We start from the raw sequence: 72,089 nt of genomic DNA, 5'->3' as shown, positions 1-72,089 counted from the left end.
CATTTGCCCCTCACTCCTATAGTTCAGAAGCCAAGGGGCAAGAACAAGAGGGTCTGGAAATCAGCCCTGCGGGGTGGTGATGGGCCCCAGCTTTTCATTCGGCTGGGACCGTGCCTCCAGGCTAGCCCTTGCTTTTGGATTTCCTTGCCCCTGTGGGATCTCAGTGCGTGAGACTAGCGGTAATCAGGCTCTGACGAGGCTGGCCCAGGCCTGCAGACAGGAGCGCCAAACCCGGCGGAGCTGTGTTCCAGGTCAGGGCGCACCGTGCCAGTCTTCTTCAGGGCATGCCACTAGTACCTGGGGTGCCAGGGGATCTACCCAACTCTTTATTTCCCCCTCGGAATGCCACAGTGTAAATTCGAATAAAGTACAAAAAGCAGACATTGTCCCGAAGGATTTACCACGCTCATGGGGTGTTGAAATAGTGGCGTAAATAACTGAAGCACTGAATGAAATAGCTTCTGATAAAACAACAACAACACACACCCAAGTGAGTTCAAGAAAGAAGAAGAAGTACAAGCAGCCCTACCCCGACTCCCTCCACAAGATGAGGTGGCTCTGAAACCAAAAACCAAACTCACTGCCATGGAGCTACTACTGACTCCCAGTGACTCTGGACAACAGGGCAGACCTGCCGCTGTGAGTTCCTGAGACTCTAACTCTTCACCTGAGTAGAAAGCCCCGTCTTTCTCCAGCAAAGCAGCTCCTGGTTTTGAACTGCTGGCCTTGCGGATTACTGACCAACAAGGAGCCACTGTGCCCCCAGGGCTCTACAGGTCCCCGGTTTTCTGTGGGGTTTTGAAAGAAAGAGCACGAGTTTCAAGCCTATACAAGAGTGAGTCAAAAAGAATTGCTACCGAGTCAGCTACCCTTGTAGCAAACCAGACTCTCCGACGGTGAAACTCTGGTTTCCCCACAGAGCCTCCACCTGGGTCTGGACACTTCTGAGAAATGGTGTTTCTGCATCTCGCTGACGCTTCCCTTCAAGGGTCCTGTGCCCTTTGATTCACACCACTGCAGCCGGGGCCGCCTTGAGGTTCTCAGAGTGTTTATTTGAAATTCTCTCTGCGTGTGCGGGGCGGGGGGTGGGGGGAGTCGAAAGGAATCAGACCAGGGCTGTAGTGTCGAGTGGGCAGTTTCCCAACAAATCTTGTGGAACAACTCCTGCTCCCCCCAAAGAATGAGAGGTGGGCAATGCTCATTTCTCTAGTGCTGTGTTTCTGGTCCTTCCTTCACCAATACAGCGTTCGATTGTCTTAAAACCTCTTCTTAATGACTCATGATTGTCCTGTGCCCTTGGAGACAATATATCACGATTGGCCCCCTTCGCAGTCCCACAGTAACAGTTGTCATAGCCTCAAACTGGACCTCTCTGTTTTGAGTTTAACTGACTCAGCGGATCTTCTAGGGACCTCCTGTGTTGATTGGACCTTTTTTAAAAAGCATCCTTCCAAGACTAAGACAAGTGGATCGCTGTAGAAACATGTCTGCAGCCATCACCCGCTCACCAAGACCTCTCTCAGCATGTTTTGTGCGGAATACATCCATGCGTGTTCGAACGGGAACCCTAGTGGCAGTGCCCGCATGGGAAAGCTCCTTCATAAACCCTGATGTGGTGTGCAATTGCTAGTTATTGCCATTGCCATTTGGGGTTGCGGGGAGCAGCCCACCAGGAGGTTAAGATCAGATCCAGTAAGAAGCACAATGAAGGAAGGAGTAAATAGGGAATGAAGAAACCGCCTGGAATCTTCTCCTACTCTGCCCAGAGCATCCCTAGCCAAAACCCCCCTCCACACACCATTCTGTGCTCAACTCTGGGACCTCCGTGGAGCAGCTAGCAGAAAAGGGAGGTAAGAGTAACAACAGGCAGCTCAATGGGAAGTTCCAGTCCTCCCTGATGGGTGTGGAGTAAGACCACAGGGATAGGCAGCTCTCGTTGGTGTAGACACCCCTGAGACTGCCCCGTTAGAAACCCTGTAGTGGGACTGCAGATCACCAGCTACCCCCTCCCCAGTCACAGCACCAGGGCGTGGCCAGGTTCACCATGAAGCCATAGGATTCTCAGTCATACAGGGGTGGCAGTCTTACAAACAGACATGTTCATGAGGAAAAAGAGGTTGGGGTAACTATACTAAAATTTGGGAAGTGTGTCATATATTAGGGTTCATCAAAATGTATTGCTACTGGGGTGTGTGTTTCAGGGGATACCTGCACAAGTGTATTCCAAACAAAGTTTGTTTGAACGTGTCTGCAATCAGGGTGTGGCTTCAGACAGATTCTCTCAAAATACATTTATCTTGATCTCATCACGATACCTTCCCACATACAGAAAAGGGACTCACTTGAAACTGTGGCTTACAAGGAGATCTGCCGGACCAGTGAAACTCACAGGAGAAAGGTCAGCTCAGAAGGTTACGTGACTGGTTGTGGGGATCCCGCAGGGACCATCTACAGGTACCATTTCTCAAAGGGCGCAGGATGATCACGGGGGCTTATCAAGAGAAGAGTTAAGAAAATACAAGGCCACACTGGTGGGGGAAGACCAGGAGAGCTGGGTCAATGGCGTTTCTCCGTCACCACAATGCATCGGCTCGTTCTTCAAGGGTGGCAAGGGCTGGCCTATAAGACTTCCGTTGGGAAACCTTACCTCATCTGCCCGACAGCCCTGATCTTCCCTCTTCTGGTTTCTTTGGTTCCCAAAACCCCACAAGAATTTCAAAAGAGCACAATCGCGTCCTAGAAGGTACGAACACTGCGCTTGCGCTGTGCCATTGATCAAAGAGCACAGAATTCTTTGGGGAAACGTTCAAGAGATGGAAACACTGCCTACAGAAGTGTGTAGACCTACATGAAGGCTATGTTGAGACACGGTAGCGTCACATTTTGAGATTGCTGGTTAATAAACATTTCTGAGATTGGGTAGCAACATTCCTTTTCCTGACTCTCCTTCCAGACATACCGGGACTCCTCATGCCCCTGTAAGAGAAGATTCCTTATCCAACCTGACAGGATCCCTGCTGGCACAATCAGGAACACCCAGCTCTGACGGAAAGGTGGGAAGTTCCAAGCCACACCACAACCCGCCCGCCCAGAGAGATCCCTAGTGAAGCTCGCTCCTGAAGATTCCTGCCCAGGCACACTCTAGGGGGCTTTTCTGCTCTGTCCCCTGGGGTCCAATGGGCTCCGCAGCATCTGACAACGGCATTGAACATGACTTATGACCACCAGAACCCCCAGTTCCTATCCTGAGACTTAACCAGTGGAAACCCTTAGAGACGGTGGTTGGGAAAGCAAAGCCTGGAAGCGTTTGGTGTCTTACACACAATCACACACACAGCAAGCCAGCAGCAGATTTAGAAACTGCTGGGTTGAGTTTTCCTCTGAGACAGTTGCTTTTTTTTTTTTTTTCCCTTTCCCAGCAAGATGGTCCCTCCAGGGAAAGGCTCCACTGTGCCAAATGTGACTAATAAATTTTTTTTCATTGTTTGAAGGTTTGGGGTTTTTTTCTCCCCTCTTCTAAAATAAACATTTCACTTTATATTTTATTGGATTAGGGTTTGCTAGCCTCCAAAGTTTCTCACTGAGCAAATTGGAGGTCGTTTCCCTTCTGTAATGAGCCTCCCTGTGTTTGGACGATTGGAGTGGAATCTTCGGAAGGGCCCCAGGCACTCCACAAGCCTTAGGAATCCAGAGCAGGCACTGAAGGTGGAGGCCCAGGCCGGGAGCTGTAGGCTCCAGGGCCCGCCTTCCCCTGCAAGGAGAGCAAAGGCAGGGTGCTTTGCTCGCGGACATACACTTGGTCTCCCGTGCAATTCCATAGCCCATTGCCTCCTGTCTGGGGCCCATTACCCACCCGGCAGGAGGAGCTGCAGTTTGAAAGGCGAATAGAGCCCATCTCTTTCCACTGCCTCCAGGCAGCATTTTGAGTTTTGCAACCAAAGAAAAAAGGGGGGAAAAAAAGGGGGGAGGGGAGAATCTTGAACTGTTTTTCAAATGTTCTGGGTCTTGGCAAACCCCAAAATGCCTTTTGCCAAATGCTTTTTCCCTTAATTTTTAAACCTCGGGTGTATTTCCAGAACAATCCAATCCATCTGCTTCTGATTCATTTACACTTAACTCATTAGGAGGCTGTTGCGTAAGGAGCCGTTTGACGTCCCCAAGATCCCAGGGTGAGAGATTCTTCTTCCCTCTTTGAGTTAGAGGGAGGCACTTTGCCAACTGGGCATGGAGCACAAACACTCCGCCCCACCTTCCCCCCTCCCAGAATTGAACTCCAAGTCCGGATGCTGAGAACAGGACTGCTCTCATGTCCCCACTCTCCATTCATCCTGTCCTGCTTCTCCCGTCAGATCGCTATCATTATTGTTGCTGGTATTGTCATTAAGGATATAATAAACGGCCACGTATTACTGTGCAGGCCTTTGCATCATACCCCAGTGTGTGCCATTCTTCATTCACACTGTCTAGACTCATCTGTGCCAACCGGGAACAAACACTCCAAACCACTCGGGAATGGCCGGCAAGGCCTGGCGTGGAGGATCTGTTCTCGGCGTCTGCATCGAAGGCTGACCTCTATGCACCAATCTCATTGCAGTTGGCCTTCAACAAAATCTGTGAGCTCTTCCAGAAACGCCCAAAGAGAGAAGATAGAACACCAGGCTGGGGAGAGAGAGGATGGCCCAGAAGGAGGCTCGACGGGCAGGAGGCTGGTGGCTTCTGGGGAGGTGGAAGGATTGGCCAAAGTAAACCACACACTTCGACTGCATCAGAAGGGCGTCGTCAAGGAAATTCGTTCTTTTTTTGTCGCTTTTTCTTCTCCTCTGAATTATCATTTCCAGAGCCTCTACTGCATAGATCAGGAATGAATCAGAAAGACCTTTAGATGTACTGGCTGGAAAACCAAAGCCTGGAGAATTGGGACAAGAGCTGGCTCCCAACCTTCATTTCTCCATTGTCATCATGCCCACTACCATCATTATTAAAAAAAAATTAATGCAAGGGATGTTAAATTCCTACCATATGTTCTATACAGGAGCCCTGGTGATGCTGTGAATTAGGTGTCAGGCAGCTAATCACAAGATCAGTGGTTCAAACCCACCAGCAGCCCCACAGGGGAAAAGACACAGTAATCAGCTCTTGTGAAGATTAAAGTGCAGGGCGCCCCGTGAGGCAGTCTGACACTATCCTACAAGGTCACTGAGTCAGAATCAACTCGATGACATGCAACAGCACCGTACGTTCTACGCCAGGAGTCATAGGCCACGGAAAAGGCAGGGGTCATGGCCTCCTCAGAAGGCATTTGCCGTCCATTGGGGCAAACTTCCCATGAGTGTGTGCAATATGCAAAGTGGCTCATGTTCCAAGGAGCACGGGCGAGAGAGTAGCGTCACTGCCCACTGGAGAAACGAGCTGCAGAAAATACCACAGCATGTTTGCGGGGCCTTAGAAGCCAGCAAAGGAGGCCTGGTCGTAGAGCAGTGAAGCGTTCGGCTGCTGGCTGAAAGGTCAGTGGTTTAAATCCACCAGCCTCTCCACAGATGAAAGCCGTGACAATCTGCTTCCATGAAGATTACAGCTTTAGCACCGGTGAAATAAATAACTCTCCTCTAGTTCTTTAATATACAACTTTCCCCCTCCCACTATCATGAGCCCAATTCTACCTTACAAATCCAGCTAGACCAGAGCATGTACACTGGTACAGATAGGAACTGGAAACAGGGAATCCAGGACAGATGATGCCTTCAGGACCAATAATGAGAGTAGCCATACCAAGAGGGTAAGGGGAAAGTGGGGTAGAAAGAGGGAACCTAGCACAAGGAGATAACCCCCTCCCTGGGGGATGGACAATAGAAAAGTGGGTGAAGGGAGACATTGGTCAGTGTGAGACATGAAATAATAATCATAATTTATAAATTATCAAGGGTTCATGAGGAAGGGGAGAAAATGAGGAGCTGATACCAAGGGATCAAGTAGAAGTGTTTTGAGAATGATGATGGCAACAAATGTACAAATGTGCTTGACACAATGGATGGATGGATTGTGATAAGAGTTGTATGAGCCCCCAGTAAAATGATTTTTTTAAAAAGATTACAGCTTTAGAATCCCTACTGATTAGTTCTTCTCTGTCTTGTGTTGTTGTTGTTGTTGTTGTCAGAAACTTCCCTGGTGCATGGCAGTGACTCTGTATAGCAGAACAAAGACACTGCCTGGATTTTCATCTTCACGATGGATGTTATGGCTCAGTCCATTGTCGCGGTCTACTGCCAATCCATCTTGTTGCAGGTTTTCCTGTTTTTCATTGGCCCGCTGCCTTACCACGCATGATGTCCTTTTCCAGGGACTCATCCTTCCTGACAACATGTCCCAAGTAAGTTGGACAAAGTCTCATCGTCCTCATTTCTAAGGCGCGTTCGGGGTGGGTGGGTTCTTCTGGCCATCTATGGTACATTCAGATATTCAGTATTGTGCCCCAACACCGTAATCCAATACAGATGATTCTTCTGCCGTCTTCCATGCCCACTCTGCCACTTTCATATGCATATGAGTCGGTTGAAAATACCATGACTTAGATGACATGTGCATCAGTCCTCAAAGTGACTCTGTCCTATACCCACTGCATCGAGTCAATCCTGACTCATAGTAGCCCGATAGTGCAGAATAGAACTGTGTTGTCGAGCTTTCAAGACTGTACGTCTTTATGAGTGCAGAAAGCTTCATCTCTCTCCCACAGAGTGGTAGTGAGTTCAAATGGCTGACCTGGAGGTTCGCAGCCCAACAGATAACCAACGACTAGACTTTGAGTCTTTCTCTGTCCTTTAGAGTCATTATAAGTCAAAATTGACTCAGCGTCATACAAAAACAAGAGCAGCCGAAGGTGCGCTGATGGTGCACCATGGATAAAAAGCCCGTCCATCTGCTTTCTAAAGACGATCGCCAAGGAACGCTAGGAAGCTCAGTTCCACATGGCATCAACATGAGTCAGAGCGGACGCAGTCGGACACACGTGGAGTATGTTTTGTTTGTTGGCTTGCCTGCTTGTTTGCTTTAAGCACGGCCGCGTTAGGGAACAAGGCAAATGAATGGAGAGTACAGCTGTGGGTGGTGACACTAACCAGTCTGGATTGAATAGTAAAGGCAAGAGGGAGTCACTAAAGGACTTTGAGGAAGGAAAGGAGGAAGGTGGAGAAAACAAGTTTCAAGGAGCTGCCATCTACTGTTCTTGTATGGGGTTAGGGGTGGCTGATGTTGAGAGAGACCAATGCAGGGACCCAGTGAGGACTCTGATGGAAGACTTGAGGCATGTGATACGGGGCTCTAGGAGAGTGAGGTAGCAGTGAGAAGGGGAAAGAATGCACAAATATTATGAAGATAAAATCAACTGGACTTGATGACTCTGTGGCTGAGGACCAGGAAGGAGGAGAAGGCATACGCTCATCAAGATCCAGGAGGTTATCAAGTGAGAGAAGACCATGTTACACTCTTGAGTTACCTTGATTCCGTGGTTCCCATAGGCCAGTGTGCTGGTTACATAATCTCCTGTCAACTTGATAAATAGAGAGAAGGGGTGGACGTTTAGCCTGTCAATCAGGGAGCAGCCTGATTGGAGGGCTCTCTGGAGTCAGTCTCTCCCTCTCTATGCCTTTACCTTCCTATTGACAAGCAGGTTGACATGGAGACTTGCTGAGACCTAAAAGAGCCCTAGAGATGCTTCCACTACCACTGGATCCACAAACTTTGCACCCACTGACCTGTGGTCTTCTTGAAATTTGGATCATTGCCTGTGCTGTGTGAGTCTGAAGAAGGATTTACGGACTGGTATTGGACTTATGGCCTAATACTTATGGACTCAATCTGGACTGGGCTGGGATGTTTTCTTACTATACAATTACTCTTGGATATAAAGCTGTTTTTTATATATATCTGAGTGTCTCTGGGTTTGTTTCTCTAGTCAACCCAGTCTAACACAACCCGACCCTGTGTTAAGTACTCCACATAAATTATCTCACAATTCTCATAACAGAAGAATAAACAGGTCCCCCTAGTTTCCTGAAGAGGAACTGAGAATTGGAAGTCTATAAATTTGCCCCAAGTCACTTTACCACACTGATGCCTGATGCCGCCAGATTTCCCACCACAGCCCCAAACAAAGCTTCTCCTCCTGGCTCCTCTCTTCACTGATTCTCACTCACCCCATGCTCTTTCATGCACCTTAATTCATCGTGGAATGCCTTCTGCCCACCTCTTCACCAACCTAATCCCAGATCAAGCCTCAACTCCTTCCAGGAGCCTGTGACACCACGTCGCCTCCAGCTTCGCAGCCTCCTGTGAGATCCATGTGAGGGCCACGGGCATCCACAGTTAATCACATGCCGGTTTCTGTTGAGTTGGTGGTTTCATCTGTTCCTGTATGTCCCGGCTTCAGCGCTTAGCATCAGAGCTTAGTCTAAAACTCGGCCTTGCCCCTGAAAGAGTTAGGTAGCCTTGGGCCAAGTATTCGACTTCTTTAAGGCTGTTTCCTTAGCTGTCACTTGGAGATAAAAGGTTTATTAAAGGATTATATTTAAGAAAACTAATGTAAAGCACCTAGTATCGTGCCTCACCCATCCAAGGCAATAAACCATCGCGGTGTATTAGGTGCTGTTGGGTTAGCTGAGGCTCATAAGAATCTTCTGTACAAACGAATGTGCCTTGCTCGGTCCGGAGGCAGCCTCACAGATGTTGTTGGTGTTCTGTTTGAACCCACTGTGTCAGATACTGCATCAGTCCAGCTCCTCAAGAGCCTCCCATTTTTACACAGACCCTCAACTTTACCAAGCCTGTTGTCCCTTCCCCAGCAATGTTCCCCTTCTGATGGCATGCCCCAAATCAGAAATAAAATCTCTCGACCCTCCTTTCTCAGGAATAGTTGGCTGTACCACCACCAAGACAGATTTGCTTGTTCTCCATAATAATGATATTGCCATCAAGTCAATGCCAACTGGTAACAACCCTGTAGGACAGATGAGAACTGCCCCATCAGGTTTTCAACGCGGTCATCGTGCCAGATGTAGACAGCGACATGCTTCTCCCACAGAGCAGCTACTGGGTGTTATATTTAGCCTCCAGCTTCCCAGTGAGCTTAGCCACTGCCCCAGGACTCCTGCTTGTCTGGCAATCACTGGCATGTTCAGTGTGCATTGCCCACATCACACATTGTTTTTAATATTCAAAAAGACATTTTTTGTTTTCGGAAACTATAGTTAACCTAACCTAAAATTCACTAGTTCAAGCATCTCGAGAAGCATTGTTCAATCATCGTCACAGTCAACTTGGGAAGATTTTCTTCCGTCTTGCTCCCACTGATGCTGACTTCTCATTTCCCCCACCCTCCCCGTCTGTGCCCACCGTACAATCCAGCTCCTGTCTTCCTACTTCCACTCTCTGGGTTTCCCTACTCAGAGAAGCCGACAAAACACGGGCAGACCCTCAGCAAGGCCCCAGCAACAGTGGCCATATAAAACAGGTGAAGACCTCAAGCTAAGAGAAAGCCGAGAAGAGGAAAAATTGGGAATAGATTCCCATTGAGTCCAGAGGGACCTCAGATTGCAAGGTGTAACTTTCCAGCCTAAGGGCAGCTGGTAAAGTCCATGTACAGTGCCCTTTGTCTGCTTTGAGGGCTGGCGTGTTCCTAGTCGTTGTGCATCGGGGAGTCCCCGGAGACTCAATGCATCTGCAGATGCATTTGGGGCTCCTGCTCCATCCCTACTTTCCCACAAAGCAGAACACCACGATTGAAAACGTCAAGTTTTGGGTCCCACTCTCCTGTTATATTAATCAGCTTTCCCATGCATATGCGGTGATTGGAAATGCCGTGACTTGAGTCAGGTGCACCTTAGTTGCCAAAGTAACTAATTTGCTTCTTAATAGCTTTAAAAGAGGCCTTTTTGCAGCAGGTGTGCCCAATGTGATAGGTCGTTTGGCTTCTGGACTGCTGCTCTCGGGAGCATTGATCCAAGAAGAATAAAACGCTTAACAACTTTAACTGTCAATAACTGGTATCTGTCAGTATCATTAGAAGTCCCAGTGGCATAGGGGTTTCATGTTGGGCTGCGAGCCACTAGGCCGGCAGTTCAAAACTTCCAGTCGCTCCTTGAGAGGAAGCTGAGTCTGTTCATGCCAGTAAAGAGCTGCAGTCTTAGAAACGCCCAGGAGCAGCTCTGGCCTGCCCTCTAGGGTCACTGTGAGTCAGGACCCATTCGGTGGTGGTGAGTTGGTTTGGATCAGTACCGTGACTGCTGCCTTTATTAATAGTCCTGCCACAGAGGGTGTGTGCATGAACTGTTGGATGTAATAGGTGCTCAATGAACATTCTCCCACTTGAGTTCTTGATCATTTCAACTGTTCTAGGCAGCACTTGGGTATTATTCACTCTTTCAAACGATTACATTTATTTCATCACGTTAGAAACAAGTGTAAGGGTTGAGGATATAGTGTCATACATGCTTATGACAAGGTACCTCCGAGCCAAGGTCCACTCACTCCTGTTTAGAAGCAGGTCAGACAACTAGAGTAGGTTGCTTAGCTGCCCCACAGGGAGGAAGCCTGGATGGGTGGGGCTCCCTCCTTGCCGATGAGGCAGGTTAGGCCCTGACACAGTCAGGGCCTGTTCAAAACACAGCCCCCTCATGCCACCAACTGGGGACAAGTCAGCACCCAGCAAGCACACTGTGGAAAGAGCCCGGGAAGCAGGTGGGCCTGGCTGTACACGTAGTTAGAAGGTGGGTCCCCTTTGCCTTCAGTGCCTAGTCTCCTCCTTCCTCAGTCTAACTAAGCCCTCCCACGTCCAGTGGCCCAGAAATCCGCCCAGCAAGACAGCTGGGGTTCTCCCTGCCAGAGCTGGGCTCCCCCAGCTGCCCCTGGAAGAAGACAACTCACAGTGCGGCACTGCCGCTGACAGCAGATGAGGCGATGGGAGAAGGACACTCAGCAGGCCAGGTCTTCACAAAAGCAGAGCCAAAGAAGCCCAAAGGGGAAAGACGGTGAAAGAAGGAGGGTTTGAAGGGAAAGGGCACCGCTGCTGCCGTGGCAGATACTCCACAAACACCTACTGTGATCTGTTTGCTTTTCGTAGTAACCATACAAAACGGAGCAAGGGGCAAAAGTGAGCGTGGAGAGCATGCGTGAACGCAAAAGGACTGCATGGGGGCCCTTTCCGGTGAAGAACCGGTGGGGGCTGAGGGGGAGGGGCCGGCGAAGTTGCACAGAGCGAGTTCAGAGCCCACATACAAGGGCGAGGTCAGGCGCCCAGCTGGAAGGTGGCTTAAGAACGCCCCTGTAGTCTGTGTGGAGCATGTGACCCTGGAGAACGAGGTCCAGGTTCAGCTTGGACGGTGTCCCCACAGCGGGCACTTCCACAGGTCCAGCAGAGAGAGAAGACCTGAGACCCAGGGAGGCCCCTCGGGACTTCCCCCAGGCTCTGCACACCTGTGTTCCCAGCCAGAATAGAGGGGAACCCTTAGTGAGGTACCTGGGGCCCTCTATGTTTCTCTGAGCAGGGGAGTGAAGGGGGAAGCCCCAGTCTCCCCAGCAGCACCCTAACCCGAACACCAGGGATGTTCTCAGAGGGGAGGCCCAACCCGCTGGTGGATCGCCTCTGTCCAAGTGAAGTCTGCGCTGGGGGTAGCTGGGCAGTTTATTAGGCTCTGAAAGTGGTCTATCAATTTATTTTGAAAGGCCATGGCAATTTATTTTCTTTTTCTCTTCAATGGGGATTTGAGACCAAATGCGCGCGTGCACACACACACACACACACACTCAAAGGGAGGGTGGCAGGGGGAGTCAACCCCCAGCACACATCTTGGGCTTTTAAAATGCACAGGCTGTGCTTGGGGGAAATGTCACCACTTGGCGGAGAGCAGGGGTGGCACTGGCAGGCAGGGAGAGGCAGAGAACGGGAACCGGATTTAGGAGTGATTGGAAGGTCGACAAGAAAGAGAAGCCAACGCATGGCAAAAACACACAGAAGCAAGAAGCGCTTCGGAATGGGCCTCTGGCACATAAACAGTACCCACATTTGCCTCGGGCGCCTTGAGGAGCATGCACACAACCAACACCTTCTTCTGGCCGGTCCCTCAACATGGAGTGTCACTCTTCCACCCCTGCCCTTACACCTAGCCACACGCACACCTAGTCGCACATACAGAGCCCTGTCCATCCTCAAGGTTTGCTCCCAGCTCCCTCTGCACTCAGACACCTTCCTCTCAACCAATTGTCATCTCCCCATCGCCTGGCCATCCATGGCTCGTCACCACACCCCAGAATCTGGGATAGTTTGAGCCAATTCTGACTTAACCTTTGGTCCTCGTCTACCTTGTGTTGTTTTCCAGAGAAGTGCGGTTCTCTGCCTGCAGATAGTATGCCCTTTGTGCTCAGGAATGGTGTCTTTTGCTTCACTACTGCTGGCCTGGTCCTGGCGTGCAGTGCACGGCTGAGGGAGCCCAGAAGGGCACTGGTTCCAAGGTCACTTCAACTTCCAACCTCGCATCACACACTCCCCGCCACATGACTGAGCAGAGTCACGGAGTTCTGTGGATTCCCACACATCTCTCCTCACCTCCCCTCGTGAGCAAAGGTTCTCTTCCACATCTCTTTGCCCCACCAAAAGTTGTTTCTCAGAGAAGCCCTTCCTTTCTATTCCGGTCCGACCGAAACCTCTTTGCCTGATGCCTAATGATACCCAGTGGCTCAGAGTTGCCATCTTCCATCAGAAGCCATCAAAGGTTTTCTACTCAAAAACCACAGCACATGGGGAATTAGACCAGGAGGATTTAAGCTCGCTGAACTACAAGAAAGTCTGGTTAGGGAGATTACAGCTGTTTACCCAGAAGTAAATGTCATTGAGCGCTGGTGAGCCGGGAGGAAGAGTTTGGCAATTTTATCATCTTACAGGAGGCAAAAAGAAAGGAAAAAGAGGTGAGTAAGAGATGAGCGGTGACCATCGCTAAAGTGAGACCATGCTGGTGTTACAGCCATGGCAGACATAACAGATAGCCACTCTTGCAATCTCACTGAGAGATGGCCTGCTCGCCACAGGAAGAGAGAAGTGGCTTGGGCAAAGGGTAACGGTGGCAGGGGAACGGGGTCTAGAAAGGAAACAGGTAAGGCAGAAAGGCTGGCTCATGTCCTCTCTCCCAAAAGCTCTGTGTTTCTGCTTCCCGAGATGCCATCTATGTGTACTAGCTCCTTTGGGAAAACCCAAGGTGTGCGAATTGTAACAAACAGTAACAATCTTTAGATTGGTGGATAGTTGAAGAGATGTGTCATCAAATTGAGCAAGTGGCTGCTGAGTCGACCTCAACTCTTAGCAACTCCATGTGTGTCTGTCAGAGCATGCGTGCACCCTAGTGTTTTCCATGGCTGAGTCTTTGGAGCTAGATCATGACGCTTTGTTCCCAAGGCACCTCTGGGTGGGCACCTCTGGGTGGACTTCAACCTCGAGCCTTATGGTTGGCAGCCAATCGTGTGAACCTCTGAGCCACCCATCTGCTGCTATTGTTGTTAGATGCTGCAGAATCAGTGCCAACTCACAGAACTCTGTCCCTGTGCCCAACGGAACAAAGCACTGTCAGTCTCATGCCATCCTCGCAATTGTTACTATATTTGAACTCACTGCTACGTCCATCCATCTCACCGAGGGTCTTAGGGATAAATAAAAATAGATATTCACACACACTAAGCCTCTAGCTTATAACCGGAGCAAAATTCTCAACCATCCACTTGAGGGGTTCTTAATAAAGGTAAGCTGGCAGGAGGGAGAGAGGCATGTAGACCCTGCAAGGAGATAGAGAGAGAAAGGACTGTGTCATTTGAAAAAGCATATTTTAGGATTTACTTTGAAAATAAACAAATGAATTGCTTTTACGATATAAATTCCAGCAAGCAGGAGTCAACAAAACCTGATTAGCTGATGTGACATGAATTTTTTAAAAACTTAGGACACACTGATTCTCATCCAACCTCTTCATGTCACAGGTAAAGAATAGAGCCCCAGAGAAGCAAAGTGACTTACTTCCCCAGGATCACATGACAAGTTCCCAGCCATTACCCAAGTATCATGGTTAGCCCAAGCTTCACCTTTGGGCTCCTGACACGTCAAGGACTCTCCCCTTGGAGACCCACATCTGAACTCAGGGTGCATTTTGACCGCATGGATCACGTCCTCCGCATAACTCAGGGTCAGTCCTTCTTAGAAGGAAAAGCCAACAACAAACTCACTGCCATTGAGTTGCTGCTGACTCATGGCAATCCTATAAGCCAGGCCAGAACTGCCCCTGTGAGCTTCCGTCCGAGACTATAACGCTTTAAGGGAGTAGAAAGCCCTGTCTTCCTCCCAGAGCGACTGCTGGGTTCTGACTGCTGACCTTGCTGTTAGCAGCCCAACACAAGCCCACGATGCCACCAGGGCTCCTTCTTAGGAAGAAGGAGTCTGCAATAGCAGATGCCACAGCCATTTTGACATGACGATTGGGTTTGTGATTCCTCTGCTTACTAGCAAGATGACTCCAAAACTCAGGCAACCCTGTTGGGTAAGCTCCGGCCTGCTAACCACAAAGTCAGTGGTTCAAACTCACCAGCCACGCTATGGGAGAAAGGTGAGGGTCTCTGCTCCTATAAAGAATTTTGGTTTCAGAAATCTTTTATAGCAGTGGTTCTCAACAGTCCAGTGACCCTTTCACAGGGGTGGCCCAATTCATCACAGTAGCAAATTTAGCAACAAAAGTAATTTTATGGTTGGAGGTCACCACAACATGAGGAACTGTATGAAAGGGTCGTGGCATTTGGAAGGTTGAGAACCACTGCTTTATAGGGTTGCTTTGTGTCCACATTGACTCGATGGCAGTGTTTGGGTTCGGGATCTAGGCTCGCATGTGTAAAATGGAAAGTTACCTGACAGGACTGCCTCACAGAGCAGCTATGATGACCCAATGAGATCACAGATCTGAAATGCTTGGTATTTAAAGGGCACTCCATTAGTGTTTGCTTCTCCTGCTCTCTGTCTGAATATTTTGAATTCTCGGACATCAGAGACCTCAAGAGGTCATCGAATGTGCCTCTCAGGGAGCAGGACACTGAGGCCCCGAGCTGACCTGGGGTCTGGTGCTCTGCATGGCGTGGAGCCATTGCCAACACCTATCTGTGATGTGTGCGTCTTATCTGGCCACTTCAAGGTTGATTAACCGTCATAGAACTGTGTGGAGCCTTCCTTAAGGAAAGTTGCTATGGAAGTCTTCCCAGCTGGAGAGATCTTGGTCCTGGTCTCCTGAAACAAGGGCTTGGGCAACCGAGATAGGACCTCAGGCGAAACTGGGGGAAGCTTCTCTGATGAGTTCAAAGGTGGGAAATGAATAGATGCTTGTATTTGTTTCCTGTGACTTCGATAACAGATGACCCCAAACTCAGTGGTTTAAAGCCACACAAGTGTAGCAACTTAAAGTTTTGGTGGCCAGCAGTCTGAAGGGTGTCGCGCTGGTCTAAAACCAAGGTGTGAGCAGGGCTAAATTCCTTTCTGGGAGCGGTGTGGGATAAGCCCTTCCCTTCCCCAGCTCCTAGAAGCAATCTGCAGCCATTGACTCGGGGTCCAGCATCAGGACTGGCCGGTCAAGTCTCCCTTACATCCCATCCCTGAGTCTGAGTCTGCGTTTCCCTCTTGGGTATCAAAGGACCCTTGTAATTACATTGGACCCAGCTGGATAATTCAGTATAACCTTCCCCTCTGTTTAAAGACCTTAATTCTATCTACAACCTTACTTCCCTTTGGCCATGAAACAGAACATGTCCCCGGGTTCCAGGGACCACAGTACTCAAACACCCTCCCCACCGTCTCTTTGTTGGGTTGACAGCAAAGATCGCTGGCTGATCACAACACTCATTTTGCCTCAGACCCAGTCTCAGAAGCCTTTTAACACAATGCTCTGGCAAGCACCGTGCATTAATTAGACATCTCCTAGAAGTAAAGCTGACTTGCTAGCTCTGATTACACAGGGGGCCTTCAAAAAGTTCCTGGGAAACTCCATGGTCTTTCCCTTCCATTTTTCGACACACGTTTTGAAACTCCCTCCTAGGTGGTAAGCGCTGGACCAGGGGCAGGGTTGTCTTTTGCAGGTCATCTCAGTGTGTGCGTAGTCCCAGCAAGGGACACAAATGCACAGAATAATGTTCCTCCAGCCTGGGTCTGACATCAAAGTGACGCCACTGCTCACACATGCCCGTCGGCTGGAACCTCAGCAGACAGCAGGACTTTTTCATGGTCAGTTTCACTTGGAGATTTTCTACGTGAACACCAAGTGATCCCCAATGCCAGCTCTATAGGACAGGGTAGACTGTCCCTGGGAATTCCCGAGATTGCAACTCTTAAAAAAAAAGAGGGATACTTTCAGAAAGAAGTCCAAAGAGCCCTTAGCTAGTCTAAAAGGCCAAGGCTGTCATGCTTTATAGGAGTAGAAAGCTTCGTCTTTTTCCCAAGGAGCAGTTGGTGGTTTCGAACTGTTAACCTTGAGGCTTTCAGCCCAATGTGTAACCACTTCTACACCAGGGCTCCCACACTCAAATTTAACATGTAAGGGAAAGGCTGTGTCTGTTTCCCTCAGAGACTTAAAGCCTCATGTCTCAACAATCGGCGGTTGCCAATGAATTGATTCCAGCTCCTGGTGTCCCCTCTGTGATGGAATAGAACTACTTTCCTGGTGGCAATCTTAGCAGAAGCAGGCCACCCGGCCTTTCTTCCACAGTACAGCGTGATGGGCCTGAGCTGCCAGGTTATAGGTTAGCAGTCGAGCACAAACCAGGGCCCTTTTTACAACTCTTGTTATTGTTGTTAGGTGCCACCCGGTTCACTCAACTCATCGTGACCCCACGGGACAGAGTAGACCAGCCCCCTGTGGGTCTTCCAGACTCTAAGCTCATGGGATCCGATCGCCAGGCCTCTCTTCTTCAGAGAGTCTCGGTGGGTTATACTTGCCCATCTTGGGGTTGGCAGCTGAGTGCTTAAAATTTGTACCACCGATGCTTCTTTCGTACAATCGTAGGCCTGGCCCAAACTCGAGCCTGCCTGGCTGTGTGGATCAGTGCACTTGACCTGCACATTCCGGGTCCCTGCCTCAGACTCCATCTCAACCGTGGAGGCACCGACTGCAGGCAATGAAGGGGGCGGCAAGGCCACGCGACTTGATCCAATCCCCCTCCCCCCATCTTCTCCTAACTGGGTCTGTGAAGTGGAGGCAAGTCACTTCATGCCTCTGTGAGCCTTTGTTTCATCTTGTCTACAAAAGAATGGTAGGCCGGATTAATTCTAGGATTTCTTTAAATCCTTATAGCAAATAGCTTTGACTCTCGCCCGCCTGGAGGGCTTCCAAAAGAGAGGCAACAGGAGAGTGAGAGGCCTGAGAACTGGGGATTCTGGGAAACCATGGAAGCTACTGGGGATTTTCAATCAGGAAGAGAGGAGCCCATGGGCCTGTGATGGTCCCTGGGCTGTTAGCCCTTTCAAACAACACAGCAAGGGGAATCACAGCCCAGTGCCCACAGGCTCACTCAGGGTATCAGCCCACGGCCAAGTGCCTCCTATGTTCCTGGGCACCCCTAGGACATATCTGATGTGTGCCCACAGATGCGCACAGTCAACTTCTGGTCACCAGCCGTTGCGTTCCAGACCTCTGTGCTGGGTGCTGGGCTCGGTTCCATGGTGGGCGGTGCTGGGGGGGTACAGGGGCCACAGTGCTGCCCCATGATGCACTACCCCCAACACTGGTCCCCAGCTGATTCCTCAGTGACCACCACGTGTCAGCGTCAGCACATCGTTCCACTTCCATCCATAAACTGCTTTCTCTCCGTGGGTTTCCTCAAGACGTCCGTGCCGCGTGCTGAAGCTCTCCTCTGCTGCCACCGCAGCTTCGTTACCGGGTCAGGTGTGGTGCAAGTCTCTTCTTCCTTCCAGATGAACTCCCTCCCAGGAGGCAGCCCAGTCTCTGATGCAAACTGGCTTCTAAGAGGCCCACCTGGCCCATCTCCAGGCCTGCGCAGACATGTCCCGACCAGGCCCGGGCCCCAGTGGGGACTCCTTCCACACTTAATGGGGAACAGCCTGCCACCTGGGAGAGGCAGTGAGCTGCTGCTGCTGCCAGCTATCAAACCAAGACATGGAAACTGCAAAGAGATGAAGGGCTCCCCCCCCCCTTGTATGTCGAGCCCCAAATCTAATAGATCTGTCTGCAGATGTAATGTAATTTCTCAGATGGTTGTGAAATTCTTGTAATGTGAACTCTTTAGTTCAATGCCAGGTGTCTTACTTATCTAGTGCTGCTGTAACAGAAATGTGCTTTCTCATTGTGGGCGAGACTTCAAGGTCAAAGACGAGAGTGCTGGCTCTATGGGAAACATCTCTTGCTCTGTCTGCGCTGGGAGGGGGGGGCGGGAGGGCGTGTCTCTAACTTCTGCTCCCTAGATCCTGGGAGAGCCCCGTGTCTGGGCCTCTATCTTACCCCATCCATGTTCTGTTCGTTTGTACACTCCCATCTCTATCTCAAGAGATGGACTCAAGAGACATCCGACACGAATCCTGCTTCATGACAGCCCGTTCCCAAAGGGGATTATAGCCTCAAGCAGAGAGGTGAGAATTAGAATGCATAATACTCATATCTTTGGGGCGTGGTGGGAGGTGGGGGCGGGGAGTGGGATAGAATTCAATCTTGTCCATCGTTACTGGAACAGGCAGCCTCGTGTCTCCTGCGGAGCAGCTTGGGTTTGAACCGCCAGCCTTGCCGTTGGCAGTCCAGCGCTTCCCTGAGAGCAGCAGCAGCAGTGCTCCTTTAAGGGTACAAGAGCAAACAAACCAACCCAATGCCCTGGAGCTCATTCTGATTCATAGCAGCCCTCTAGGATTTCCAAGACGGTAGATCTCTCTGGGACCAGAAAGACTCTCTTTCCTCCTGAGGAGCGTCCGTGTGGTTTGAACTACAAGCTTTGTACACACCCGAGCCATCGGTTGCTCCGCAAACGTGCCTCTGGCTGCCTGCGGCAGTACAGTCCCAGTCTCTGCTTTGTGTGGTAGGCAGGGGGGGTGCTGAGTTGGCGCCAGAAGACTTGAAGCTAAGCTGCTAGTCTCCAGCACGCAAACGAAGGGGCTCCAGGCAAGCGATCGAAGGAAGGCTCTGAGCCGTCACCCCCTCAACTGCAAAATGGGCCTGGTCACACAAACATCACCAGGTCGCTATGAGGGAGGAAGATAATTATGTGAGAGGACATTGGACTGCAATCAGGATTCCCCAAGCTGAACTCATGTGACTTATTCTGAGCCTGGCACCCCACCTGGTCCAATGCCAGTGTTCGATACGTGTCCGTCGAATGGACTTGGTGTTGCTCCGGAGAACAGAAGGCAATCAATAGGTTGAGGTTCAAAGGAGGCAGAATCTATCCAAGAGTCAGAGCTGAGTACCGGGCGGCTTCAGAGGCTGGGTGTTCTGTCCCACGGAGCTGGCAGCCAGAAATGCTTTAGAACGAGCGGTCCTCACAAAGCGAGAGGAGCAAAGCCACACGACAGCACAGGCTGTCCAGGGCTGTCAAGTGAGCCCCTGCTCGTGGCAACTCCGTGTACAGTGGGAGTTCGGCACCACCCCCTCATCGGCTGTAGATTGCACCCGTGTGATTTATATGGTAGATGAAAGAGTGGTGTGCAGTTTCCTTGGTTGCCTTTCCTAAGTAGATCGCCAGACCTTTCTTCCTCGTCTGCCTCAGCCCAGAAACTCCACTGAGGCCTGTTCATGATCACAGAGGTGATGATATTTACCTGAGAAGCCAAACCAACCTTCCGCCAACCCAGAAAACTGCCCGACCTGCCAGCATCTTAAAATACATCGCTTAATCTCAGGCTTTATAAATTGCTACACAGTGGATCTTGGCTGTACTCACAAATACTGCAAATATCAAAGCTGCTCAAGCCAAAGGCCTACCTAGACTTCAAAATCCAGTGCACCACCATTTTGTGACTTGTAACTCTTGTATTTGTGAGCCCTAGATGCATTCATTTGTTCAACAAGCACGACTGATGTACAACACACGCACTATCTCATACTATCTGGGGATGACAGTCGGAGAACAATGTAGTCTTCAGCCCAACAGACTTGACCTTGCCTCGCGGAACACTAGCATCTATCAGAGACAGCTGTTACGCAAATAACCAAACAAATAAATAGATCATTACAAGCTGCGGTCAGGGCCGGGTAAGGAAAGGATGTGGACACGGACCGCTGCTGCTGAAGGGTGAGGGAGGCATGGTTACCACGTGAAGGTTGGGAAGGCTTCCCGGGGGAAGTGTCTTCACCATCCAGGGCTGCTGTAGCAGACAAACCACGGGGGACAGCTTTAACCAGTGGAGATTTGTTTTCTTACAGTTGAGGAGGCGAAAGTCTGAATTCAGAGAGTTGGCTCCCAGAGAAGGCTGTTTTCTGGGTCAGCTCTAGTGGGGGGTCATGGTCAACTTTCAATAACTGTAGGGCTGGCATTCCTTGGAGATCTCCACCTGTCTTTTGCCATTTTCCCGCAGCCATTTGCCCAGCATCTGGGGCATTCTGAGAACAGGGCCCCTGGGTCCAAAGGATGAATTCTATACCCCATTCTTTCTTTCTCGGTGGGAGTGAGTCTCTCTCCCCAGCCGGCGTCTGTTTCTTCTGTAAGATAAAACATGGTGCATCCTTTGATCCCCCTTTGGTCTCTTTTCAAATGTGTTCTGGGTTTTAATATTTTCTACTTTGTTTTAGATTGAGGGTTTTCTCTGTTTTACTTTGTTTTTAGTTGGCTTTTTTCTGGGGGTATGGGGGGGGTTGTTTTTCTGTATATGAAATTCAGGATAGGTAAATATGTAGAGGTAAGAACCGATTAACAGTTTCCTGGGGAGGTTGGGGGGAAGTGGGGAGCTAATTACAGTGCATACAAGAAAAAAGAAAATGTTCTGAAATATTGTGGTGATGATTGTACAACTTTTTGTATTTGATTGAACTATTGAATTGTATGCTATGTGGATTATGTGCCAATGACACTTTTTTTTCTTTAAGTGATGTAGGACTTACCCCGGGGAAACTCCCATTCATCTGATTGGCTGCTCAAAGCAAATCTCATCATGAAAGTGATTACAATACATTGGATCACAAAATGGGGAATGACCACATCGTTGCATAACTGCCAACCACTGAGAATGATGGCCGAGAATCATGGCCCAGTCGACCTGAACCACATCTTTCGTAAGGTGACCAGATTTTAACATTGGTAAAGGGGGACACCATTGGTAAAACTCATATCCTGGCGAAACAGCCACAAGGCAGCTGAAAACCATATACCCTAGTTTGTCGTTTATTCTTTCTAAAAATTGGGACTTTTAAAAAATGCCACGGGACACGGGAAAATTGTTAAAAATCGGGACTGTCCTGCCAAAAACGGGATGTCTGGTCACCTTACTTTAGGGAGACACACTTCAGGGAGTGACATGTGACCTGAAAGCCGAGTCTGAGTTCCTGCAAACTAGGTGAAGAGTCGAGTGAGGCAGGAGTAGCATCTATGGAGTGAGACAGGACAGCGATGGAATCAGGCCAAGAACTGAAAGCAAGTGTATGTGGCTGGAACTGGTGAGCAGGTGGGACAGAGGGACACGTTAAATGTTTCCGCTGTCTTATCCTAGATACAAGGTCATCCGTTCAGAAGGACCAGGTCAGATGAGACATATGGCTTTAAAAGGTCCCCCCCAGCCAGAGCAGAGGGCTGGCAAGAGGAGAAGCAGTTTATTGTAAAGGTCTGGGGTGAGGTGTGGGGACAACGACTTGCACAAAAGTGAGGCAGCTGTACAAACAGTGATTCCCTGGCATTACCATCTACTGGAAAAGGTAAGATCCCGAAGAGCGGAAAGAGAGCAGGCAGCCCTGTGTGCTCAGAGAAAACTATGAGAATAAATTTAAAGCAACCCTAAAGTCACAGAGAGTCTGAAGACATATAATTAAAGCAAAAAGAGAGATCTTAAGCACAGATAGTAGACACAGCCTCCGGCTACTACTTGAACAAAAAGGAATCGAAGGAAATACTCCAATATGTTAACAGCAGTTATCGTGGATCCTGGGTGCTCCACTTTCATCTTTGTGTTGTTCGGTTTGCTAAATTCCCTGCAATGATTTATGTGTTTTTCCTGTAGTTAAGGAAAACAATCCAGATTATTTCTTTAAGAAAAGAATGCCATTGTCTTTGTTTCCTATAGGCTATGCCTATAGGACAAATTCAAAGGCGTATCCACTGGAATTTCACTTCCATTGTCACCATCATCCTCACTGTGGGAGAAAGAGGGAAAGCAGTAACAAGGTCTTGCTCTCGGTAAGTCTTAAAGTAACTTTCTTCATGAGCTGGAGTCTCTTCCTCTACCATGGGGGCCCTCCAACCAAAGAACTCCACCACCCAGCCAACTCAAGCCTCTGTGGCTTAGGGGAGCCCCTTCACTTTCCCATAGGCTTAACAAACCAAGGGTGGGGCAACACCCCTGGAAAGCCATCCTGCACCTCAATCCAGACGTACTCAAGTGTGGAATAAACGGAATGGTGCCTGGCTACCATTATACTGTTTGTTTAGACCAAGAATTCTACAGAAGAATCCAGATCAAAGCAGGAACCAAATTTCAAATTTTCATAGAATCCAGGCTTTCTGAAACCAGGATGGCCAGACAGCTCTTAGCCTGCTGAAACTACTACCCAGAAGAGATCCTTTAACCTTGAGCCAAAATCACCAGTGAACCAATTAATACCTGCGGCAGTTACATAACCTCACGTCAACTTGATAAATGGGCTCTAGGGGTGAAGTCCTTGCGGGTGTGGCCTTCCCATGAGAATTCTGGGAGTTTCCTCTCTTCCTCCCTGGAGGCAGGACACTCTCTCAGCTTCACCTTCCTGTTGACAAGCCAGATAGAGCCACGCTGATGGCAGCTAGAGTCCTGGGCGTGTCCACTGTCATTGGATCCGCAGAACTTTCCACCCACCGGCCTGTGATCTTCCTGCATTCAGCATCATTGCATGTGTCTGAAGAAGAATTCATGGGCTAATATTGGACTTATGGACTAATATTGAACTTTTGGACTTGATTTAGACTAGATTGCGATGTTTTATTGATGCATAATTACTTCTTGATATAAAGTTCTCTCTTACATATATATGAGTATCTCTGGATTTGTTTCTCTAGTCAACCCGGACTAACACAAAGAGAAACTCTCACTGTCATGAAGTGATGCCAACTCATAGCAAGCCTACAGGACAGAGTGGAAGTGCCCTGTGAACTTGTGAGTCTGGAACTCTTTATGGAAGGAGAAAGGCCCATCTTCCTCCCACGGAGTGGCTGGTAGTTTCAAACTGCTGACCTTATGGTTAGCAGACCAACACGTAACCACTATGCCACCTGTGTTCTTTGAAGTTTAGCTTAATTAGAAACGACCATGCCTCTAGTAAGCACTATACTCTTAAAGAACTGTCCATCGATGGTCAAATTGACACAGCAACTCAAAAAAATATACATGCAAAGCCCAGATTGGGAGTGGGGCAGTGAGTGTGTATTAATGGTAAAACCGTTTGGAAAGGGTTGTCCAGACAGGTAGCCCAACTTAGAGCATGGAACCAGTGTCACTGAATTGTACAGGTCCAACTTGTAGTGGTATCTGGTTCATCTTGCATATTTTCACACACCCACCCCAAAAAAACCTATATTTGCATATTTTTAAATAATGGCAAGAGAAGGGGGAGGACTTGGGGCTTATGACCTCATGAACTCCCCAAGAGGCAAAAGTTTGGCCCAAGGGGAGAAACGCCCCCCCACCCCCACCCCCACCGGGCCTGAGAGCCCAGCAGCCACTGCCGCCCTCACATCAGAGGAGAGAAGGGAGGGAGCGTGACAGCCCCGGGTAAAGCCTCTTTTTATTAAGACAACACAGCGAACTTTTTTTAACCACCGCTGACATCACCCTAATAAATCACCATCATGTCTTGTGGGATAGAAAAAGCCAAAACACTGTCACATTTGATTTTGCTGGCTACTCGTGTCTCGAGAACAAACCATGTGTTTTTAATCAACAACACGTTGCTTTGCATTTTTCAGACCCCCATACTCCTTACATAGTTGCTTCTAACAGAGGACTATTTTAAACCCAGGGCCAGCTTTGGGTGGGTTGTGTTGTGGTGTTTTTTTTTTTGTTTTTTTTTACAGAGAACATTAAGAAACAGAACATTATGTTACAGGTTTGCTGGGCTTATCCTGGGCACTTTCTCTCGTGTGATTATTATGTAGTATAAGGTTGTCAGCTGTTCAAACCCACCAGCTGCTCTGAGGAAGAAAGATGAGACGGCCTGCTTTCTTCAAGATTGACAGACTCGGAGACCCTCTCTAGGGCCATTCTCCTCCATCCTATAGGTCAGTGTGAAGGTCGGCGTCAGCTGGATGGCACTGGGTTTGTTTTAGTTCGTGAGGTTGTAGCTCTCTGTTTCAAAGGGGGGTTTTCCTCTTCCTTCTTTGAGAACTTAATTAGATGTCTTCCCAGAATGTTGGCGTGTTTTGGGTTTTTTTGGTTTCTCTATAAGGCAACTTGACTGGGTTATGGGAAAACAGCAAATTCCCAGCCAAAGGAAATAAAGAGTCACATCTGGGAGTAGGATTCCAATGGAGGGAAAGAGGAGATGGCAGAGGAGGGAGCCTGTAGGAGGGAAAGAAGCAATAAAACGAGGTTTCCAGAATAGCGCATGTCGGTTTCTGCCTGCAGACAGGCCCAGGTTCTGTTGGCTGGGGTGCGCGCGACAGCTGACGGAAGCTGGTGTGGCGCTCATCTTTTGTTGATTGGACACAAGTGTCGCCTTTGGCAAGAACAGACTCTGTGTGCAACAATCTTGTAGTAAAAAGGGTGTGGGGGGGTTTCTCTCCCCATCTGACTGCTTATTGCTCCAAAATCCCACTAGTTGTTGTTAGATGGGTCCACCTTGTCCAGACATCAGTCTCCAGCACTATCTGACCTTAAAATGACAATCAAAAGGGACCAGAAGGAAACACTACACCATTGGCTACACAGCTCACTCAAACCCACCTGAGCAGAACAAGCCCAAATGCAAGCAGGACTACCCTGGTTATGGAGTCAGCTACCATCCCTGAGCCATAGGGCAAAATCATTTGCTTAAGTGTCTAATGGAACCTTCTGCTGAGGGGTAGACCAGGACTCCCTCCTCTCTTTAATTCTCTACCCAGTGATGATCAGATGATGCATGTGCCCCCACAGGGGGCCAGGAACAGACCGTCAGACCCTTGCTGCATCCGTTAGCTGATGGTCTACCTGTCCAGGCTTCTCAATTGCTCAATGCCCAGTCTTTAAAGAGTCTTCATGGACTATAGGATGGAGCTTCAAAAAGTTTGTGGAAATTTCCCATTATCTTCATATTCCATTTTCCCACAAACTTTTTAAACACCCTTTACATATACTCACTATTCCTTTTTCTATTTATAATTGGAAAAATGCATGGGAAATGGTGTTATCACTCTCTACTCCACCAACCCACTCTGCCAGTGTCCCCAGCTCAGGACCAAATTCTCAGGAACAGTTAGCATAAGATACTTCACAGAGAGAATGTTGTACATCTTTATTGGGTGCATAGCAACTGGGATCATAAAAGTTCTTGAATGGTCATCTAAGGAGCACCTATGGGCTCTCCTTGTCCTGAAGAAAGAACAGTGAAGAAAATCAAAAGACACATGGCAGAAAGGAAAAAAAGTCCAGTTGGCTAACTGACCACTTAGTCTCCACGACCCTGAGACCAGAAGAACTAGATGGTGCCCGACGACCACTACCAACTTCCCTGAAAGGGATCCCATGAAATGGTCCTGGATAAGTACTATAAAGACACATATGGAATAAAACACAAATTATAAAAGACCCAGCTTACTGGTTAGGTAAAGACTGGTAGCATCGCAAAGAGGATGACCCTTCATACCCTTCGGGTCTGGAACTGAACTTAAGCTGGGCGGCTCAATTTTCAGCTAAACAACGCACAGGTCTATCAGGGTGTTCTCTACTTTTCCACCTACTAAATTCAATTATTCATTGCAATATCCACACAGAACTCACAGACAATATTCATGATTTAAAGGTTTATGAAAGAAGTTAACAGCTCACAAGGTAGGTGAGAAATGCTCCAGATATAATTAATCAGTCAGGATGTAATAAAGTTCTCTCAGGGGCACTAAGAAATGCCCAAAGGAGCAGGCCGTTATAAGTCTGAACCCAAAAGTGTTCAGCTCCAGCTCTTGTGGTCAACAAGCCTAGCTCACCCAATTAGTGTCCAAAGCCATCTCCTTCAGTCAGCCTCAATGCAGACACTCCGCTCAAGTTCTATGGATCAGCAAACCCAGCTCCTCCAGTTAAGTGCCCTGAGGCACCTCACTCCACAAGCCAGCCTTCTCCCCCAAAGTACTCACCTCACTGTATCTCATGCCCTGGCTCCTGGTGGTGGCGGTGGTGGTGGCGGTGATGGTGGTGGTGGTGGTGGTGATGGTGGTGGTGGTAGTGGTGATGGTGGTGATGGTGGTGGTGGTGGTGGTGGTGGTGGTGATGGTGGTGGTGGTGGTGGTGGTGGTGGTGGTGGTGGTGATGGTGGTGGCGGCGGTGGTGGTGGCGGTGGCGGCGGCGGTGGCGGTGGCGGCGGCGGTGGCAGTGGAGGTGGTGGCGGCGGCGGTGGTGGTGGTGGTGGTGGTGATGGTGGTGATGGCAATGGCGGCGGCGGTGGCTGTGGCGGTGGCGATGGCGGTGGCGGTGGTGGCGATGGTGGTGTTGGTGATGGTGTTCTGCTGCTGTTTCTCTGCCACTCCTCAGATGGCAAAGCTGTCTTCTGGATCAAGGAGGTTCACTGGGACCTTGGGGTCCAGGAGATGTGCTCTGCCCCTGGCTCTTGCTAGTAGTGAGATTCGCTTCACCTGCTTCTCAGAGGGCTCATTTTATACCCAACAGGATAGCAGTCACTATGTAGTGAGTTCTCGATTACTCACAGGTGAATCCTATCTTTGTCGTCCACCACCTAAACCAGTGGTTCTCAACCTGTGGGTCGTGACCGCTTTGGGGTCAAACAACCCTTTCCAAGGGGTCACCTGATTCATAACAATCGCAAAATTACAGTGATGAAGTAGCAACACAAATAATTTCATGGTTGGGGGTCACCACAACATGAGGAACTGTATGAAAGGGTGGCAGCATGAGGAAGGTAGAGAATCACAGACTTAGACCCATGAAGGAAATGGTCGTTTGGTGGGCGTTAACAGAGACTTTGGTTAGGAAAGCCACATTAAATAATCCACTGCCCCTGGCAAGGGGAACACTGGCACTTGTAAGATCTGTATGTCTGGTATAATTAACCCTTCTAGCATATACCCAAAGACAAAGCTCAGGAGGGCTAGGAAGGAAGGAAGAATGCAAAGAAGAACCCCAGGAAGGAAGTGGGGTAAATAGTACATTGAAGGGACTCCAGCAAGTGAAATGGAAACAAAAGTGCATATGAACTGCTGAACGTGGAACTGATGATCTGCTCTGTAAACCTTCTCCTAACTCACGAGAAGGAGTTCAAACTAAAACAACAGCAACCAAAAAAGTGCCTGCCCTTAAATACTGTATGTTAGTGTGTTGGGAGCGAGGTGGACATTCATGTACCTCCTAATGCTGGAGGCACTGTGGATTAGGTCTTGGGCTGCTAACTGCAAGGTCAGTGGTTCAAACTCACCAGCCACTCTGAGGGAGAAAGACTTACAGTCTCACAAGCCCCAGACACAGTCACGCGGAGTCAGAATTGACTCAGTGGCAGTGGGTTTATCTGAAGCGGACACAGGAGGAGGGGCTTCTTCTAGGTTGAGTGCTGTTTGGAAGAGCCTCTCCCAATTAATCAGAAGTCCTTGGTCTCATGATCAGTTCTATCTCCTAACAAAAGTAGCCTCAGTTTGTTCATCTGGAGTAAGGAGCTGATCACTTGCACCTTCGGTGGATTTTCCTCTCCTTACCTGAGGGGGTTCCAGGTGGGTAGGTGAAAGTCTGGAGGTTGATCTTAGATCTCTAGAGCTGCTGTAGCAAAAAGACCACTAGTGGTTGACTTTAACAAGCAAATTAATTTCCTCTCCTGTATGGAGGATTTAATAGGATATTGTTGTTGGTTTCATTACCAATATGAGATAGGCTATGTAAATACACATAGGATGTTTCTTTTTTTTTTAATCCCTCCAGATTCCTTATTCCTCAAACCTAAAAAGTGGTTCGAGTGCCTTAAAAAAAAAAAGAGGAAGAAAAGTAAAATTAAAATGGACTTGAAGTCTTAAGCGACAAGTTCGTCTCAAAGGGGGAAAAAAAAAAAGAAATCTATTGCCTCACAGTTTAAGAAGTTACAGCTCAGAGTCAAGGAACCAGCTCTGAGGAAAAACTTTCTGTCAACCCAGAGGTAGACCCTCGGCTCCTTTTAGCTTCTGTTCTTCATTTCCTGTCTGCTGCCTTTTCTGGGCCTAATCTGCTCTTTTTGTATCTCAGAGGTGATTGGCTTAAGACAAGCCCTACACTGACATTGCCCTGGGAGCATAACGAAGAAAGCCATATTTCTAAATGGCATTACATCCCTGGGCCATGGGGTTGAGGATATACAGCACATGTGTGCGGGGACGCGATCCTATCCATATCAGAGGCGACTATTTACAAGTCCAGGGGATGGAAAACTTGTTCAGTTGAGTATTACAAATCACTTCAACTAGTGGTCTGGGCTTTGTCTTCATCTGATTGATGGTACAGAACAAATGAGATAGCCTACCATGAGAGTACACTATTCGGAAGTATTACACATTGGTCCCTAAGGTCAGCAGATCCAAGCCACCAGGGCTACCGCAGGCCAAAGATGAGGCTTTCTACTCCCATAAAGATTTACCATCTAAGAAACTCACGGGGCCAAGTTTCATCTGTCCTACAGGGTTGCTATGAGTCAAAATTGATTCCATGTCAGTGAGTTTGGTTTGGTGATATTTTTATGGTAATCGTGTATGTGTGTGTGTGTGTGTGTGTGTGTGTGTGTGTGTGTTGAGGAGGATTGCTCACTTCCAGGATTGGAAGCTGGCAAGAATATCCTTAAGCAAACTTCAATAGTTACTTTTCAGGTCTCTTCCTCCATTCACCAGGCTTTCCAGGGGCTCCCAAGCCTTGGCAACGGCCAAGAGCACTGAGGTATGATGCTTAGAAAAGAACTGAGCATTGCTATTCAAAATGTGCTCCATGTCTCTCTGCACTGGTAAGCTTATTAAAAATCCAGAAATTCTAGCTGCCCCACACCTAATGACTAAGAATCTGCATTTTCAATAAGACTCCCAACTGACTCATATTAATACTATAGCCCTGCTGGTGTAGTGGTTTATGATTTGGCTTGCTAACCACAAGTTAGCAGTTCAAACCCAGTAGCCTCTCCATGGGATAGAGATGAGGCTTTCTTCTCCTTTCAAGATTTATAGCCTCAGAAACACAAAGGGGGAGTTCTACTCTGCCCTGTGGGGCGGGGCTATAAATTAGAATTGCAGTGGGCATGTCTTAGCCCTGGGTATTAAAATCACCTGCGGGGCTTTTGTAAAACTACTGGTGCTAAGATTTCACTTCTGACCAATTAAGTCACAATTTCAGGTAGGGGTGGGGGTGGACTGTTGGGACAAATGGACTACAGGAATCATTTATTCAGCATAGGAGTTTATATGCCAGACTCAGATTAGGAGTTTTATAATCCTTGTCCTCCCCATAGCCTGAGAAGTGTACACACTACTCTCCCACATTTTAGATGGCATGCTCCGCGTCCCACAAATCCTAAGTCAGAGCTGGCATTTGAACCCAGAGACTGAGCTGCAGGCACCCCACCACTCCATCTGTTAATGGGAGCAATATCCCCACCTTGGACACTGACGGACTCCCAGGGGAGAGCAGTCACAGAGCTCAAGGAAGGCCAGGCTTCAGGAGTGCCAAGTTAGTGTGGAGTACACAAAGCAGACAGCATGGGAAGGGGAAAGGTGAGCAGCAGGAACACAGAGGCGAACGAGCAAACACGCACTGCGGCCATGCTAAGGAGCCCAGGGTTAAACAAGGCAGGGCCCTCCTTGGGAAAGTCAGGTGCAGCAGCCGACAGACCAAGGGACCCACCACCTGGAGGGAGCTTGCAGCGACTCCTGCCCAGTCACATCCAGCAAAGCCAGGCCAGCCAGGTGAGGGATTCCAGCCAGGTGAAGAATTGCAGCTGCGTTGAATGGGACATTTATTAATAAAATGTGGTTCTTGGTAAACAATCATTATAAGAGAGCAGGTGCCCTGGGGGAGCAAGGGACATGGGAGCCCGCTTTCCGATGGCCTCCCTGAGCAAACCCTGTTTGAAATTAAAAACATCCCTGCTGTCAACAGGAGTGTTTAAAGAGACCTGGGCTTCTGAAATCTAAGCAGTTACCCTGATGCCTGCTGTTCGTTGAAGGCTTCATCGTTTACATATGCTTTCACGGGCACTGGTGCCCTTAATTCGCAGAATAGCCCTGGGAGGCAAGGATATTTCTCTGTTCCATTTTATAGATGAGGAAACGAAAACTCGGGCAATATTAAATGGCAAGTCCAAGATCACTCTGCTTCTGACAGGGTCATGGAGCTGGGACTGGGACCCAGACCTGCAGGTGCAAGGCCAGTGCCTGTTTGGCTGGCTGCTCCATGGCTGTCTCCGAAACCAGGGCGATGTCCTCAGTCAATACTCCTATCCTGCAAGGAAACATCGTCTTCCGCTTCCGAAATTCCCTTTGCTGCCAGTCAGTCCGCAGCGTTGGCATCCCTAACCGTCTACTCTTCAGCCAATCTATTAGCAGGATACTTGGGAGAGGTGCTTGTTCCCGGGTAAGGCCCCTCTCTGAGACGTAGGGAGCCTGGAAGCAGTAGCAATGGGGGCAACCGTTGTTAATTGCCATTGAGTTGACTTCCGACTCACGGCAAAGCCATGTATGGCAGAGTATGACGGTTCCATAGGGCTTGCAAGGCTGTGGCCCTGTGAAGCAGATTGTACCCCTGGGTGGGTGCGATTGAACTGCTAACCTTCTAGCTAAGATCCTGGCACTTCCTGTAGCCCCAGCCAGGAACTTCCTAGTAAAAAGGAGGCCAGGCCAGTTCCTGGCTGCCATGGAGTCAATGTGCTCCATAGGGTTCTCCGGGGCCAGACTGTGGAAGCAGATCACCAGGCCTTTTTCCCAAGGCACCTCTGGGTGGACCTGGAACCTCCGAGCTGCTCAATGGCTGGCTGAGCACGTTAACCTTTGACACCACCTAGGAGCACCTGAAGAACAGCAGGCACCGACTGAATTTGAAGAGTTTGTACCCAGAAGTACACCGCCGCTGTATTTCCACGGCAGGATGTCTTCAGGGGGGTGCTCCACATTGTACCCAGATTCTGAGTGGAAGTTGTGTTTGAAACAGACCACACCCCGTTCCAATATGGCTACGGTGTTTAAAACTTCCCCACCAATTTGCAGAAAAGTAAGAAACTTGGGAACCAATTAGCCTGGTATAGGCAGTGCCTTAGGAAGCATCTCAGAGAGGAGGCAGAGAAGCCAACAACTCTGAATCCTACAAAGTTTTGTTTTTTCATCTAGTTCCCCTATTATTTGAATTTGGCAGAACACCAATGGATTTATTCCAAAGGCATAATTTATGTTTTATTCCCTTTTGGTTTTCTTTTTTAAGGGCATTAGGGTTTTAGTTCCTGGTTTCCTTCTTGAAAGTTTCTTTTTTTTTTTTTAGGGGGTGTGGGGGGCAATATGTCGATTTCTTTTCTCAAATCTGTTTCCATCCAACATGTACACAGTGGAGCCTGTTCCAGAAAACACCACTCCTCCCTCTTACAGAGAAAGAGAGAGAGAGAGAGAGAGAGAGAGAGAGAGAGAGCGCTCCTTGATTAAACTAGCCAGCCCTGTAGCCATAAGCAACATAACACAGTTTTGTACACAAAGGTTCTTTTCTCTATCACCTAGCTATCTTTATTCCCTTTTAGAAAAAGGAGGAGCCCCTTCTTCACCACCAAATCACCCCCTCTCCCCCAACTGTGGTGAGCTTTCCCTTCCAGTGCAGTCCATTCCCTTTGGCAAACCCTCCCACACAGGAACCTCACCCACTCCAAGAGGCCCTTGGCCTTCTGAATTTCTCCCTGCCATTTCCTGCTCCCATTCCGGGACTAGCCCCTCTCCCAGCTCCTGCTCCTCTGAGGGCAGCTTTCCTCTGCCTCTCCTGCTTCCTTCTCAGGGTGCCCCCCAGTGAGGCCTTGCAGTGCCCTGGCAGTGCACACATTCATCCAGCTCCCCTCCCACGGGCCCTGAGAAATCCCAGAGATCAAAGAGCTCAGCAGCGGGGCCAGGTGTCCATCCTCCTCCACAGGCCACGATTCATCAAATCGCCTGACTCACAAGGAGATCAAACCAGGCACCCCGCCAGCTGTTGGTTAAAGCTGGCCTTCAAGTTGCCCTCATTAAATTTCTTTCCCCTCTTTCTCTCCCTGCTGACTCCTGCCCCGTGATCAGCAGCGCTTGGATCTTGAGCTCAGCTCAGCCTCTTCCCCCCCCCCCCCCCCCCCGCCCCCCCTGGCTTCCTTTCTCCTTCCAGCAGCTTTTCCGTTTCTGCTTTCCTCCAGGACCCTTTGTCGCCCCGGTCTTTCTCTTCCTTCCCCAGTACTCCCTCCACACCTCGCCACCTCTCCACGAGCACTCTTCCGACTCCCGCCCTCCCCTCCTTTGCTGTTCAAGATTCAAGGGCTCTTAGGCCCCCTTGCTTAGAGACTGCCTACCTGCCCATCCTACCAAGCTTCCGGAAGTTCCAAGAGGAAGTTGTCGGTGGTGTCTACGCCAGGCTGCCCAGTGCCAGGCTGCAGGGCTGCAGGTGAAGGATAAACCACCACTGCTGAGCTGGACCCTTACCTGACCCTCTCTGGAGCAGGCACAGGTCTGTACAACATGTCCATATCCTCACATACACCCATGCATGTACACACATGCACATACATGTGTGCATACACACACATACAAGTGTTTGCATGCATATGCGTGTATGTGCAACACTGCACACATATCGACATGTGTACATGTATTCACACATACACTATGCATACATACAGTTAGGTGGCCTGAGTAGGGAACCGCTCATTACAACTCTGGGCAACAGAACCAAACACAGCCACCCGGCCCCATCTCGCAATGGCTGTGGAGCGCGCTGCTGCAGTCACGTCACCGTGTCCCTCCACCGCGGCTCTTCCTCTCACGCCCCGCCCGCTGCCTGGACCCACTTCCGACTCCAAAGGCAGCCCCGGGCCAGCGAGTGCGTGCTGACCCATAGCGGCCTGGACGGTTTCCGGCTGTAAATCTGGTAGAGCAGATGGCCCCGCCTTCCTCTCGCCCAGGGGCTGGTGAGTTGGAGCCGCCAACCTTTCCGGGAGCAGTGCAATGCCTTTCCTGTCCACCAGCCACCCCAGGACAGAGGGGGAGCGCGCCCCGGGTTTCTCCACCCAGGCGGCCTGCTGGGCTCCAATCACCAACCTTTCAGTTAGCAGCCAACCGCCGAACCCAGCGCACGCACCAGCAGGCCTCTGCGCGCACACACACACGTATGCATGTGTACAGACACGCCCGTACCTAGAAACACAGTCTCCACCCCCGCGCACACACCGTTCGTGTGCTGCTGCCTTTCCCTTTCTGGAAGGGCCGCCCAGCGCAGTCCCCACCCCAGGGCCCTTGCAAACACTCCCCCAGCCCAAGGAGAACTGGCTTCACCCCCAAATAGAGACACAGGAGCCCGACTTTCCTAGAGTCTCTGGGCAACCAAGGAGGGGCACGGCTGGATCCTGCCACTTACTGGGCGCATGGGTGGAGAGCATGGACTGCGGTAGCCCCAGGTTTCCTCTGGTACCCTTTGATATCCAACAGCAAACACTGGCACAAAAACAAACACGGGCCGCCAGTACGCCTCTGTCTCTCTCTGTCTCTCTCTGTCTCTCTCTCTCTGTCTCTCTCACTCTCTCTCCTCACTATATATACTGCTACGGATTTTTTAACTTGTGTCGTGTCGGTGGTTCTTAAAGCACTCAGCGTGAGAAAACACAGATGGAGCCGAGCAGACAATGTTGTCGCTGTGCACAGAAGCCGTCGCGCCGTTTGATCGATTTTTAGAAGCCTTGGAAGACCTGGGATGTGAAGAGGGTTTGGGGTTTCTGTTCCTCTCGCGCTCTTTTTTTCCCTCCCCTTTTCCTCCTTATGGCGCTGAGATTAGCTCCCTGGTTCTGCTCTCGGTTCTCCTTCCGGAGGCCTGCCATCACCTGCCGCTGGTGAGAAGCCAGCGTCCCCGGGCCTCGGTGACTGGGTCACTGTGGCTGCCCCTGGTTTGACCCCTCCACTACCTGCCCGTGTTTCCCCAGCTGTGAGCGGGTACAGGCCGGTGGGAGGAGAAGCCATCCATCAAGCCGGGCAGCGGCGAGGCCGGCCGAGGGCCAGAGGGTCAGCACTGGCGCACACTTGGGCAGCGGGGAGGGGCGGCGGGGACTGTGAGCCATCCACCCTGGGCCTGATGGATGGTGCGGAATGACGGGCAGCACGCGGGCGAGCTTCAATCACCAGCGTGCCGTGCCCTCCACTCCTGGCACCAGGGCAGGGGGCTCTCCTGTTCTCCAGCGGCTTCCTCGGCGCACCCCCACCCCCACCAGCCCCGCTCGCCTTTCGGTGCCTGCTCACAGCCCATCCGTCAAGCGGTGCCCCCCAGCTGACCTTTCCCAGAGAACAGCCAGCCTCGGAGAAACATGTCTTTCTGAAAAACCTCACCAAGGACTTTTATTAATGCTGGCAGGCCCAGCAGTCAATGGAGTGCCACCCCGATCCTTCCCCTGGGCCCGCCTGCCTCCTGGCTGTCCGTCCTATTTGCCTGGAGCAAGAACGGGCATGGCGAGCAGTGACCAGCATTCTTGAGTCGTGTTCTCATTTCTCCCCACTTCTGCCCCCCAACCCTCCAACCCCTGTAGGCCTGGCAAGGCCTGCCCCACTCGGACACCCATCAGCTGAATCCAGTTCCACGCTCCCCCTCCTGGCCTGGCCTGGCCTCTCGGAGGCAGTGATGGGGTCTCAGGACAGCGCTCTGGCCTACCTAGCGCAAAGCTAAAGCCAAAGGAAGAGAAGCAAGCAGCTCGTTGGCAGTGTGAGCAGGCATGGGGAACAGACTTGAAGGGGGAAAATGCTGTGTCGTTGGGCAGTTGCTTGGGGGTGGGGGTGGGGGCAGCAAGTGGACCTGTCCATCTTCCTGGGTCTCCTTTATGAAGACCACACAGATTGCCAGTCATACCACTGCAGCCACACAATAGAACAGAGAGTGGGGACGTGTTGGGGCAAACCGTCATGGAAGATGTTTAATAGAATTACTATTAGGCCTCGAGTTAATGAATCACAACTGCAAGAAATCATGATAATCCAGCAGGCATTAGTGACAGATTAGCTTCAAAGCTGCCATAAAAGTGCCACAATGCTTACCTAACGGCATGATGAATGCTCCCAGTACAGAATGGCTTTATAGGGGAAGGAGGCACCGACAGAGGCTTGACAGAAAGCCACGCTGAGATCCTGGGACGCCGGGGGCACCCCCACCCTGGCTGGCCTGTTGGCTTCCCTATTGACTTCCGCTCTGCCTAGAGGCAATTTTTCCAACTGGATTGTGGGTAGACCAGACAGCTGCTTAAGTCTACCCCAGAGTTGTTCTTCTGAGGGAGATGAGCATCAGTCTCTGAAGTAGCTACAATATTTTGCCCCTTACCAAACAGCAGCTATCTCAGAGGGCAGGAAGTCACATAGTTCCAAACGCCAAGGTAGACACAGCTTACTCTGATCAAAGGAACTTCAATAGAATAGGGGTAGGCTGGCTGGAGAACTCGCCATAAGCCTTTTCCTCACTGACTGTGGAGGCAGACCAGTCACTGAACATCTCTGGTCTCAGGCAGTCAGGAGCCAGTCTGCATCCCTCACCTCTAGACCAATGTCCTCTAATAATAGCTCATAATTATCGGTTGTTCATTTTTATTCCAAAGAGCCCTGGTGATGCAGTGCATTGTGGGTTGGGCTGCTAACCCCAAAGGTCAGCCAGTAGAACCCACCAGTCACTCCTCTGGAGAAAGATGAGGCTTTCTGTTCCCATCAAGATTTACAGCCTCAGAGATCCTAGGGAGCAGTTCCACTCTGCCCTGTAGGGTCACTATGAATCAGAATTGACTCAATAGGAGTTGATTTGGTTGGTGTGATAGTTACATAATATGGTATCAACTTGACACTATTAAGAGAGTTTAGCCTCAATCAGGTCACAACGTGATGACCTCATTTGGAGGAGCGACAGAGATAAGTAGCTCACTGGAGACCAGACCAACTCTCTCCCTGTGATACATTCCTGTTGATAAGCCACATGGAACTACGATGATGGAGCCAGAGCCCTGGAGCTGGAGGAGCCATGTGGAGACCCACATCAGTGCTGAGATGCTTCCACCGCCACTGGATCCACAAGATTTTCCATGTGATGGCCTGTGGTCTTCCTGTGCTCTGCATCATTGCATGTGTTGTGTGAGTCTGAAGAGGAATCTACACACTGGTGTTGCACATATGGGCTAATGTCACACCTATGGACTTGATCTGGATGGGGCTGGGATGTTATCTTAATATGCAAGTACTCTTTATATTAAGCCCTTTCTTATACACGTATGAGTGTCTCTGGATTTGTTTCTCCAGTCAACCCGGACAGTTGGTTTGGTAGCATATATTTCCCGGCATGATGCAAATCCCCTGATGTTCATTATTTCACTCATTGTCCCCGCCAATCCTATGTGAGAACTATTATTACTATCTTCATTTCACAAATAAGGAAATTGAGCCTTAGTGAGGTAAGACGGTAGCAATAAACATGGAAGCAGAAAGTGTGCCTCAGGCCTTGGGGTGGAGGGAGACTGGGAGAAAGGTATTTGTGAGACACGCAAACAAAAGCACCTTGCCATCCACTTGATTCTGACTCATAGTACGCTTCTAGGATGGGGTAGAACTGCTCCTGTGGGTTGCTGAGACGGTCTTTCTTTATGGGACTAACAAAAAACCTCCTCTTTCTCCCTAGGAACAGATGGTGGTTTCAAACGGCTGACCTTGTGCTTAGCAGACCAACTCATAACCTCTCCGCCACCAGGGCTCCTTGTAAGTCACCAGAGGGTATCTGGTATAAGGAAGCGAGTTTCCTCTATGCTACAGTGCCCACCCAGTCAGCCAGTAAGCCAGGTGGAGGGGCCTTTGTGTGAGTTGTCCGCAACTCCACCTCTTGGGTAGTGAAAAGAATGACCACCTGGGAGGCTAGAGACCCGAACCCTGCACCTCCTGTTCACCAGGCTCCTGTTCGACAGTGCTACCTTGGGCACTGGATCACTTTCCATTTCAGACCCAGCTTCTGCAATGCACAAGATGAATGATAACAGTCATAATAATATCCTGTCTGCCTGACAATGGGAGACTGGCCATCTCGACCCCCGGGGCTCTTGGCCCCTGAAGCACACATCTTTCTGTTCACATCTCTAATGAGAGCCAGGGCCTCCTTCCTAAAACACGCTCACAGACTCCACTCCAGAGGCGCCCACCATCATCTGCCCCTCTACCCATAAATATGAAGGCAATTAGTACAAAACCCAGATCCACAGGGAATTCTCAGAGCTATGTACATCTTCATAACGTTGAAGGAAAACCCCCAGGAGACCTGAGCCACCGCTGTGGAAGGCGGGCTGATTAACTAGAGCCTGCACGAGGCAGGCAGCCCTCCTTCCAGCAACACAGACCAGGAGCGCACACCCAATGGGGACCCCTGTCTGATTTCCCTCAGAAAACACTTCAAAAGGTGGGAGCCTCTCCCACCAAAGCATCAGCAGGTTCCAGGCTATCACAAGCTCCGTGCTTCCTTTTAAGGAGTCCCAATGGCACATGGGTTAAAGGTTAGACTGCTAACCGGAAGGTTTGAACCTGAGAGAGAAAGATGGGACGGCCTGCTTCTTTAAAGATTCACAGCCTCAAAAACCCTATGGAGCAGTCCTACTGGGCCCTGTAAGGTCCTTATACATTGGAATTTGCATTGGGGGCAAGAAGCACAGTATATTTCTTACTTTTTGGTGAAATGTAGAAATTCTTTAACAACATCATGAGAATCATGCGCAGGTAAAATTTTGCTGAAGATAACTCAAAAATAGTTGCCACAATTGACAGGTAGCTGCCATTAATTCAGGATTAAGAAGAGTGTGTTCAACAAGGCAGCCTTCCTTGCTAACATCAGATAAGCCTTGACTGAAAGCAGAGTACACCAGAAAGATGTCTGCCTGTGTTCAATTGGCTATGCAAAAGCATCTGACTGTGTGGATCTTAAACAATCATGGATAACATTTGAGAGAATAAGAATCCAGAAGACTTAATTGTGCATATGAAGAGCGCACACATAGACCAAGAATTCAAATAGAACAAGCTGATGCTATGTGGTTTAAAGTCAGGGGAAATGTGTATCAGAGCTATATCCTTTTACCAGACTTCCTCAATCTGTTTGCTAAAAATATAAGCCGAGAAAGAAGCCAGAGTATATGAAGAAGACCATCCCATCAAGACTGGAGAGAGACTGGTTAGCCACCTGCAATGTGCGGATGGCACAGTCTTACTTGCTGAAAGCAAAGAAGACGTACAGCATTTACTGATGAAGATCCAAGGCCATTAGCCCTCAGTATGGCTGGCACCTTGACATAAAGAAAGCAAACATCCTCACAACTTGCCAACATCATGATCAATGAAGAAGAGGGTGACATCAGGGATTTTATTTTATGTGAATCCGCCATCAACACCCATGGAAGCAGCAGTCAGAACATCAAGTGATATATTGAATTGGGTAAATCTGCTGCAAATGACCTCTTTAAAGTGTTAAAAAGCAAAGATACCACTTTAAGGATTGAGGTGCTCCTGACCTAAGCCGTGGTATTTGCAATCAACATTTACGGATGCAAAACCTGGAGAGTGGACAAAGACGACATAAAATGAATGGGTGTCTTTGAACTATGGTGCTGGTGGGAAGTATCGAGTATATGTCAGACTGCCAGAAGAACAAACTAATCTGTCTTGGAAGAAATACAGCCAGAATGCTCCTTAGAAGCCATGGTGGCGAGGCTTCGTCTCAGGTGCTTTGGGCATGTTATCAGGAGGAACTAGTCTCTAGGAAAGGACAGTTGCGGGAGCCAGGGAAAAAGAGCAAGACCCTCAGTGAGGCGGATTGACACGGTGGTTACAGCAATGGGCTCAAACATGACAATTGTGGAGATTATTCAGGGCTAGATAGTGATTGCTTGTTTGCTTTTCTTTTCTTCTTTTTTTTCTGAAAAATGGGGTGCTGTGGGTTGAAACCAATGGAATAGTACCCGACAACAACAATAACAAATGATTCTTTAAAATTCCAGAATCAAATGGTACATCATTTGTCTTGTCTTGATCATGAGCTGTGGTTGTAGATCCAAATATTTACCCTCACAGGCCACCCTGGGAAAGGTCAAGAAGATTCACTTTATCCCTTTGTAGCCCTGAGTTGCAAAGCAGTTGTGGGTTAGTGGGAACATATGCCAACGGCGTGTGCTGGCTGACTCTGAAGGGTGTGCTGAAGGTGACTGTCTTGGTAACCACTTATGCATCCCCGGTAACCCACATTCATTTGTCCAAGCTCATGGCCTAAGGGGTATCAATTGAGTTCCAATAGTAATTATACAGTCACAAAATCTCAGGGTTGGAAGAAACCTCAATGATTGCTTCTCCCACCCCTTCCCAAGGCTACCCCCATCTGCGATTGACTCCTCTTGAATCAAATATATAGTTCTTATTTCAACATGCTGTGCCCAGTGAAAGCTCAATAAATATTTATTTATGGTGGTGCCCTTGATAAATTAACAGCCAAAGGTATAAAATTAAAGTTTCACACAAAGAGAGACCCTGGTGAGAAAGGAACTGCTACATAAAGTTTGAAATTTTTCAAAATGACAACCATTCACACACCACACGCACACACACACACTCACTCACTGCGGCAGAAAGAGGAGTGCATTTCTCAACCTTGCCTAAGCAGGAAATCACATTGGAAAGTTGAAATTTTCCTTCTAATAGACAATTGGATGGTGCCCATGTGTCTAAGCCAGTGGGTGCCTCTCGGGAAGGAGCTGACTCAGCTTTTCAGGGCCAAGCAGCCCAACCTGTCAAGATCTAGCTGGTGTTGGACCCGGAGCCTGATTACGTCTTCTTACTGAAACCAAGACCCATAGCAATTCTGTGCTGGAAACAGCGTGGTGCCACGCAGTGCTTCATTGGGCACTCACAGTGGTTAGAGCTAAGTGCGGTAAGCTATGTATCATCCGGAGGATGCTAAAACATCATCAATAGCGACAACAAAAATCAAGTGCAGGACAGGGAGCTTGAAAGAGTTTTTTAACAAGACAGTGTATCCCTAAGAGGGAATGCTGGTGACTAGCACCATAAATGAGTCCAGAGCACGGAGGCCTGGTGAGTAGAAACTCGTCACTGTCAGCTAAGCTGTGTAGGCCCAACGTGTTCAGATGTTTGAACGTACTCACTGGAGGTCTAAGAACCCCTTGTTGTTCTTGCCAACTGACCGAGGTAACTTCCTTCCCCACCTGGACTGCCTGCGGTCCCTCCACTCTCAGCACAGAGGCACTAAAGCTCATCATAGCCCCTCAAGCTGTACCTCCCGAACCCTTAGAGTGAATGCAAGGGAGACTGCTAGGTTAGAGCAGGGAGATGACTTCGTGAAAGAGGGGCTCTCGTTGTCCTGCTCTGAAACCAAGCTGGAGACATTCCTTTATGAGCCAGTAAAATATATTGGGGAAAGCTGGAGGTGCAGTGGAAGAAAGGCCTGGCAATCTGGTTTTGAAAAGCCAGCCACGGAAACCCTTCCAGAGCACAGCTCTCCTCTGACACACAGGTGGTCCCCATGAGGCAGAATCCACTCAGCAGCAACTGGTTTTTAAGCAACCAGGGGGTGAAAGAAGAACCCAGTCAGCTTGCAAGGGAGAAACAGAGAACACCTTGAAGAAGGGGGTGGGAGGAGGTGTTAAAGTCACACAAGAGAAAGAGACTGCGTGTGCAACTCACCAACCTCAGAGCCTGGTCTCTGTCCCCATATGGTCTCGCACTGCAGGCGGCCGGGTGGAGCATCCTGCAGGTTCGGATGCAGTATGTGGCAGAGCTGGTAGAGGAGGGGAGGGCACAGAGCACGCGAAGTAGAAAGGGAAGAGTTGGGAAAAGCCGAGGCAGGGTCTTACAAGGACATTGCACCCTACCCTTCTCCCACTTCAACCCTTCAGACACCAGCAGCCAGACAACCTCAAGCAAGCGTTGAAGGGATGAAGGGCAGACGGCCGGGGAGCTGCAGTGTGAGGCCTCTCCAGGACAGCCTTGCCTATTCCTGGCCTCACCTGGCCTCCCTCTTCCAACTTTGTCCCATCTGGACACTATGCTGTTGGTTGACCCAGGCAGCCTGGGCTAAGAAGACAGAGAGAGTGAGAGAAAGAGGGAGCAATCGAGAACCTATCAATAACACATTTAGTGCCACCACCCTGTGCCAGACACTCTGCCAGGTAGCATCCTTCCCATAGGAAGATGACCATCTGTCCACGGACAGAGACGGAATCCCCACCGGCGAGCTGGCAACACCCGCTGGCCTTTGTCCCCACCCAGACCTGTCTTCCCTGGCTGCTGAACGCTGCCTCATGAGGCTGCTCTCAGTTGGGCTGTTTGTTCCTGCCCAGATGGGGTGTCCGATCTTGCCATGGCCAATGTTTTCTGCAAAAGGAGACCTGGTATACTTTTATGGGAACCCAGTGGTTCCCCGGGGCCAGACTCTAATGCTGTCCAGATGCAGAGAAACAGAAGGACCATTCAAAAACAACTGAAATATCAACACGCTTTGAAAGCGGTCTGTTAGCACTTGTCATAAGCACAATAAACAAAACAATGAAACCATCAGAAAGTACCGTGAGACAGTCAGGCTTTAGGAACTTGGCTTTGATGACTTAGAAAAGCAAAGAAAGGGGTGGGGGGGGGCAGAACCAGTTCCCACTTGGGCTGAGGCTTGTTTGTTCTGCTTATCTGAAGTCAAAGCTAACAATCCTCATCGTGATGAAAGAGCCTAGAAATTTCTCCCTGCAACTCGCCCCTTCTCCGATTGACGCAGCGGTCAGTTTCTGCACATGGCCCATAAAACACCCATTTATAGAACGCCACTCCCAGCTGTTGAAAGACCCGTGCTCCCTTTGTGTACCCTGTGAGCCAACAAGCCAGTGTGTGCTGGAGTTCTTATCTGGGTGGGCTCAGGGAAGTAAGGGCTAGGCTGATGGACAAGGATGCTGGAGAATCCTGCTTCAGCCTTTTCCCCCTTGGCAGTTAGAGTGGGCACCCCAGGTAAGTCCGAGTGGGCACCAAGGGGCTGCTGGTTCTGCCTGGGGTGTAGTCACAACGGCTTTTGTCCTGCCTTTGAGAGGAAGAAGCCGGGAAAGAAACGTCAATGGCCGACTGGCCAACTCTGCACACAGGCTTCCAGTGGGAGAGATCAAGGTGGGGGTGGCTCTGTCCCCAGGTGAAAGGAGGCTGCCCACTTACCCCAGTCACTCAAGGTAGTTCCCATTGTCTCACAGCTCAGGCTTTGCTTAATCCCCGGCAATGGGTGCCGGCCAAGTCATCTATCAAATTACCTGCCAGTGATTTAAGTGAGCTTAGTTCGTTTGGGTGCAGTCCTTGTGGATTTGACTCTCAGTCAAGCAAAATAGAGGATTAACCCACGGGGAATGGGGAACCAGACACGGCTATAAAGTGTGGGAGACAGGAGTGCCGGGAGCTAAGGTGACCTGTGAGCGAGAAGGAGAGCCTGGGACACCGGGTGGGCGTGGGCTCTGGTCCTCTGCTCAGCTGTGAGGGTCTCAGTCTGTTACATCCCTCTCCCCAAATCTAGTTAGTTGGCTGATCTTCTAAGCCCTATGGGCATATGAATCAAAGGCTTCCCTCTGCTAGGTTCCCCGGACTGGGAGGGAAAGAATGTCAGAACAAAGGGAGGGAACATGCCTGACATACCTAGCGCAGCTCTCCCACCTCTGCCTCTGCTGCACTAAGTCTCCTCCTTCCCCACAGAACGCTGGCAGCATTTGCCGATTCAGTCTGAGCCATCAGTTTCTCTGGGACAGAGAACAATTCAGCAGCCATTGGCCAAAAAACGCATTCGATACCTTCCGTACGCCCAGTTAACTCCCACAAATGCCTTCCTGAATAGGAACGAGCGTGGATGTGAAGCCTCAACTTCCCCAGATGTCTTTCAACCTACTGGGGATGCAGCCCCAGCAGTGGTGGCCCACCCCTTCTTTACGTCCAAAAGACCCCAAGCTATGTGGGACTGGAGCGGCGAGGTGGCCCAGAGGCTCAGGCATAAATGCTGGTCAGATGGGCCCTTTCCTTGGGATCGGCCTTTTGTGGCCCCAAAGAAAGGCCATGGATTTTTGAATCCAGAGAAAGCTGTGGCTCAAAACCTACCTTTAGAACTTACTACCTGCGAGCCTCAGGGTAATGACAGTTAATTCCGACAGTTCTTGTCAAGGCTAAATGAGCTCAACTTTAGAAAAGACAAATGCAGAACTCAGCACCGAGTATTGTACAAACCCACAAATAAAGACCCGTTGCCGTTAAGCCGATTCCAACTCCTGTGTCACCCTGTGTTCAAGGGACCAGCCTTTAGGTAGTCAAGGGCAAATCATTTGTCCCGCCCAAGGTCAGATTGTGCTCAGTGAACATTAAATTCTTGATTCTCTACCCACACACGATCGAAACACGAGGATTTGGGGAAATCTCATAATACAATGAGAGTTGGAAGGACACAGAAAAACAAGCCCATGCCTCCTTGGGAGGAGCTCTCAGGATAATGAAGAAAACACGTAGATCATTTGGGAAATGTCTCCGTTACCTTTTCATCCCAGGTTTTTGTGTTGTTTTCAAACTTTTTGAAGCCCCCTCACATGTAGGGAAAAGGCAACAGCCAAGAAATATACGTGGTGGAAATTAAGTTCCTTTGTGGGAAAGTGCACAGCGATAGAACACGGCGCTATAAGAAGCTGACAGGATCATGTCCGAGGGCTGCTGCGATGGCCCATTGAGATAGCACCCGGCTCCGATCAGCTATGTGACATGCTACGTGAAATGTGGCTGACAAGTGACGCAGCTCATAAGGAGGTTCTGACAATGAAATGTGTCTGATACACAGACGGCATTAAACCAGGGCCACCTAGGAGTCATTGTCAGTGCCGTGTCGGATGGTGGGTGCACTCATCAGTCCCCCTTAAAACAGGACATGGTACCTCGCACAGAACTATTCCGTGCGTGACTGAATGGTTGGCGAATAGAGAGCAGATTCCATTCCAAGAAGGCTTCCTGGAGGAGGGAGTGCCGCCACCAAGGCTTGAAGAGTAAAGCGCACTCAGCCGTGCTAAGAAGGTGGGGAAAGGCATGTCTACAGGAGATAACGACCGCACAAACACCCATATGAACGAGCCTGGTGTGAGCAGCAAGCCACCACCCATTGCTGGTGGAGCAAAAGTACAAGCCAGGGAGAGAGAGAGAGAGAGGCCTGGGAGCGAGAGACATGAGACGGAAACGCTCCCCTTCGCTTCCAGTGTCTGATCTGAATGGGACCAACTATGAGGGGGCTTCGGCACGTTTGTGGAAAAATGGAATGAAAAGATGGTGGAAATTTTCCTCAGACTTTTTCTTGTACCCCCTATAACCTGGAACACATACTCTAGAGCAGGCGCCCTCAAACCACGGCCCGTGGGCCACATGCGGCCCACCGAGGACATTTATCCGGCCCGCTGGGTGTTTTTGCCCCGTTTGCTTTCTTTACTTCAAAATAAGATATGCGCCGTGTGCATAGGAATTTGTTCATAGTTGGTTTGTTTGTTTTTTAAACTATAGTCCGGCCCTCCAACGGGTCTGAGGGACAGTGAACTGGCCCCCTGTTTAAACAGTTTGAGGACCCCTGCTCTAGAAAGATGTAAGCATTTGAAAATGGCAATTTAGGTCAGCCTGGCTCAAGGTCTCCAAGCCATTGGACCTGATTCAGACGCGCGCCAGAAATAGCACTTCCCAGAAACCTTCCACCTCTGGGGAATATCCCATCACATGGGACCCTAGCCCATGTGTCTGCAAGATTTCCAGCCCACTTGGAAAACCAGGCGACCATGCCTGTGAACTCTGACCCCATCAATCCCAGCAGGGGCTGAGGAAGTATTTACATCTTCAAAGGTCCTGGTAAATGTTAGCCAGCAGCCTTCCTTCTCCCGACCCCCGCCCCTCGCCTCCTCCTACTCTGGACCACCAGGGGTCAGAGACTAGGGGTCACACCTGGTCAGCCTAACCCAGAGCCCAGATTCAGCCCTGAATCTCATCCACACGTCATCCTTTCATATCTGTCTACATCTTTTCCTCCCCCTACCTTCCTTAAGCCCAGAGCCAGGGCAGCCACACAAGTCACAGAAAGGGGGTGGCAACAGGCAAGGCTTAGGATACCTTCTAGAGCAGACGTCCTCAAATTACAGCCCGCGGGCCCCATGCGGCCCAACGAGGACATTTATCCGGCCCACCGGGTGTTTTATGCCCCGTTTGTTCTTTTACTTCAAAATAAGATAGGTGCAGTGTGCATAGGAATTTGTTCACAGTTGGTTTTTTTTTAAACTATAGTCCAGGCTTCCAACGGGTCTGAGAGACAGTGACCTGACCCCCTGTTTAAACAGTTTGAGGACCCCTGTTCTAGAGGGCCTTTGGACACACAAGGGGTCAGTGAGCCACTTTTTAAGGGGGCCTGAGTTCAGGGTTACGGGTAGGTAGTGGGACAGGCCCATAGGCCAGGGTCAGCTCCAGTGACTGCCCTGGCAGGCAGGTTTCAGTGACCTCTCCCTGACCCCAGTAAGCTCACTTGTCCCTCTGAGCTCCTTGGGGCAGGGAGGCCTGTTAACTTTTATCAGACTCCTTTGACGTGGAGAGCTAACAAGAACCTGGGAGGCAGGTTCATTCAAGTGTCAAAACCTCAGGCAGCACACTCCACAACCTCACTCCTCCGCCCAGCCTGGACCCCCATGCCTCCACGCCAGACTGCTCCCAGAAAGCATGGTCACAGCCCCTGGGGGTTCAAGGAGCCAGGCTCAGCAACACCGAAGGTGAGCGGGTGGGTCCTCTAGGTGGGCCATCGTGCTGCCCTCGGGCTGAGGTCCCACCTTGGACTTCCACTTCCCCACTGGTGGCTCTCAGGATGCCATGGCCTCCGCGGGCAGCCCTGAGCACCTGAGTGGGTCAAGAGACAGAGCCTTGCCCTGGCCGGAGGGCCTGGGATCCAGGCCCTGGTGACTGAGCTGCTGCTGCCGGCCTGTGATCCTTTGGACGCCGTTGCCCTTCCCGTACTAGGAAACCGGACCTCCCGGTCTGAACTAGGAATGGCCATCAGAACACCTCCTTTGCTGCTCTGGGGCAAAGCTCTGTGAAACCTCCTAGCTGAAGAGAAGGGAGACGGGCAGGGTCAGGGGGGCGTGTGCTTACGCTCTGCCAACAAGGGAAGAATTCATTCATTTGCCCACTCTGTGCCTCCGTCTCCCCACTGGTCAAGTAGAGCTCTGCCTTCTCTGATCCCAGTTCTCCCCAGATTCACCTGTTCTTACCATAAAACCGATCCGCAGAGAGGCTCACCCTGTCCAGTCCCGCCCCTTTCTTGAAAAAAATGAGAGAGCTGGAATTCAGAGATGAAGTGGCTGACCGACCTTGAGCAATGCCCCTGAAGACACAGGAAAGGCCTAGAACTCAGGCCCCCTAGTCCTTTGCTCTTTATGTTCTACCAGCTCTCCCTAAAATCACTCCCAGCCTCAAAATCCCCCAGGACCCTGCCACCCCAGGGACGTAAGCCGCATTGTCGGTCTGGCATTCGAGACCTATCTTGCTGGCCCCTTGAATTTGTATTGCTCCCTAATGACCCCTTCAAATTCTAGTCCAATTTACTCACTCTCTCTAGCAAATCCCAGGCTCAATCTTGCCTAATCTTGCCTAGAGCCTCTATTCAGGAAGCCCATCTGTCCTACTGCTCACCCTAAGCTCTATCCTGTCCCCAGAGCTTCCTTCCAAGACAGTTCCCATTCAACCGGTTCTGACCACCTTCTCTGATCCCCACAGGCCACTTGATCAGAACCCCGCTGCATATTTCAGATCTTCGCTGCTTTCTCCACACACTCCATGGACAGTGGTGTGTCTGGGTCGAGAGAGTAGCCTCTTTCCGCCTTTTCTTCCTATGAAAAGCGGGCATAATCCAAGTTCCTGTCTCCTCTGGTCAGTATTAGGATTACCTTGTTCATACACACAACTCTTGGTAGCTATGTCATACATCACGCATATAGTTCAGAACCACCAGGCACTCCTGAAGCTTTCTACCCCCATAAAGATCTACAGTCTCTGAAATCCACAGGGGCAGCTTTACCTTAGACTATAGAGTTGCTGTGATTCAGAATTGAGTTGGATTTGTAAATATATACAAATATATTTTGTATTTTTCTGACTCGTTATATATATATTCTAACTCATTATATGCACATATGTGTGTGTGTGTGTGTGTGTGTGTGTGTGTAGATAGATAGTTAGCTAGATCTCAAGTCTGTGTCCTGCTGGCACAGTGTGTCACACATTGGGCATCTAACCTCTAGGTCAGCAGTTCAAACTCACCAGTTGCTCTGCAGGAACAAGAAGAGGCTTTCTGTTTCTGTAAAGATTTACAGACTTAAAAACCAAAAGAAGTACTTCAACTCTGCCCTGTAAGGTCATTATGAGTCAGAATCAACTTGATGTCGGTAGGCTTATACATGCATGTGTGTGCACATATATACACAGATATCCTTTACTGATTGATTCATATACACATTTACATAATATTCAAAACTCAAACTCACTGCCAGCAACTCATTGCTAACTCAAAGCAACCCCTGTGGGTTTCTGAGACTATAGGGGGTCAAAGTTTGTGGGAAATTGAATGAAAGGATAATGGACTTTTTCTATACATTTTTGAAGCCCTGTCATACCTATATATACATGTGTGTGTCTATATGTGCGTGTGCGTGAATGTGTGTATGTGCGTGCGTGTGTGTGTGTAGTCTGGTACCATTATGTATTATACACCACACAGATATTTTTCCCAATTAAACTTTAAGTTTGGACGAATGCCTCTTCTGCTCCTGGTGACTTGTACAACAATGGAGATGTTCTGGACATCATTCAGAAAGAGATGTATAAACATAGATATTTGACGAGGCTTCAAAAAGTTCACGGGAAAAGGTCATTATCTTTCCATTCCATTTTTTCACAAACTGTTTGAAGCGCCCCCCCCCCCCCGCCCTTTGTATAAGAAATTGGATCACTGGGGAGTGGCCTTTTAAGGGTGAGCAAGCTTGGTATCAGAGCGATTTTCCTCCGTCGGAGTGAAAGTGCCAAGGAACAGCAATGTGTCCCCCACCCCCTTATCCCTTACCATTCTAAATGCCCTTTCCATCCCCTGCCACCAACCGAGCCCTGAAGTATTGTTGGTTCACCTGCTCTGTTTGGTACCCAGCCTAGTCCCTTTCCACTCACCCCTACAAACAAAAGGCTTGTGGGTGATTGATGATGACAGTGACCTGCCACTGACCTTACCAACCTGGGGCCTGCTGTTGCCCAGGAGGTCTTCAGAGGCCTCCCTGTTGTTTGAAATGCGGACTCCCCACCTGGTGGGAATGTGTGGTATGTATCCTACTGGGTTCTCGCCAATGCCCAGCCAGGAATCAAGGCCCACAAAACCTATACTTACACCAGATTCTGTCTGTTTGATGCAGTACAAGTTGTTAGACAGACGTGGGTTCAACCCCTGAATCCACCACCCGCGAGCTCTGTGTTCTTGCTGTCTCTGAACCTCGGGATTTTTATTGTGAAGGAGGAATATAAGGTCCACCCCAGAGAGTTGCTGGCAGGATTAAACTGGCAAGGACAATGGCGGTGACTTGCTGCTACAATGCTGGAATAGAGTCATCCCTCAATAAGCGATAACCATGGCGAAGGAAGAGGATGATAAGAAGGTGGCCACAAAAGGGCTGTACGTGGGGACCGGCCATCACTACCTGCTGTCCTCCTCCTTACGACTGCAGTCACCTGCTGGATCCAGAACCCAGAGCATCTCCCTCTTTCTACTTTCACACACACGCACATGCACGCACAGATTTAGCCACAGAGTTTTATTTCACTTTCTCCCTGTCCGGAACGTCTCTAGCCAGGCATCTGGGACCCATGGAGCAATCCAATCCCCTCGTGTCTCAACCATGGATGGCCTTTGCGGGCTGAGCTCACAGAGACTTGCTCTCCTGACGAAAAATCTGGTTTCCCTAAACCACAGAGCATGCTACATGTCCTGATTTTGACGCCATTTGCATATTCGTTTTCTCTCACGTATTTGCCTACTCCACCAAAAGTCTTCGGTGGAAGTGCTTGTCTGTAACCAAATGTCGATGCCCAGCCGAAAGGTCTCAAGCACGCTGTCCCACCAGGTTAGGTCGTGGTTCAGGGTGGCCACCATTCTGAAACGGATAGCAGGGACCCAAAGAGTGCACATTGGAGCTCGCCCCTGCAATGAGCTCGCCCCTGCAATTTTAAACAGATTTCAGAGAAACGTGATCCACGAGCAGCCGCCATGGGGAGACAAGGCTGAGTAGAGGTCTGAAGCTGATGAAAGGGTAGCGCCTCTGAAGGCGCCTGGTGCCCTTCACAGGGAGCTTAGAAGAAGGAGAATGAGAAACACGCCACATCCCTCACCCCAGAGGCTCCTCCACATCCCTCACCCCAGAGGCTCCTCCGGTGGCAAAGCCTTCACTGAGACTGGGGAGTAGCCAGAGGTGGCCAGAGGAAGTGGGAAGTTAAAAAGGTGTTTGCATGTGACAGGTACAGAGGTGTGGCTTAGCTCAGAGTTACAGCTCTTCAAGTTGTCCCTCCACACCCCCTGTCTCCACTGACCTGCCTCTCTCTCTCTGGAGGAGCCTGGTCCTGCGGGGGGGGGGGGGGGGGCGGGGGGGGGGCTTTGATAGCCTCAGAAACCAGGCTGCCTGTGATCTTTCTTGTCAAAGAATGAGGTGGAAAGGTGAGTACCTAGGAAAAGAGAAATGTTTACGGCTGGCATGAGATAACCCTGCGTAGACACCTCTGGGGGCAACAAAAAAGGTCAACCTTGAAAAAGCAATGATGGGAGAAGAGAGATTTTTTTTTTTTCAGGCCTTGATTCCAGGAAGCTCAGGGGACAAAGAGAATTTCCCCCCGAAAGAAGTCCATGCACATAACGGCCTCTCATCTCTGTTCTTCCATCCCAGTACGTCCGAGCAAAGGAAAGAAGAGGTGTGATGGGGGAGTGGGCCGTCTTGTGGGCGAGGAGTCTCAGGAACTGATTGATGCATAGAGACATGGATCAGAAGGGTTCATCTCTTCCATGCCCGCCCACCCCACCCCCTACCCCTTGAGCAAACTGAACTGTGGGAGAAGGAAGAAGGGGGGGGGGGCTTTCCAAGTTGAATGAGTCGCTGAGTTAAATTACAGGGGCCTGGGAGGGATGATTAACAGCCTCATGGTTTTCTGCTTCGCAGCCATTACTCACTCCAAACCTGGGGCTTCTCGGTTACATAGCCCAGTGCAGGCCGACCATTTTTTCCATTGACTGAAAACACATTCTGACTGAAAACAAACTTTGGATCCCCGAGGCTTGGCAGGCCCTGGGTCCTTCTCCATATTTAATCAACGGGAAGCTAAACACTTTCAATCTGTGATGACTCATTTGGACGGGGTCTCGGGGCTTTTGCTTGGTGCCAGATATAATAACTCTCCTCTCTCTTTTCTAAGGCCTATTTTATAATTTTGCTGTTTTTCAATGTCAAGCCCATCTTTTGAAGAATTTTTATTGGATTTCCTGCTAGACTTCAACGAGGATTTTTCTTTCTTTGGCAGAAATATCAAGCAGAACAGGGGAAAAACTCTATCATCATCTTGGAGAATCAGAAAATGGTGGGGGGTGCGGTCCTTTGTTTGTACACAAACAGCTTTACAGGGGGCAGGAGTCCCGGTTGCCAGCCTTGGGGTCCCCCAACTTCTGATCCATGGTGGGGGACGGGTAAAAGCAAGGTGGAAACCTTGAGGAGAGAGGAGATGTTGAAATGAGATGGGGAGAAGGGAAGCAAGAGAGTGCGTGGAGAGGCTCAGTGGAGTAAGTTTCCAATCAGGGTCCAAGACACCAGTCATGGCACTGCCATCCACGGAGGCATGCACAAGCCATTGGGGTGCCGAGAGACACGGAGCAGGGGCCCACTCGGAATAGCAGGCAGGCTCCTACCCTAAAGCACAAGCCCCTCTGAGCCAGTGAAAGGCCAGGAAGGGGCAGGAAGGCTCATCCCAGGCATCTCTCTCATCTGGGAAGCCAAGGTCTGTTTAAGGCAAAGTTCAGCTCTTCGGCTTTTCTTACAGAAACTATTCCCCAAAGGAAGCATCTCGCACAGAAAGGCAGCTTTTGTTTGCCCTTTCTTCTCCTCCCAGAGCCAAGCTTTAGAATATCCCAGGATGTCCATCTCACTTGACTCTGCTCTCATTTTGCTTTTTGTATTAAGTTTTTTTTTTTTAAGCTGCTGGTGTCTTTTTCTGTTCTTTCTGTTTTTCTTTTCAGTCAGGGTGCAGAGTCTCCCCAGAGATGAAAAGTCATTTGTATCCAATGGTGAGAGAGCAAGGAAGCCTCTGGAAGCATAGTACTTAGCCACACTTCACACCTACTCTGACCTTTCACACCTACCAGGACTAGCTCCCAGGAGAAAGGAGGCATTCTACTCCCATAAAGAGTTAGAGTCTCAGAAACCCGCAGGGGCAGTCAGAATGGCTGGGAAGGAGGGAGGGAGGGAGGGAGGGAGGGAGGGAGGGAGGGAGGGAGGGAGGGAGGTCTAGCTTCACAATTAACAAAATATTTTCACAAATTATATCATGGCTTTATTCACACCACCACCCTGTGAGCTGTAAAGGATGCTATGTTTGTTCATTGTTTTCTAAGCTTTATTTGTATGGGTGAGACTAGAACAGCAAAATATACACACATCCGGTTTCCACATATACAATGTAGTAACATTGGTTACATTCTTCAGGGCCCTGAAGCTTACCTTCCTTTCTGAGTAGTCCCTGCCTCATTAACCTAAACGAAGGCTTCTAAGTCATCTTTCCAGGTGCTGTTGTCACTTTGATGCCCAGGTTGTTGTTGTTGTTGCATTGGTTCCAACTCATAGTGACCCTGTGTACACAACAGGGCCAACACTGCCTGCTCCTGCAGCATCCTGACGATTGTGAGATTTGAACCCATGGTGGAAGACAGCTCATCCCAGGTCTTTCTTGCTCTTTTTGATTGCCCCCTGATTTTACCAACCATGATGTCTTTTGACAGAACCTGATCTCTCGGGACACACTGCCCAAAGTATGTCAGAACAAGCCTTGCATCACCCCTTGAACGAAGCACCAGGCGATACGTTTTCCCAGACAGATTCGTTGGTCCTTCTGAGAGGCCATGGTACTTTGAGTATTCTTCACCAGCCCCGTCATTCAAATATCTCCATTCTTCTCTGGTATTCCTTATGCAATGACCAGTTCTCACAGGCATATGAGGCTCCTGAAAATGCCACGCCTTGGGTCAAATGCGCCTTATTCCTCAAAGTCCATCTTTGCTCCTTAACAGTTTCAAGAGGCCTTGTGCAGATTCCCCAGTGCAATGTGTCATTTGACTTCCAGATGGCGCCTTCCACAAGTGTTGTGGATCGAAGGACAATGAAATCCTTGGCCATTTCAATCTTCCCTTCACTCATCATGATGCTTTCTATTGGGACAGTTGAGAGGATTTTGGCTTTCTTTACATTGAGTTGCAAACCATACTGAAGGCTGTGATCCTTGATCTCCATCAGCAAGTGCTTCTAGTCCTCTTCCCACCAGCAAGCAACATTGTGTCATCTATGTACCACAATTTGTCAGGGATTCTGCCCCTAATTCGAATGCCGTGTTCTTCTCCCTCTAATCCAGTTTCTCAGATTATTTGCTCAGCATAGAAATCCAGTAAGTACGGAGAAAGGATACAACTCTGATATATACCTTTCCTGGTTTAAAATCGTACAGTATCTCCTTGTTCTATCTGTAAGATTGCTTCTTTGTCTACATACCGTTTCCTCAGAAGCCCAGTGAAGTGTGAGGGAATTCCCACTCTGGACAATATTGTCCATCTTCTTTGGTGATTCTCAAAGTCAAAGGCCTTTGCACAGCGCAAGCAAAGGTATTTCTGGTATTATCGCCTTTCGGTCAAGATCTCTCTGACATCAGCAATGATAACCCTCGTTCCATATCCTCTTCTGAATCTGGCCTGAATTTCTGACAGCTCCTTGTCAATATACTTCTTTAATTATCTTCAGCAAAATTTATTTACATGCTATATTAATGATATTGTTCAATAAGCTCGGTTGGGTCATCTTTCTTTGGAATGAGCACAGATATGGATCTCTTACAATCAACTGGCCAAGTAGCTGTATGCTAGGTTTTAAAAACCAGAAAATGTGTGCCTTCCTGGCTCTGCTCTACATTAGCCATTGGAGCATCTTGGCTTCTCGCATAAAGTCACCCACCTCAACTCCCACTCAAGCCTGCCCCAACCTGCAGACACCTAACCCAACCCTCATTTGCTTAGCTGCAACCTTCTAAGTGACAGGGCAGACTTCCCATACTTCGGCCCACCCTGACCTCTGCAACATCCCACTCAGACTTCTTGGGTGGCCTGGATGTGATCCCATGCCCTTGAATACACAACCCTATTCCTGCCCTTCCCGGAAGTGATAGAGGAGGGTTCTTGCAATTCTGGCTGCCTGCCACTCTCTGTCTGCCACCTTACCCAACTGGCAAACTGTGAAGAGTGCCCCCACTCTATTGGGCCAATGGCAGGCAATGGCTAGTGCACTCAACCCTCCTTCTGATGTCTTGAACACCCAGAAAACAGTACTGAAAGCTCCTTCTGCTCACTGCTGCCCTCTTGATTCAGAGGCAGGAGGTGAGTGCTATCATACCAGGAGGGGTTGATCAGCAAAGCATGCCCAGACCACTCACTCAACATATCACAAAAACAAAAATTGGGATTAAGCAAACAAACATATAATCTATCTTTTTTATTTTCAAAATAGTACCTAAATGCCTCAGAGACAACAGACAATATAAATTATATAGAGCAACAAGGCAAGATGGATTAAGAAAATGAACAAAATAAAGAAAGAGAATAGCCCTCAGAGGAAGAAATGGTACCAGAACAGCCTAATAAGGAATCCAAGAGATTTCTATGTGAGATCCCCAAGGAGATTTTTTAATCGTTTTATTGGGGGCTCATACAACTCTTATCACAATCCATACACACATCAATTGTGTAAAGCACATTTGTACATTCATTGCCCTCATCGTTCTCAAAACATTTGCTCTCCACCTAAGCCCCTGGCATCAGCTCCTCATTTTCCCCTCCCTCCCCACTCCGCCCTTCTTCATGAACCCTTGATAATTTATAAATTATTATTTTTTCAGAGATTTTTAAAATACAGACAAAACCTAGGATCATTTAAAAATGCAAGGACAAAATAAGCAGAGAGTTTGGATCCTTACAGAACAGCCACTAGAAATACAGAAGATTGGCAATAAAATATCAGAAATCGATAATTCAATGGAAGAACATATGCAGGATTTAATCAAAGAAATAGGAACAAATCCCTTAATACTAACTTAGTTGAGGAACAATCAGGAAAATGAAATGAAGAAAAATAAAGTAAGACTCAGCTCTGTGAGTCACAATCAAGAGGAATTATTTATGTATGACTGAAATTCCAGAACAGGAAGAGACAAGAAAAATCAAGAAACTCCCTTAATATCATGAAAGACAAGAAGGTTCCCCTTAAGAGAGAGAGACAGAGAGAGAGAGAGAGAACCCCATACAGACTAGACCTCAAAATAAAGGTACCAGGACATATCGTCATCAACCTTCCTAAACCAAAGACAAAGAAAGAATTCCGAGAGATGCTTAAGGAAGCCAGTAAAACTAAGCTCTGATTGCTCAGCAGAAACCAGACCATCAAAAACACAGCGGGATGGCATATCTGAAATCCTGACAGAAATTAATTGCCTACTACGATCATGTATCCAGGGAAAGCGTCTTTCAAAAACGACAGCAAACCTAGAACATTCCCAGACAACAAAAGTTAAGAGAATTGGATTTTTAAAAAATAGGCTAGACTTACTAGAAATGTAAAAGGGCATTCTATGGATAGAGAACTGACATTTGACAACAACCGGAAATAAAGATACAAGACAAAAAGATACAGATATCTACCTATCTCAAGACTTTTCAAAAGTAAAATAAAGCTTGAAAACCGAATACAAGGATCGAGAGGAAGTAAGCTCTAAACAATGACAACTTCAAAACAAAAACAGCGATTAAAGAATGTAGTTTCAGAACCTCCATATGGGAAGGAAGTCGGTGTGATTTCAAGACATAACAAACTGTTTTAATTGTAAGATGATTAATGTAAACTTTAAAGAAACCACAAAGAAAAATAATAAATCTACTCACCAATGTGAAAAGAGAGAAACCAAAAAGACTTATAAATACAAAAGTAACAATAACGACTAGCAGGAAAAGGAAATTCATATACAAAAAAGTACTCAGCACAGTAAATTAGGAGGAACAAAGAAACTGTTAACACCACCCAAAAAGTATACCACAATGACAATGAATCCATCTCTAGCAACAATGACAGGGAAGAAAAAAGGATTAAATGCATCAGTCAAGAGACAGAGTGGAATAATGAATATTTTTTCAATGACCTATCAATATGTTGTCTACAAAAGAGATACCTTAGATGCAAAATATTAAAAAGTTAAAAATCAAAGAATGAAAAGAGCATATCAAGTGAGCAGTCTACAAAAGATAGCAAGAATAGCAATATTAATTTTAGATAAAGATGACATTATGTCAAAATCCTTTATCAAAGTCAAAGAAGGACATTGTATAGTGATTAAAGGATCAGTCTACCAAGAACACAATAATAAACAAAATAAATATCTTTGCACCTAATGACAGAACTCCAAACTATATAAAACAAACTCTAACAAAATTGTAAAGAGAAATAGGTAGTTCTATAATTATAGTTTTTGTTTGTTTGTTTGTTTTAAATCATTTTACTAGGGGTTCATACAACTCATCACAATCCATACATACATCGTGTCGAGCACATTTGTACATTTGTTGCCATCATCATTCTCAAAACATTTGCTTTCTACTTGAGCCCTTGGTATCAGCTCCTCATTTTCCCTCCCTCCCCGCTCCCCCTCCTTCATAAACCCTTGATAGTTTATAAACTATTATTATTATGTCTTTTCTTACACTGTCTGATATCTCTCCTCACCCACTTTTCTGTTGTCCATTCTCCAGGGAGGGGGTTATATGTAGATCCTTGTGATCGGTTCCCCCTTTCTACCCCTCCTTCCCTCCACCCTCCCGGTATCCCTACTCTCAGTACTGGTCCTGAAGGGATCATCTGTCCTGGATTCCTTGTGTTTCCAGTTCCTATCTGCACCAGTGTACATCCTCTGGTCTAGCCAGATTTGTAAGGGAGCATTGGGATCGTGATAGTGGGGGGCGAGGAAAGGAAGCATGCAGGAACTAGAGGAAAGCTGTATGTTTTATAGTTGCTACCCTGCTCCCTGACTGGCTCGTCTCCACTCCGCGATAATAATAGTTTTTATTAAAAATCCTTAAAGCACTACTTTTAAAGATAAATAGAACAACTAGAAAGGAACTCAGTAAAAATACAGATGATCTAAATAACAAAATAAAGCAATTTGACCTCATGAACATTTCACCCAACAGCAGCACATTCTTCTCCAATGGACCATTTCCCAGACGAGAACATATGCTAGGCCACAAAACAAGGCTCAGTAAATATAAAACCATAAACAAAATACAAATTATCTTTTCTGATCATAACACTATCAGATGAAAATCCAATAACAGAATGAGCTTCACAAAAATATTACATGCATGGAAAATGAATAACATCTTATTTAATAACTGCTGGATCACAGAAAATATTAAAAATAAAAATTTTAAATCCTTAAAACCAAATGAAAGTAAACACACAACTTACCAAAATTTCTGGAGCTCAGCAAAAGCAGCACTCAGAGGAAATTTTAGAGTAATAAATGCTCACATCAAAAAAAAAAAGAGCCAAAATCAATACTTTAAGACTAGAACTCAAACATTAGAAGGAAAAAAAAAAACAGCAAAAGATGTCTACAGTCACCAAAATAAAGAATAAAGATTTGGTCAAAAATAAATGAAACCATAAAGAGAAAAACAGGAAAATGTAAGACTATAAGTTGGTTCTTTGCAAAACTCAATAAAACCAACAAATTACTGGCAAAATTGACAAAGTTTAAAAGGAGAAGATGCAAATAACTCAAATAAGAAATGAGATGTGTTGACACTGCAACAGGCTATAGAAATAAAATGAATCACAACAGAAGATTATGGAAATTAAAAGGTCACAATAGAATATTAGGAATAATTGTACTCCAACAAATTTGAAAAGCTAGGGGGAAAATGGAAATTTTTCTGAAAACACAAACTTAGGTAGAAAAGTTTAACAAGCCCAGAACAAAAGTAGAGATTGAGAGGCTGTTTTAAAAAAAGAGAAAGATGAAAAAGCCCTGACCCAGCTCAGTTCACTGGAGAATTCTTCAAACATCGAAAGAAAAATTGACATCAGTTCCGTTCAAATATTCCAGGACATGGAAAATATTTGGATACACTTGAATTCATAACCCTGATACCAAAGCCAGTCCAAAAGACCACTTAAAAAAAGAAATTATGGTCCAATATCCTCCATAATTAAAAACACAAAAATTCTCAACAAAATTCAATACAATTTAAACGTCAGATCAAAAATAATCATAATAAAGCCAAATTTGATTCATACAAGATATAGAAAGAGGGCTCGGCATTAGAAAACCAATCAACATAATTTTAAAATGTTTTAATCAATTAATATAATCCACAACATAAAGGAAAAGAACCATATGATCATCTCAATTGATATAGAAAAGCCATTTGATAAAATATACTACCTATTTCTCTTTTTTAAAATCCTCGGTAAAATAGGAATTGATGGGAAATTCCTCAATATAACTAAAAGTATACACAGAAAAGCAACATCCAATAGTATTCTCAACAGAAAGTCGCTGAAAGCATTCCCCTTGAGAATGAAAACCAGGCAAAAATGCCCTTTATTGGCCCCTAATAAAATGTATGTATATATATATATATATATATATATATATATATATATATATATATATATTAACCAATGCCAAAACAAAAAATGCCCGTTATCACCATTCTGAGTCAATATTGTACTGGAAGCCCTAGCAAAAGCAATGAGGCAAGAAAGGGAGATAAAAGGCATCCAAGTTGGTAAAGAATAACTAAAGGTACCCCTGTTTGCATGTGACATGATTCTAGACATAGGAAAGTTCAGAGATCCTACAAGAAAGCATTAGAACCAAAAGAAGGAGTCAGCAAAGTGGTAGGGGACAGAGCAACATACAAAAATCAGTCAGGTTCCTCTACACAGTACAGAGTTTTCAAAAGGAAATCAGGACAATAATGTCATTTGTAATAGTCACCCAAAACATAAAATACATAGGAACAAATCTAACCAGGGACATAAAAGCCTTCTACAACGAAAACAACAAGTCACTGCTGCAAGAAATCAAAAGGAATCTCCCTAGATGGGAAAACATACCATACTCATGGATAGATCCCAAAAATGTCAATACTACTGACATCTATCTGTAGGTCTGATGCAACCCTGATCCGAATCCCAACAGCATCCTGTAAGGAGATGGAAAATCTAATCTTCACGTTTATTTGGAAAGGAAAGAAGCCCCGGGATATGCAAGACATTACTGAAGAACAACAAAGTTGGAAGCCTGTACGTCACAATTCCAGAAACTTCTAGACAGAGAAGTCAAAGCAGCCTGGTATTGGTCAAATGACAGATACGTAAGCTAATGAAACAGAATTGAGAAGTCAGAAATATACTCATCCAGCAAAGGACAGTGGATTTTTGGACAACAATCAGAATGCATTAAATGGAGAAGTAATGGCCTCTTTGATATATGGTGCTGCCCAAACTGGGAGTCCATTCACAGACAATGATCCATGAGGGTCCCTACCTCACACCATAAACAAAAGCGAACTCAAGATAAAGCAAACACCGAAATTTAAAACCTAACACTATGAAGAAAAGAACGTGGAAGAAAAAAATAGGGACAAAACTAGAGACCCTAATTTTTAGCATGAATAATCTATCAAATATCATGAAAAACGCACATATAGCAAAAGATAAACTAGACAACTGACCTCCTAAAAATTAAATGTTTATATGCTTCAAAGGATGTCTCCAAAAGAATAAAAAGAACCCATAAACTGGGCAGGCAGGGTGGATTTGGTTACGCGATAGTGGACAAGATTTTAGAGAACCTCAGCACCTCAAAAACAAAAAGCCTAACAATCTAACTAGAAATAGGCAGAGGACGTGAACCGACACTTCACCAAAAAAGGCATTCGGCAGGACAACAAAAAGCATGAAGACATTCTGGTCGTCATTAACCACTAAGAACTCACTGCCATCAAATCCATGCCACCTCGTAATTACTCTCCAGGACAGGGGAGAACTACCTCAGTGGGTTTCCAAGACGGGCACGATTTAGGGGCCACTGGAGGTTTCGAACTGCTTTCGGAAGAAGAGAATGAAAAGTACAAGGAGATACCATCTCATCCCAGCAATGATGACGCTGATCAACACAGCAACAAACCCTGGTGAGCTTGTGGGGTACTGACACTCATACACTATGGGGTGGGTGTGAAATGGTACAACTACCGTACGGCACTACCTTTACAAAGGCGACCATAGAAATAGCGTATCACCCAGCAATCTCACTTCTAGGTAGCTACCCTAAAGAAGTAAGATCTGGGACACATATAGACATATGTGCCCACATTCCATGACAGCATTATTCACGGTAGCAAAAAGATGGAAACACTCTAAGTGCCCATCAACAGATGAATGGGTACACAAACAGTGGTACCTACACACAACAGAATAAATGGCATGTGCAACGTTAGAGACAAATGGGAAATCTGCGAAACGTCTCACAAGTGAAATAAATTAATCACAAAAAGACTAACAGGAAATTTTTAAAAGTTCATAAAGCTAAAAATAATATAGACTTTATTTTGCAACACAAGCTCCATAAAATGTAAGACTCTGTAAGGAATGATATTAGCCATTTTTCCACCCCTAAAGAACTGAGGGTTTGGGGAATTTAATTATGAGAGGCAGTTTTTTTGACATCATTAACTGGGGAATTTTTAAAGGTACCTACACACCAATGTACCTTTTACATTTTAAATATTTTTAAAATTATGAAACAAAAATAAATCAGAACCACATCATTAGCCATATAGACGCCTAATGAGTTCCCATTGGAACTCCCAAAGTCTCCCTTGTCTACGAGAGTACAGAGCAGGGACATTGTCGTGACAGAGAAGGACTCTGGTCACACTTTCCTGGATGTTGTGTTTTTCTGCTGAAGGCTTGGATAACCGCCTCAAAACACTCTCAAAATAAGCAGGTGTTATGTTCTTTGGCCTTCCAGACTGTCAACGAGAAATATACCTTGAGCATCAAAAAAACCCTGTTACTATGACTTTTACTCTTCACTAAGGTTCGCTTTGACTAAACCACTTTTGCCCTTGATAGCATTGCTTTGTTTTCCAGGTCATACTAGTGAAGTCATATTTCATCTCCTGCTAGAATTATTTGAATAAATGCATCAGGATCTTGATCCCACTTGTTTAAATTTCTACTCAAAGTTCTTTTCATGGCTAAGGTTGACCTAAGCACAATTGGGCATTTATCAAACAAAATATCTGCTTAACTTTAATGCTTCCATCAGAGCTGAGTAAGCTGAACCAATTGAGATGCCTATGGTGTGGATTCCGGTTCTTGCTGTTAATTATCAGTCCTTTTCAATTAGGGCATGTGATAGTTACATCATTTCATATCAACTTGATAATACAATGTAGGGTGGAGCATAGCCTGGCAATCAGGTCACACTTTGATGACCTCATTTCGGAGGCACAACTGAGATAAACTGGAGGCCAGCCCCTTTCTCTCTGCTTCACCTTTCTGCTGGCGAAACACAGAGCTGAGACCAGCCAGAGTCTTATGATGCTTTTACCGCCTTTGGATCCACAAGACTCTGTACCCACAGACCTGTGATCTTCCTCCATTCTCCATCATTGCATGTAGTTGTGTGAGTCTGTAGAGAGATGTATATATGGCCTTGAATTTGAACTGGGCTGGGCTATTTTCTTACATCCAATTACGCCTTGATATAAAGCTCTTTCTTACACGAGTATCACCGGATGTGTTTCTCTCGTCAACCTGGCCTACCGTAGGACACTATCAAGATTAACTGTTTCCTCCAAAATTGATGCAGATTGTCACTCAGACTTCATCTTCAATATCTTCAACATTTTGTGGGACGCTGGTTTCTTTGGGGCATTGTGCCAGAGCTTTTCATAAAGCATCAATGATTTGAGCACTCTTCCACCCAAGTTTCACTATAAATATGTTTGTTTTCACTTCAACTCTAGCAGAATTCATGTTGCTCTAAGAGGGGATCATTTCAAACTGAAGTCTTATTCTTCTTATCACCTCAACCTAGATCCTGCTCGCATATATTATGACAAGTTTTTTTCATAATACAAATTTTCCATGAGCACTTTGAAGACCTCTTCCTATTGTCTAAGACCAGTATTACAAAAAGTCAAGAGAAGGTATCCACACAGAAATCAATGTATTTTGGTGGTTACCAGGGAAGAAAGGAGGAGGGAAAAATCACTAATTAGATATTAGAAGAGAGAAGAAAAAAGTATTAGAAGCATGTCAGCATTGGTGAAGGACAGTCCGCAAAGTGAGGGGACTCCACAGAGCATGACCCAGGCAAAGGGAGGCACCGAGAGACACACCAAAGTAAAGGGCAACATTATGAGTTAATATAGATGCATCTATATGTGCTTCAAATACATTCATGTGTATAATAAAGCACACAGGAGGTTCACTCAGGAGAGCTTATTAGTCATTCAACACATACTTCAAGAAATAAGTTACTAGGCTTGAAGTGTAGAAACCATAATGTTTAGGAATGGGCATCTCACTCAGCTGGCCTAAGATAGTCCACAGAGACAATTTTCTGCACTGCACTTTGGCAAATAGTGAGTGAGGTTTTAAAAGCTTGCTAGCAGATAAGATACCACTATTGGTCTCTTCCCACCCAGAGCAAAGAAGGGCGAAGGAAACCAAAGGCTAAGGGAAACAGATAGCTCGAAGGACTAATGGGCCGCATTAACCACAACCCTCCACGCGCCTGAGAACAAACCAACTCCCACAACCAACAGCTTTGACTGGAATCCATGAGAGGAAGTCCAGAATAAGAGAAAAATGTAGAACAAAATTCTAATTCATGCAAATTTTGTATGTGACGACTATCATAAAACATCAAGAAGATTTCCATGCAGAGAAAGAAGCATGCTTTGATGGTCACCAATGAACGGAAGGGGAAGGGAGAATAAATCATTAAATAGGGAGTGGATACACTCTGACCTGGTGAAAGGAGAGGCTACATGCAGGAGGAGGAAGGCAGCCTCATGTGGCCAAGGCAAAGGAAGACACTTGGAAAGTACAGGAGACAAAAGACAACAAAAATAAATACTATTACATACACAATCATTCAATTGTAGTAAGAACAAACTATATCTGCAAGTCCAGACATAAGTAGACATACAAGCTGAATATTTAACCACAAGTTATATATACATATATATGTTTGACAGAGGACATTTCTACATATGTGTTTATATGTACAGCAAATATATCAAAGGAGATAATAGAACATGCAGGAAGCAAAGTTCTGAAAACCTCTTAATCATAACTTAACATCTTGAGGGAATGAATTGCAGAACTTAAGGGCATGGGACCACAATCTTGGAGTGAGGGATATGCTAGCCAATTGACCTAACATAATTCACAATAATAATATTCTACATTCTGTGCAGGTGAGTGGTCAATGGAGTCTTAAAAACTTGCTAGCAGCCATCTAAGATGTAACTAACGGTCTCTCCCCATCCAGAGCATCTGGAGAGAGGGAGAGAAAAACAATCTAGAATCAAATGTTAAATAATAAAAAAAATACCTTACTTACTTGTCTGCCAGAGATTGGTGGGCTCTCAGATATGGTGGCACTTAGAGGCCCCTCAAGTCAAGAATTAAAGCCACTCTCAGGGATCAATTTTAAGCCAAACAATAGACAGGTCTATAAAGTGAATGAGAACACCAGGGAGAGATGCACTCCTGACTACAATCAACCATGCAAGACCAAAAAAAGCAGCATTACCCAAAAGCACCACTCAGAAGACAGAAAGGGGCAGAACAGAAGAACGACTGAAAATGAGGGACCCGGGCAGGAAATGGGAAGTGTGCAGTTGTGGGAGTTATAACCAACATCATGAAACAAAATTTGTAAACATTGGTGAGTGGAAACTACTTACTTTTGTAAACTTTCACCTGACCCTAATGAAATGTTCAACAATTTTGAAAGAGTTTTAGATTTTACCAAATGACTTCTGTGCTGCCACAGAGATGACTATGTGGTTCCTTCCCTTTGTTCTCTTGATGTGGAATATTACATTAGTTGAATTTCTAATGTTGAACCATCCCTGCATTCCTGCAATAAATCCCACTTCATCCTGGTGCATACTCCTTTAATATGCTGTTCACTAATGTTTTGAAGATTTTAAAATCCATATTCACAAGAGATATTAGCCTCTTGTTTTCTTTTCTTGTGATGTCTCTGTCTAGTTTTGGCACTGGGCTATGTATGCTTCAAAGAATGAATTGGGGAGTATTCCTTCCTCCTCTGTCTTTTGGAAGAGTTTAAGTAGGGCTGGTGTCAATTCTTCTCTAAATATTTTATGGAGTTCCTGGTGAATTCATCTGATACAAGACTTTCAGTTGTTTTGGGGAGAGTTTTTTGTTTTCGTATTTTTTATCACTGATTCTATTTCTTTACTTGTTATGAGTGTTGAAACTTTCTATTTACTCTTGAGTCTGAGTATTTCTTTAAATATGTAGGCTGTGTATTTCTTTAAACATGTCCATTTCATCAAGATTATCTACTTTGTTGTCATACAGCTGTTCATAAGATTCTGTTACATATCTCTGAATAGGTAGTAAATGGCCAGTTGGGCCAAGATAGGAACTAGGTTGTATGCTTTTTTATCCACTACTCTATAAAATGCATTTGTGGAAGGGAAGCTCTATGACCCATCTTAATATGCTCACTCCCTATGCTAGCCAATGTTCCATTGTATTTTCCCAAGAATAGAATGCACATCGGGAGTTGAGAAAATCATAACAATTTTTTACTATATTCTTAAGGTTTTCATAACAATATCTCTCAAGTTAGACAATATGATCAGGCTTCCAGAGTATCTAAGCCATTTCTTATTGTTTCAACTCCCAGTAGGAAAAGGGACACACATAGACCAGGTGATACGAATTATTTATTGAGAAAGTATGTGTTAACAAACCCAGGGACAAGGGAACAACAAGTGATCTAAAATCAATGGAGAGGAGGGTGCAGTTGGCCTGGTAGGACTTGATGAAGGGCAATGTAACTAAGAGGAATTACTGGAACCCGAATGAAGACTCAACATTGATAGTGGGACAAGAGGAAAGGAAAAGGAAATAGAGGAAAGAACTAGGAGGCAAAGGACATTTATAGAGGTCTAAATACAGGCATGTACATACATAAATATATTTACATATGACAAATGGGAAATAGATCTGTGTACATATATTTATAGGTTCAGAATTAAGGAAGCAGATGGACATTGGGCCTCTACTCAAGTACTCCCTCAATGCAAGAACACTTTGTTCTATTAACCTGGGATTCCATGATGCTCACCTTCCCAACACAACCACTGAAGACAAAGTGGGTGTATAAGCAAACATGGTGAAGAAAGCTGATAGTGCCTGGCTATCAAAAGATATAGCATCTAGGATCTTAAAGGCTTGAAGATAAACAAGTGGTCATCTAGCTCAGAAGCAACAAAGTCCACATGGAAGAAGCACACCAGCCTGTGTGATCACGAGGTATTGATAGGATCAGGTATCAGGCATCAAAGAACAAAAAAATCATATCATTGTGAATTAGGGGGAGTGAAGGGGAGTGCAGAGTGGAGCCCCAAAGCCCATCTTCAGGCAACTGAAAATCCCCTTACAGAAGGGTCACAGGGAGGAGATGAGTCAGTCCGGGGGCAGGGTAGCAATGATGAAACATACAACTTTCCTCTAGTTCTTTAATACTTCCTCCCTGCAACTATCATGATCCCAATTCTACCTTACAAATCCAGCTAGACCAGAGGATGTACACAGGTACAGATAAGACCTGGAAACACAGGGAATCCAGGACAGATAAATAATAAGGGTAGCAATACCAAGAGGGTAAGGGAAAGGTGGCGGGAGAAGGGAGAACTGATCACAATGATCTACATAAAACCCCCTCCCTGGGTGGATGGACAACAGAAAAGGGGGTGAAGGGAGACATCGGTCAGTGTAAGACATGAAAAAATAATAATTTATAAGTTATCAAGGATTTGTGAGGAAGAGAGAATGGGGGAGAGAGTGGAAAAATAGAAAGAAAATGTTTTGAAAATGATGATGGCAACATGTGTGCAAATGTGCTTGACACAATGAATGGATGTATGGATTGTGATAAGAGTTATATAAGCCCCCAATAAAATGATTTAATTTTTAAAAGGAAGAATTTATTGAATACCCACTCAGAGTCCAGGATTGAGGGAGCCCAGTATTGGGAGATTCTGTACAAAGAAAATATATTATCCCTGATTTTGAGTCATTTATAGTCACAGGAGGAGATAAGGCAAATAAACAGAAATTCCTAAAATGTTAAAACTGGGAAGAATCACATCGATCATCCATCCAACCCCATAGTAAAAAGATGGAAGAGATCAGGGATATGGTGAACCAATAGGGGAAATAAGAACTAGCATTTCACTTCATGCTAACGAACATAACAAGAACTTTTAAAGTAGCCAGGGAAAAAAGTGGTCAGGAATTTGTTCAAGGTCAAAATAAAACTTGAGCTCAACACTACAGTGGGTGAAGACTCAGAGATGGAGAGCCACAAAAGTAGTGGAAAGAAACCAAGGTCAACTACGTGGATGAAATCAGATGTGGAAGACTACAGCAATTGGGAGGAAAATGCACACAAGACAATGAGAAGTCACCTGATGGTCAGGAGGTTAGCCCTTGTTGAGCAGTCTCCTGCTGCTCTTCTGGTATCATGGCTGTCTCCTGGATCAAGAAGGTTCAATATACTTTGGGTTCAAAGAATGCCTGGCTCTTCCCCTTGCAGGTAGTGGTAAATGCTCCCTTCCTACCTCTGAGATGGCTCATGTTATACTCAGATGGCAATCATACTTAATCCTATTAACAATCACAGCTGACTCATAATCTGACCAGTACTCCCACCCCGCTGCCCCACCACCACCACCATCACTACCTTCTCTTACCCAATAAGGAGTCTTGATGGCACAGTGATTATGAGTTGGATTTCAGTCTGCAAGGTTAGTAGCTCAAAACCACAAGCCACTCCATGGGAGAAAGATGAGGCTTTCTACTCCCATAAAGAGTAACAGTCTCAGAAACCCACAGGGGCAGTTCTGCCCCATTATAGGGTCACCAGGAGTCAGCACTGACTCGATTGCAGTGAGTTTGAGTTTTTGGTCTACTACCCAGACACATCAGAGAAAGAAAGAAAAAATAAAGTCCTTTGGTAGGAGTTACAAAGACTAGAGCTAGAAGGGTCATATTAAATAATGCCCTACCCCCTCCATTCAAGTACTCACTCAATTCAAGAACACTTTCTTCTATTAAATTGGCATTCTGTGATGCTCACCTTCCCGACATAACCACTGAAGACAAATGGGTGCTTAAGCAAATGTGGCGAAGAAAGCTGATGGTGCCTGACAATCAAAAGATATAGTGTCTGGGTTCTTAAAGGATTGAAGGTAAACAAGTGGCCATCTAGCTCAGAAGCATCAAAGTCCACATGGAAGAAGCACACCAGCCTGTGTGATCATGAGGTGTCGAAGGAATCAGGTATCAGGCATCATCAGAACAAAAAATCTTATCATAGTGAATGAGTGGGAGAGTATAGAGTGGAGACCCAAAGCCCATTTGTAGGCCACTGGACATCCCCTTACAGAAGGGTCGTGGGGAGGAGACAAGCCAGTCAGGGTGCGAGGTAGCAATGATGAAACATACAACTTTCCTCTAGTTCCTAAACACTTCCTCCTCCCCCACTATCATGATCCCAATTCTACCTACAAATCTGGTTACACCAGAGGATATACACTGGTTGAGATAGGAACTGGAAACACAGGGAATCCAGGGCGGGATCATCCCTTCAGGACCAGTGGCGTGAGTGGCGATACTGGGAAGTTGGAGGGTGGGTGGGATAGAAAGGCGGAACCGATTACAAGGATCTACATATAACCTCCTCCCTGAGGGGCGGGCAACAGAAGAGTGGGTGAGGGAAGACGTTGGACAGGGCAAGATATGACAAAATAATAATTTATAAATTATCAAGGGTTCATGAAGGAGAAGGGAATGGGGAGGCATGGGGAAAATGAGGAGCTGATGCCAGGGGCTTAGGTGGAGAGCAAATGTTTTGAGAATGATGAGGGCAATGACTGTACAAATGTGCTTTATACAATTGATGTATGTATGGATTGTGATAAGAGTTGTATGAGCCCCTAATAAAGTGATTTAAAAAAAAGAAAAGGCACTTTAGAATGTGAAAGGTAAGCCATGGACCATGAGGGTGTATCAATACTGTGTAACTGGGCGTATGTACACCCCTGTGGAGCAGTTGGTGGGTTTGAACTGCCATCTTTCAGTTAGCAGCTAAGAGTTTAATCGTTTGCCACTGGGGCACCTTAATTTGGCATACCAGGAACTACTCTGAAACCCTGGATTTAAACCAGCCTCCATTTTCCTACTGAGAAAATAGAAAGAAGTTGGGGTGGGGGGTTGGTTCATTTTTGGTTTTTCAATTTAGATATATAATCAGATATTTCAAGAAATTGTCAACTGGGTAATTAAAATATTAATTTAGTTTCATTCTAGATACTTTAAACAATCAATAAAAGAGTGTGTGTGTCCCCTCTCCTCCCCCCCCCCCCAAAAAAAATTGGCATTTGGAGAAGGGCTTACTTCAGCCCTAGGAGGACTCAAGAGTCGATGGAGCATGAAAACTGGGAGAGGGGGCCTCCCCTGTGGTCCTGTCCTCTTGGTGAACCCAGTGACTTGAGCATCTCTACTGACCTTTTCTGCCCACCTTGAGCCTCACGCTGCCCTTGGTAATGGGAATAGAAGAAGCCCTGCCCTCTGTCCTCTGCAGAGACCTGGATGAGGAGCCATCAGACCTTCAGGACCACAGTGCTTCGGGGAAAGCGTGCGGTGGTGGTGCTTGCAGCTCGTAATGATCCTGACCACGAGAGTCTCACCATGACTGTGCCTCCGCAAACAGTCTGTCTGCCTCGCACAGAGCCCTTTGTTCTTCCAGCAGCTCAGAATGGAGGGAAGCCCATCCTCCATAGGGCTAAATCAGCGGCCCAGTCTTCATCACCCTCTCCTCAAGACACACTCCTACAACCCCAAGACTCCAAGAGTCTAGGTTCCTAAAGGCTGCCCTACCCCCAACCCCCGCCCCCCCCCCCACACACACACAAAATTCTACTTTACTTCCTTGAAGGAAGAAAGACCACCCCCATCAGCATTCATTTCCCACTCAAGGATGAAGCTCGCTCACTCAACCAGCAGCCCTGTCTTTTCCTTAGAAACCTTTCTCTGACCCTCGTCTGCTCAGATCGTCTCCGGGAAACTAAGTTTCCACAATCAGGTCCTCCTTTCAATTTTCCCTTTTGGGTCAAACTACTACTAAAACACGTTCTCCACACCCCACAGACACACATAACCATGCCTGCCGTACGCAGTCTTGCAACAGGCCTGTGCCTTCCCCAGTCTGGGAAGCAGCAAGCCCAGGATCCTCACCTCTCTCCGCCACCCCTCTCTGCCTCAGCCTCTGGCCCTCCGTTCACTTCAAGGTTCTCCCCAAACCTCCAAGCTGCTCCCTGCCTCTCCCTCCTTCACTGACTCTTTGTTCCTTCCCCAGCCCTCCTACTTCACCTCCCTCCAAAGCTGTTTGAGGTGACGAAGCATGAGATGGTATTCCATAAATTACTTGGCAAGGGTGGATGACAAAAACAAAATGTAATTCAGATTAAAGTCACCCTCCAGCTGAAATGATAGTTTATGAAATAAATGGCGGTGCTGCCAATCAACCTGGCTGGCTACGGGTCCTCTTGTATTAATCTTTCTGGGGGTGATTTAAGATCCACCTGGGCCCGCTGAGAAGATTCTCCCATCATTCCTCCCCATCTCTCAGGATCAGGCTGCTGGGCTTGGCGCAGTTGACAAATTCCCCAAGTAATCCCTCAAAAGATTGGAGAAATGCTCCGAACGCTCCATTAAATTTATTTTCCATGCTTTAAGAGACCCAAAACTATGTCCAATAAATAAGTGTTCCCTGTGATTTACTGAAATGCTCCTCTGATTTAAAGTTATAGGGGGAAAAATATGGAGCCCCTGGGAGCCCAAGACCGGCCTTGCAAGTGAGACCAGATGTGAGATTTCTGTCCGGGGAGGGGCGAGGAGGGGGGAAACGTAGCCCAACTGGTGGAGGCTTGAAAGTGACAATGTCTGAACCCCGGTTCTCAGCTTTAACATAAAAGGTCCCTAGTTGAGCATTCTTTCTCACAGAATTTATTGTGGTTGTAGTTAGAGGGGGAACCATCAAAAGAGTAATTCTGGCCCTTGTTTTGCAGAGCTCTTTTGATAAATATGATACTTAGAAATATGCCTCCCACCAGACAGAAAGCCATAGAGTTAAAATGAAGTAATCTGTCAGTAAACTCGCTGGAATCAAAGCCAAAATGAAACCTGGAAAAGGAGGGGGCGGGGGAGCGGGGGGGGGGGGGAAGCAACGGCACTTGGAACTGCTCGAGTCAAGCAGGGGAGAAGGTGGAGATTAGGAATTGTCCTTTATTCAGATATTTTTATCTACAGAGTTAAAAGCGGAGATTTATTTTTAAAGGGGGCTATTTATGTTCCAATTTCCAACAGATGGGTCTGTGTTTCTGCCTCTCTCATGCAGCCCAGGCTCAGCGAAAAAAAAAAAAAACAGCCTCTCTTTTGAGCTGAAACTTACCCAAAAGGAGGAGGAATAAAAACTTTGGAAGCAAATGTAACCTTTGGAGCTGCTGGGTAAATATTGGATCTGTATTTCCTAGTAAGGCCCAGATGTGTCAAAACCAAGAAACAAACAGGAAGGGGAGAAGAGAGCAAATGTTAAGACAGAAATATATGTTAGATGTATATTACATTGTTATATGTATATTAGATGTATATGTATGTGTATGCACGCATAGGTGTGTGCATAAAATAGATATCACCATCCAGTCATTCCAGCCCACGGCGCCCCCACCCCACTCACTCACCCCCCCTCCCCCCAGTGTTACAGAGTACAACATCTCCTTAGGTCCTCCGGTCTGAAATCTTTATGGACGCAGACCACCAGCTCTTTCTTCCTTCGGTGCACTGGATGGGCTTGAACTACTAAACTTTAAGTTAGTAGCCAAGAGCAAATTGTCGGTGCCACCCAGGGAACCTCATATATCTACATCGGTTCCCAGAAGACTGAAAAGCTCAGGCTCACCAAACATCCCAGAGCGGAAGTGACCTCATCAAGCAGCTATCCCAACCAGCTCCATCTGTGGACTCTCCTTCTCCAAGAGCTCCCTCCACCTGATAAAGCAACTGCTGGAAATATGCTTTGCTCGTGGCTAGGGCTGGAGCACACTTGCAGCCGTGCCCCTGGTGCTATTGCTCTCCCAGTGCATCTCACCCTTTACTCCATACCAACCACAACAAAAAACGAGCCCATGCCCTCCCTGTCAGCTCTGGGACAAGCCACTGTGGCAACACAGGGCTCCAAAAACCTTCAAGAAGGCCCCATCTAGTTAGGGGAAAGTGCAGTTCACTGAGCAATAATTGCCGATCTGAGCAGCCTCCTCAAGGTGTTACCCCCAAGGGGCCTCCAGGAGGGTGTCTGCTCCCCAGGACTCCCCATCGGTGTGTCTAGAACAAGACCTGAGGCAGTCAGCTTAGAGACCAGAGAGGACCCACCGCTCCCCTCCCAGGGTGGGAGACAGGACACTAGTCCATGGTCCTGTGGTCCACACTTACCTCCACCCTGCAACCAAACTGGGGGCACAGCTGGTTAAACACCTAAGTGCGAACTGCCGGTCAAACCTACCAGCTGCTCTGTGGGAGAAAGCTGAGGGGATTCCTTTCCAAAAAGACGGGCCAGCTTGGAAACCCCAAGGAGCAGTTCTGCTCTGTCGGAAGCGGCTGGATGGCATTGAGTCTGAAACACAAACATTAGGACCCGTGCTGTATTTGCAGCCTCGAGCAAATTACACGATTCGAATTCTACCAACCCAACCCCTCCACTAGCGTGTATGTGAC

The sequence above is a fragment of the Tenrec ecaudatus genome, chromosome 8 (genome assembly GCF_050624435.1).
Source record: "Tenrec ecaudatus isolate mTenEca1 chromosome 8, mTenEca1.hap1, whole genome shotgun sequence".
In the NCBI taxonomy this organism is placed as follows: Eukaryota; Metazoa; Chordata; class Mammalia; order Afrosoricida; family Tenrecidae; genus Tenrec; species Tenrec ecaudatus.
Note: the sequence above shows the minus strand (reverse complement) of the source record.